The sequence below is a fragment of the Lepisosteus oculatus genome, chromosome 7, assembly GCF_040954835.1.
Source record: "Lepisosteus oculatus isolate fLepOcu1 chromosome 7, fLepOcu1.hap2, whole genome shotgun sequence".
In the NCBI taxonomy this organism is placed as follows: domain Eukaryota; kingdom Metazoa; phylum Chordata; class Actinopteri; order Semionotiformes; family Lepisosteidae; genus Lepisosteus; species Lepisosteus oculatus.
Window position 1 is genome coordinate 2294240 of NC_090702.1, and position 69580 is coordinate 2363819.

The 69580-nt window shown below is 53.6% G+C and overlaps 4 protein-coding genes and 1 long non-coding RNA gene across 12 annotated transcripts in view; 1 reads left to right on the plus strand and 4 right to left on the minus strand.

Annotated features, from left to right (window-relative positions):
• Positions 1–978: 978 nt before the first annotated feature.
• On the minus strand, positions 979–9425 carry ssbp1 (single-stranded DNA binding protein 1). Of its 4 annotated transcripts, none has more exons than XM_069191999.1 (8): positions 9343–9410; positions 8316–8512; positions 6869–7031; positions 5516–5573; positions 3784–3924; positions 2823–2910; positions 2388–2476; positions 979–1650 (listed from the first exon to the last, which is right to left on the minus strand). In XM_069191999.1, exons 3-8 carry the CDS (start codon positions 6890–6892, stop codon positions 1607–1609), a joined length of 444 nt encoding a protein of 147 aa, XP_069048100.1. In that variant the 5' UTR covers positions 6893–7031; positions 8316–8512; positions 9343–9410; the 3' UTR covers positions 979–1606. The 4 variants fall into 4 exon arrangements, with proteins under 4 accessions (XP_069048100.1, XP_069048101.1, XP_069048102.1 ...); XM_069192000.1 differs by having other exon boundaries at positions 8316–8372; positions 9343–9388; XM_069192001.1 differs by lacking the exon at positions 8316–8512 and having other exon boundaries at positions 9343–9425.
• A 1506-nt stretch (positions 9426–10931) lies between these two features.
• c7h12orf56 (chromosome 7 C12orf56 homolog) lies at positions 10932–33304 on the minus strand. 4 transcript variants are annotated; one of them, XM_069192003.1, is made up of 13 exons: positions 32621–33302; positions 29309–29432; positions 28471–28540; positions 25495–25747; positions 24312–24397; positions 23840–23984; positions 23017–23123; positions 22183–22272; positions 19229–19352; positions 17705–17773; positions 15933–16010; positions 12645–12823; positions 10933–12224 (listed from the first exon to the last, which is right to left on the minus strand). In XM_069192003.1, the coding sequence occupies exons 1-13, from the start codon at positions 32870–32872 to the stop codon at positions 12002–12004; spliced, it is 1800 nt and encodes a 599-aa protein (XP_069048104.1). In that variant the 5' UTR covers positions 32873–33302; the 3' UTR covers positions 10933–12001. The 4 variants fall into 4 exon arrangements, with proteins under 4 accessions (XP_069048106.1, XP_069048104.1, XP_069048107.1 ...); XM_069192005.1 differs by lacking the exon at positions 22183–22272 and having other exon boundaries at positions 10932–12224; positions 32621–33304; XM_069192004.1 differs by lacking the exon at positions 15933–16010 and having other exon boundaries at positions 10934–12224; positions 32621–33300.
• Positions 33305–44030: 10726 nt separating this feature from the next.
• LOC138240788 (uncharacterized) lies at positions 44031–53412 on the minus strand. Its single transcript, XM_069192007.1, has 5 exons — positions 52941–53412; positions 50611–50802; positions 49220–49388; positions 47366–47572; positions 44031–46594 (listed from the first exon to the last, which is right to left on the minus strand). Exons 1-5 carry the CDS (start codon positions 53098–53100, stop codon positions 46192–46194), a joined length of 1131 nt encoding a protein of 376 aa, XP_069048108.1. The 5' UTR covers positions 53101–53412; the 3' UTR covers positions 44031–46191.
• A 3729-nt stretch (positions 53413–57141) lies between these two features.
• On the minus strand, positions 57142–63437 carry LOC138240789 (uncharacterized). Of its 2 annotated transcripts, none has more exons than XR_011190031.1 (2): positions 63108–63437; positions 57142–57567 (listed from the first exon to the last, which is right to left on the minus strand). It is a non-coding gene; the product is annotated as an uncharacterized lncRNA (long non-coding RNA). The 2 variants fall into 2 exon arrangements; XR_011190030.1 differs by having other exon boundaries at positions 57142–57570.
• Positions 63438–64460: 1023 nt separating this feature from the next.
• The window catches only part of slc13a4 (solute carrier family 13 member 4), a 38686-nt gene continuing 33566 nt past the window's right edge, over positions 64461–69580 (plus strand). The window contains exon 1 of the mRNA XM_069192009.1: positions 64461–65204. Within this exon, the coding sequence (XP_069048110.1) occupies positions 65067–65204 (138 nt within the window). The 5' untranslated portion in view covers positions 64461–65066. The remainder of the gene's footprint in view (positions 65205–69580) is intronic.

The following is a 69580-nucleotide window of genomic DNA, read 5'->3' on the forward strand; positions in this document are numbered from 1 at the left end:
CCATCACAGGACACACACACACACACACACACCAGTGCCAGTCCATCACAGGACACACACACACACACACACACCAGTGCCAGTCCATCACAGGACACACACACACACACACACACCAGTGCCAGTCCATCACAGGACACACACACACACACACCAGTGCCAGTCCATCACAGGACACACACACACACACCAGTGCCAGTCCATCACAGGACACACACACACACACACACACAGTGCCAGTCCATCACAGGACACACACACACACACACACAGTGCCAGTCCATCACAGGAGATATACACACTCACACACCAGTGCCAGTCCATCACAGGAGATATACACACTCACACACCAGTGCCAGTCCATCACAGGAGATATACACACTCACACACCAGTGCCAGTCCATCACAGGAGATATACACACTCACACACCAGTGCCAGTCCATCACAGGAGATATACACACTCACACACCAGTGCCAGTCCATCACAGGAGATATACACACTCACACACCAGTGCCAGTCCATCACAGGAGATACACACACACACACACCAGTGCCAGTCCATCACAGGAGATACACACACACACACACCAGTGCCAGTCCATCACAGGAGATACACACACACACACACACCAGTGCCAGTCCATCACAGGAGATACACACACACACACACCAGTGCCAGTCCATCACAGGAGACACACACACAGACACACACTCACACCAGGACCAATTCGCCCAGAAGCTCATTAACCTACCACTCTGTCTTTGTGCTGCGGGAGGAAACCCCCACAAACACAGGAAGAACATGCAAACTCCACACAGACAGCACCCCCGGGGGATTGAACCGGCGAAGCACGGAACCTGCCCTCCTCTCGCACGAGTTTCCCTCGCCGTTTTCCCCCCCAGCAGAGAATACCAAAAACCTCTCTTCCCCGAGCGTGGCTTCAAAGTGTAACACACAAACACACGCAGACCTCACTGTGGAACAGCAAAATCAACTACGTCCATTTTATTGCGTCAACATCATCCCACGATACCTGCACAGTAACACCCTTCCAGTCGGGCCAACATCTAACACACTCCCCCCTCCAGCGACTTCCAAAAAACCCCTTCATTTACACTTTCGCCTCCCCTGCGGAGCGCCTATAGGGAATAAGCGTTGGGATCTCTGATCTTCAAAGATCTTCCAAGATCGCCACCATCACATAAAATCCAGTGCCGATCGGTCGATCCGCACACACTTGCTCTGGTCCAGTTCGGCAGCTCGCAGGGAGGGGAGAGGTGTGTGGATGGGTTATTCGTTCGAAAGCAACGGTATGTTTTCCTGCTTTTGTGCGCCGTCTGGAGTCCTTTTCAGAGACCCAGGGCCTTTTCCCCACAACAGGTTACTCTGGCTGGAAAGACTGGAACTCAGGAGGTTCGTCGTCGAGAAGGGTTTAGCGTACTGGGCCGTTCCCACAGGCAAACCAAGTCCAGTCCAGGGTCCGTCCACGTCTTCCGGATGTCAAAGCGAGGAGAGGGCCGATCGTTTGGAAAAGCTATGAACGGAATTCAGGGCGTGCCGTAGCGAGGGGAGAGGGAGGGGAGGCATCGGCGTCGGCGTCCGATCAGACCCGTTCCTTCGCGCTGTCGCTCAGAAAGATGATGTTGTCTGGGGAAGGGAGAAAAAAAAAAAGAGAGAAGCACAAGTCAGGGCTGTCCGTCGCCCGTCCGTGATGAAGCGATCGGCTCCGACGCGGCCGTTCATTTTTAGGATCGACGGCACGCAGGGGGACCACTCGGAATCTGGAAGGGCTCGCCCCGGGCCGGCGTCAGCCGCGAGACAACTTAAGGACCGGGGAGGAAAAGTCGCTACCCACAATTCCTAAGAGCTACGTCAAAGTGGGAGAGTAAAGACGGTAGGAACCACTGCTGGAAGGAGAGAGACGAGATCGTATAAAGATCTACTTTATTATGCGCGAATCAGTCGCCGTAAACCCTGGGACTCCGTCATTAACTCGGACAAACTCGGCCAAAGAGGGAATTTTGTCTGTAAAATCGGCAATGGCGGGCTTTCCCAGTGCCGGACAAAGCACAGTAAAAGGCTAACGAGACCTAAAAAAAAAAAAGGCTGGGTTGACAATTCAGAAATACCGGATCGCCGAGCGTCGCTTGCATTTCGGAGGCTCTGGGGACGGGACAAGGACACCTGCCGTAGAGAGCTTGTGTATTTATAAGGAAAAATAGGCGCCGACGCCAATTGTTTTGAAAGTCAAAAGTGTCGCAAAGCAGACGTGCGTTGTCTAGATTTCTCATGAAACGGGGGCTGAAAAGTGGCACCCCCTGCCCTCTCCCCACCCCCACACTCGGCAGCGATGGGCACCCCCCCCTGCTCCCCGCCAGTCCTACCGGCTATGATGGTGGTGGCCTGGCGCCTGACGTTGTTTTTGTCCACGTACTCGCCGTAGTCCAGCTTCCCCTCCACGAGGACCCGGGCGCTGCGGAGAGAGACACCCGGGGGTGACAGCCGCCCGCGAACGCCCGAACCCCCGAACCCAAAGCGCAGGGAGAACATGTAAGCTCCACACGCGCAGCGCCCCCAGACGGATGTCCCCCCATTTCCAAAAACGCACGGGCAGCCGATATCACGCCTGGAAAACCAAAGCTAAAAACGTCCTTTTTTTGGGGTGGGGTAATTTCCTTCTGTCCCCCCCCCCCGAAAGAAAATCTCCAAGCAGTCGGGGGAGAAGAGACCTGGCCAGGAGACACAGGAAAGCTGTTGAGTTTATCCTCCCCTCCCCCCCTCCGGTCCAGTACGGACAGGCCCCCGCCCGAGTCCCTCACCCTTTCTTGACGTACTGGTAGGCCACATCCCGCAGTCCGGGCCGGAACACCGAGATCCGGTGCCAGGTGGTCTTCTGGCTGATGTCACCTACGGACACCGGAGCAGGGATTACTCTCCCGAGCTTGCGTCCGGGCGGGACGCAGGAGAGAACCGCCCCCCCCCCGGACCCGAAGCAGGAGCGAACTCGGGAACGCGGGCCAGTCGTCACCAGAGGACCGGCAGGTTCGGGATATTTCAACACACCCCTTCCCCTGCCTCGGGAGCTGCAGGATGGGGTATACCCTGGATGGGACACCAGTCCATCACAGGACACACACAGACACACTCACACCAGGGCCAGTCCATCACAGGACACACACAGACACACAGACACACAGACACACAGACACACAGACACACAGACACACAGACACACAGACACACAGACACACAGACACACAGACACACAGACACACAGACACACACCAGGGCCAGTCCATCACAGGACACACAGACACACACCAGGGCCAGTCCATCACAGGACACACAGACACACACCAGGGCCAGTCCATCACAGGACACACAGACACACACCAGGGCCAGTCCATCACAGGACACACAGACACACACCAGGGCCAGTCCATCACAGGACACACACACACACAGACACACAGACACATCAGGGCCAATTTTCCCAGAAGCCAACTAACCCACCAGCCTGTCTCTGGACTGCGGAGGGAAACCCACTGAATCATGGGGAGGGGGGGGAACATGCAAACTCCACACAGACAGCCTGCTGGCCCGGGCATCGGCAGCGAGCGCAGCCCAGAGGGGGACAGCACGCTCTGCTGCGCGGCTGGGGGTGTCCTCGGGCAGGGCACGGGGACGAAGTGGCCAGCTTTGTGGCCAGGAGGAGGTCAGAGTTGAGGCTCCTCGCCGGTCGATCGTCAGAGGCGGTTTGGGGGGGGGGGTGATCCTTGCCTGAAGGGGTGCTTTCCCCATCCCCGGTCCTCCACACCTCGTTGGTCGCCACGGAGAAGATGGTGACAGGGTTCCGGCCGTCCGCCTGCCGCATCACGGGGTCCTGGCCCACGCGCCCCAACAACTGCACCCGGTTCATGGCTGGGGGAGAAGACGGGGGGGGGGTCAGGACACCGGCCATCGCCATCGCCGCCGGGCTCCGCACAGACCAGAGCGAGCCAGCCAGACTCGGGGAGCCCCGCTCCGCACGGACCAGAGCGAGCCAGACTCGGGGAGCCCCGCTCCGCACAGACCAGAGCAAGCCAGCCAGACTCGGGGAGCCCCGCTCCGCACAGACCAGAGCGAGCCAGCCAGACTCGGGGAGCCCCGCTCCGCACAGACCAGAGCGAGCCAGCCAGACTCGGGGAGCCCCGCTCCGCACAGACCAGAGCGAGCCAGACTCAGGGAGCCCCGCTCCGCACAGACCAGAGCGAGCCAGCCAGACTCGGGGAGCCCCGCTCCGCACAGACCAGAGCCAGCCAGACTCGGGGAGCCCGGCTCCGCACAGACCAGAGCGAGCCAGCCAGACTCGGGGAGCCCTGCTCCGCACAGACCAGAGCGAGCCAGCCAGGCTCGGGGAGCCCCGCTCCGCACAGACCAGAGCGAGCCAGCCAGGCTCGGGGAGCCCCTCTCCGCACAGACCAGAGCAAGCCAGCCAGACTCGGGGAGCCCGGCTCCGCACGGACCAGAGCCAGCCAGACTCAGGGAGCCCCGCTCGGCACAGACCAGAGCCAGCCAGACTCGGGGAGCACCGCTCGGCACAGACCAGAGCCAGCCAGACTCGGGGAGCCCCGCTCGGCACAGACCAGAGCCAGCCAGACTCGGGGAGCCCTGCACAGACCAGAGTCAGCCAGACTCGGGGAGCCCCGCTCCGCACAGACCAGAGCCAGCCAGACTCGGGGAGCCCCCTACACACCAGAGCCAGCCAGACTCGGGGAGCCCGGCTCCGCACAGACCAGAGCCAGCCAGTCTCGGGGAGCCCCGCTCCGCACAGACCAGAGCGAGCCAGACTCGGGGAGCCCCGCTCCGCACAGACCAGAGCGAGCCAGACTCGGGGAGCCCCGCTCCGCACAGACCAGAGCGAGCCAGACTCGGGGAGCCCCGCTCCGCACAGACCAGAGCGAGCCAGACTCGGGGAGCCCCGCTCCGCACAGACCAGAGCGAGCCAGCCAGACTCGGGGAGCCCCGCTCCGCACAGACCAGAGCGAGCCAGCCAGACTCGGGGAGCCCCGCTCCGCACAGACCAGAGCGAGCCAGACTCGGGGAGCCCTGCACAGACCAGACCACAGTTGGGGACCCCTGCTCCGCTTGGAACAGAGTGGGGCCCCCCCCGCTCAGCACGGACCAGAGTTAGGAACCCCTGCTTAGAGTCGACCAGAGTCGGGGTCCCCTGTAGAGTGGACCCCTGCTCAGCTTGGACCAGAGTCGGGGAACCCTGCACAGCTCGGACCAGAGCGGACCAGAGTTGGGGTCCCCTGCTGAGGGGACCCACCTTGATCTTCAGGCAGGTGAGGACAACCTCAGCCCTCGGAAGGGCTCGCCCAACTCTCCTGGGCTTCTGCTCGAGCCAAAATCTTAAATCGCTGAAAAATAAGATTTCATTTTCTGGTGGTGCATCAGTGCGATTTTTGTTTTGTTTTGGTTTTTTTTTGGGGGGGGGAGGGGTAGAAAAGGGAGCCTCTCCAGCACTCACATCGCTCCAGGATGAGGGAGACGTCGTTGGACTGGTGCCTGACGGACTGCCCCAACAACTGGAAAAGATAAAGAAGAGAGAAACGCTTTCAGCCCGGCTGCCGAGGCGACATCCGGGCTGTGGCCATTGTCCATCACAGTGCACAGCCTCTGGGAACACTGGTTTCCACTTTCCATCATCATCATCATCAAGGTTAATTCATCGGCGCACGATGAACAGTACAGCACGCGACGGCGTCGTCGGCAGCCAGACGGTTTGTGTCTCGTCGAGAGGGAGAGAGGAGGAGGAGGAGGAGAAGGGCAGGAATTCAGAGGGATTCGATCGACACTAGGATACAGTAAGTTACACAGCTGCAATTTACAGATTGTGCGAAAGTAACACAAGGAAAGGAGGTATTTGGCGCTCTTGGTCCGTGTCCTGAGAGTGCAAGTGACAGGAGGTCACCGGCGCCCCCTGTCGGTTCAAGGAGGTCACTGCAGGCGTCTGCTGTGGTTGGCTGTTCGGCAGTCTTACTGCCTGGGGGAAGAAGCTGGTGGTCTTAATAATAATAATAATAATAATAATAATTGCTTACACTTATATAGCGCTTTTCTGGACACTCCACTCAAAGCACTTTACAGGTAATGGGGATCCCCTCCACCACCACCAGTGTGCAGCCCCACCTGGATGATGCTCCAGTCCTCTCACACACACCAGCTCTCAGTGGGGAGGAGAGCAGAGTAATGAAGCCAATTCATAGAGGGGGATTATTAGGAGGCCATGATTGGTCAGGGCCAACGGGAAATTTGGCCACAACGCCGGGGTTACACCCCTACTCTTTTCGAGAAACGCCCTGGGATTTTTAATGACCACAGAGAGTCAGGACCTCGGTTTTACGTCTCATCCGAAGGATACAGACCAAGACGTGTACTTGGTCTGTATATTTCGGTACCGTTTTCCGGACGGTAGCAGATGGCCTATTCAGATCACCGAACAAGCAGTATGTACAGTTAGCGGTACGGGAAAAAAAAAAAACAAAGTAAAAAAAATAGACAGAATCCAACGGGAGATAGCAGGACAGCGGCCTTCCAAGATGGCGCCGATGAGGGAGAGTCAGGCTGGGATAAGCGGATATACAACCTTCAGCACAAGAACTTCAGTCTTAGAACTGTCCTGAAACATCAGCTGGACCGCACAGGAGCCACGTCCATTTCAGCACACAATTACACCCATTATATAGACCGGTGTGGGTCTAACTGGGTCTATAGCCCTGGAGTTTTCAAAGAAAACTGATCTGTCATCTGCGAGCCTCCAGCCCAGGCAGGCGGGGGTTAACACCGTTAAACGCGTCATCAAGCACGAAGATCGTCACACCTGTGTCACCGCCCGTCTCAGCATGGCTGTGGGCCTGGGGGGGAGAGAGAGAGAGAGAGAGAGAGAGAGAGAGAGAGGGGATCTCCTGGGGAGACGAGCAGGGAATCTCTCCCGTCGAAGTCCGGCTTTGGAGAACGGAGCCCAGCGGGACAGAGCCGGCCAACTGAAACGAAGCAGAATAATGACATCACTCGCGGCGAACGCACACGCAGGTCTGGGCGCCGTGTGGGGCCCTGGGTGTCGGGCCCTGGGTGACAGGTCCCGACCAAGGGTGCTGTCTGTGTGGAGTCTGCATGTTCTCTACATGTTCTTGTGGGTTTCCTCCAGGTGCTCCAGTTTCCTCCCACAATCTCAAGACATGCTGGGAGGTTAAGTGTGTGTGTGTGTGTGTGTGTGTGTGTGTGTGTCCGTCCTGTGATGGACTGGTGTCCCATCCCGGGTGTATCCTGCCCATTGCTTGCTTGCTGGCATAAACTCTCCCCCCTGGCACCCTGCACTTGATAAAGTGATTAGAAAATGGATGGATGGACTTAGGAAAGCAAAAGGGAGAATGACTTGAACTGAAACTACAAGAAAAAGTTTTATAATAATAACAATTTACACTTATATAGCGCCTGTCTGGACCCTCCACTCAGAGCTCTTTCCAGGTCAGGGGGGATCCCACTACCCCCACCAGTGTGCAGCCCCACCTGGATGATGCTCCAGTCCTCTCACACACACCAGCTCTCAGTGGGGAGGAGAGCAGAGGGATGAGAAGCCAGTTCAGAGAGGGGGGTTATTAGGAGGCCATGAGGGGTAAAGGCCAGGGGGGATTTGAGCAGGACACTGGGGTAACACCCCTACTCTTGTCGAGAGACACCCCGGGATTGTTAATGACCACAGAGAGTCAGGACCTCGGTTTGACGTCTCATCCGAAGGACGGCGCCTGTTTACAGTCTAGTGTCCCCGTCACTATACTGGGGCATGAGGACCCACACAGACCGCAGGGTGAGCGCCCCTGCTGGCCCCACTCACACCTCTCCCAGCAGCAGCCTCAGCTTTCCCAGGAGTCTCCCCTCCAGGTACTGGCCAGGCTCCCACCTGCTGGGCTGCTAGTGTCTATTGGTTCACGGATTGAGAACACACGGAAATCTAATTCACGCTTGGAACTTGTGTTCCAAAGATCCAAACTGATGTCTGAGGGTGAGCCCGGAGCTTGATTCTTCGTCATACCCTAGTTCTTAGCACAGCTGGCTTTAATCTAAGAGAGGCAGGGATTACATTAAACCCACATACTGGCTGCCTAATTTGGCTCTGCCCAGTCAACATCACTGCACAGGACGTGAGACAGGTCTGTCTGCAGCAGGGGGTCTTAAACTCCGATTCTGGGCCACCCAGCAGATGAAAATGAACTGCAGAACCGCGACACGTCTAACCAGAGTCAGAGGCCTTTTATAGGCGGCTGTACCTTTAATTAAAGAAGCGCTTCTGCTGACACGAACGGCAGAACCTTTCCCCAAATCCCCTGTAACACGAATTCAGAAAACAGTTCAATCGATTGTGTATTGGCTTGCTGACTTTGGGACAGAAGCCAGAAGAGAGAGAACGTCTTCCAGGCGCCGAGTGCGGTTTTCACGTTGTCCGCTTTTTCTGCGTGGGGTCTCGCTTGGGGAAAAAAAAAAATCGAGAGGTCTGATCACTTCACACGCTAGGCTTCAAATATTCTGAGGTACATAAGAATCGGACTGAGTTGTCTTGTCAGACATAAGACGGAACACGACATATACATATATATAGACAAATTAACGTTAAGCCACCTTCAATGGGCTGGAGACCTTCACATACAGGTCCGTAGCGTTGGACGAAGGAATGCGATGCTTCTATTGCACCAGGCCGTCTAAAAATAGCGGACACGACCAGGCTATAAAACAGTTACGAACTTACATTTTTTTAATTAACATTTACTAGCAATTTAAGGACACGGGGCTGTTTCTCTGCCCGCATCTTCGGTGTGTGTCGTTAATAAATAAACCCGAATGCGCAACAGCATTTCAACTCTCGACCTAACCACAGACCCCCCAGATAAAACGCCGCGTGTACGTGTGAAATGAACGAGTGTGCAGGATCCACGGTCCCGCGGCCACGGCGACACACTTCCACGCGTGTTTCTCGAGCTGCCGTATGGACACCGCGTACGCCGGGGTCCCCGTTCGCCCGACCTTGTTAAATCGTGGTTGTACGCTGGGTTGGCATTTACACCTGAACCTCGTCAACCCACGGACAACTACAGGCTATCTACGCGCCAATTGTTAAATGCGTCGTACTTGAAAAAGAGGGCTGTTCGTGCGCAACTTTCAAGTCGAGTTAAGTTTCTCACGAAGTAAGTCACGCCATTTCTACTTCAAAATCACTAGAGCCGCGAAATATTTTGTTTTTGTTGTTGTTGTTGTTGTCGGCGACTTTTGTAGAAAGGGTTATGTAGAACATGCACTTACTGCAAGTCCTCCAGGCACGCTGCTTCCGGTCCGTCACCGCTACAGGTCCCACCTTCGAAGGAAACCGCGCCTCGGAAGGTTCGTTCCGGGCCGCAGGGTTGGGCTTTATAAATCCAGCCGGAACACTTCACAGCCGAAACGCCGCGTTTTCTCTCTTCTCCTTTTCAGCAGGGAATAAACTCGCTACTTGCTCCTCGGCAGACTACGCGTGCTTGACGCAGCCACCCACCTGAACTACTTAAGAAATCGACGCGTTCATTTTTAGTTCATGGTAGCGGCGGAGCCCGAGCCCCCGTCCGGTGCAGGCGCAACAGGACACCGGTCCTTTCAGACAGACCCAGAAGCCAATTAACCTACCACCAAACCAGAGCTCCTGGAGGAAACCTACGTGAACGCGGAGTGAACATGCAAACTCCACACAGACAGCACCTCAGGTATCGAGTATAATGATGCCTATTCCATGGAAATTGGTGCCCAAATTTGTAATTTGCCGTTTTTAATATTCCAATCTTCATTTCATTTTGAAGCTGGGATCAAATGAATGCCGCAAGTGAACTAATCCATCTGTTAAAAAAAATCTTCTTTGTGTTTGTAAGATACACTGGAATACCTCCAAAGTGATCATTTTTGCCGGGCATCATTTTATAATCCACTTTGCATATATGTTTTTACACAAAGTGAAATTAAGAAAGTGTTCTGTATAGGAGGAAAGTCTGTTTTATTCAAATACAATATCTGCACCACTGTACCAACCATCATCAGATGTGATTGTATCAACAGCCAGCCGGATACAAGACTCAAGTGAATCTCAGGTGAAGTACTCCGATCAGAGCTCCCGGTCTTGATGTAGTGGTAAAATTGAGAGGGTGTGCCATTTCTCTGATAACTGCAACAGAAACCACCCTGGTCCGGCTGTGATGGTGGATTTGGCATAACCAGAGGTCAACCAGCAGTGTCTGCTGAGTCCTTCCCTAAGTAAAGATGGATCACTGAGGCAGGTGAAGGTACAGTCCAGCCCAGAGGCTCAGGGGCCCAGAGGGTCAGAGCTCATCCTTGTTTCCCCAGAGTGCAGACTGCTAAGCGCACTAGAGAGCACATGACTCCCCCCCGGAGACCCCAGTACGTTGCAGGGATGTGATCCCACTGACATAGCAGGGCAGACCGGAGCCCCTGGGATACAGGACCTCCCTCAAGTACAGCAGCACTGTCTGCAGCAGGGACTCGAACCCGCAACCCACCAGAGACCTGCTGTACCACCTGCACTACACTCTTCCCTGTCGATCAGTAGGCTGTGTCCGCAGCAGGGACTCAAACCCGCAACCCACCAGAGACCTGCTGTGCCCCCTGCGCTACACTCTTCCCTGTCGATCAGTAGGCTGTGTCCGCAGCAGGGACTCAAACCCGCAACCCACCAGAGACCTGCTGTACCCCCTGCGCTACACTCTTCCCTATCAATCAGTAGGGTGTGTTAAATATACAGCCGGGCGGACCGGAACCCCTGGGGTACAGGACCTCCCTCGAGTACAACAGCAGTGTCTGCAGCAGGGACTCGAACCTGCAACCTCTTTGGTTACGACCTCAGAAGCTCACTCACGCCCTTGACCCTGTGCTGCCCCTCCCCTCCCTCCACCAGCCTCACAGAGAGACAGTTTTCACTTCTTTAGCAACCTCTCCTGCAGAGCCCCAACTCCAGACGACCAGCGATTCCCCACTCTCCCTGGTAATCACTCCACACAACCAGTAAAGCACAAGCAACTGGACTTCGGACAAAGGACAAGATTTATAGGATGGCTACCTAGTCACTTTATAGGATGGCTACCTAGGACTTAACAGACCAAATCTGTATATTGTTAACAAAAGCAGTGTTTTAAACACAACCAGCGTTTTACAGATGCTTCCATTAACAGCTGGACTACACAGAAAGCACAGGCGTAAGGTGACACATGTCGTGACTGCATGATCATGGTGTGATGCAAGAGATACACAAAAAACAGTCCTTCAGATTTAAACCTCAAGAAGCACCGCACACGTCTCGCAGAACTCCGAGAAAGCTGCAAAAATCGGGACATTTTTATTTCCATTTGCCTGCTGTGTCGTCTCTTGCTTCTGACACTCGGTTTCACAGTTCCTTACGTCCGACAGCGTTGGCGTATACTGTTAATTCGCCTCACGAGGGCTTGAGAAGAGATCGGGGTGCTGAGAATGTGCAGGTTGTTTTCACTATCATCATAATCATAATGAATAAATCATTACAATTTATATGGCGCTCTTCTGGACTCTCCAATCAAGGCTCAGGGGGATCCCCTCCACCCCCACCAGTGTGCAGCCCCACCTGGATGATGCTCCAGTCCTCTCACACACACCAGCTCTCAGTGGGGAGGAGAGCAGAGGGATGGAGCCAGTTCAGAGAGGGGGGTTATTAGGAGGCCATGAGGGGTAAAGGCCAGGGGGGGAATTTGACCAGGACACTGGGGTAACACCCCTACTCTTGTCGAGAGACACCCCGGGATTGTTAATGACCACAGAGAGTCAGGACCTCGGTTTGACGTCTCATCTGAAGGGCGGCACCTATGAAGAATCCCCTGCGTCATGACAGCCGGCGAGGTGTCGGCGTCTCTGCGGCCCAACTCTCCGCCCCCCTCCCCTCGGCTGTAGCCCGTCACGGGTGCCCCCCCCGGTGGGCGTGGCTCAGGGGACCCCGGAGGACGGACCCCCGGCGCTCCTCGCTGCGGGCTTCTCCGAAGTCACCCCCGCTGGCCGGAGCCTGCCGAGAGCCGTGCTCCACCAGGAGCAGGACCTGGCGGATCAGCTGGAGAGTGGGGGGGGTGATGGGATAGCAGGGGGGCAGCTTGTCTTCAGCGGATGAGAGCTGGATGTAATACCTGAGGGCACAGACAGGGATGATCTTATAGGACACAGACAGGGATGATCTTATAGGACACAGACAGGGATGATCTTGTGGGTCACAGACAGGGATGATCTTATAGGACACAGACAGTGATGATCTTATAGGACACAGACGGGGATGATCTTATAGGACACAGACAGGGATGATCTTACAGGACACAGACGGGGAACGATCTTATAGGACACAGAAGGGGAACGATTTTATAGGACACAGACAGGGACACAGACAGACGCGAGCCTGTTCTTTCAGCTCGTTTTCCGTCAGCCACTCGTGTTTCCCTCCTTCGTGGGCCTTACCAATTTCCTAGGCCCCTGGGCCCTGTGCCTGCAGAGCCCCATGGGAAATCCGGCCACCCACCCACCCCGTATGGAGGGTGGCTTGCCGGGTCGCTCACCTGAACTCCTCTCTGTACTCAGCCCGGATGAAATCGGCAAAGGCGCTGCTGTGCTGGAGACAGGAATGCAGGATGTAGCAGCGCTGGTACAGCAGTACAGCCTGTGCAGGGAGGAGTGGGCAATGCGCGGAAGAAAGGGCGTCGACCACCTGCTTCGCCACGTCACCTATGAAGCACACCTGCGCAAACAGAAGAGAAAATGACACTTCCTCCCTTTCCCCTGTCCTGTGTGCTTATAAGGCTGTCATCTTCCACAGGGAATACGACAAGGGGGGGCTGATATGCAGCCAGCCAGCAGATGGCTTCAGAATCAACGGCGCAGCCCAGACCACACTGAAGCCGGACACGGCGTGGAAGCGGATTGAAAAACTGGGCGCACTTCTTTACACAGAGGGCGGCGGGGGAGTGGAACGAGCGGCCCCAGCCGCCGGGGAGCGTTCTTTCCGGACCCTACGCAGACGGCACGATCCGGGGTCGAGTGAGAAGACACTGGGGGGCACGCAGGAGACGGGGATGAGAGCAGGGGGGGGGCGTGTCCACGGAGCGGGGAGGTGTGGCAGGAGTCGGAAGGGGAGATCCAAAACGGGGGGCAGAAGTCCAAACCGGGCCATCCATCCGGAGACAGACGATTCAAACCAGAACCGGGTCGGAAACTGTCAGCGGAACGGGAACAGGAACAGAAACGAAGACCTTGACGGGCCAGGTCCCAGGCTCGCCTGGTAGAGCCCGGATTAGCGTCAGCGTCTGGCTTTTAAGGGGGAACTGAAAGGGGGGGGGGGGATGAAACTGACGAGGAAGGGTGTGGAGCGCCCCTGAAGAGGAGGGGTTTGCGATCGCGACACCAGCCCTGTGGTTGAAGTCGACATCCCAGCTCCTCTGGAGACACAGCTGGATGAGGTGCGCGGGGGTGGGGAACGAGCTGCCCAGCCCTGTGGTTGAAGCCGATACCCCGGCTTCTCTCCAGACACAGCTGGGTGAGCTCCTCCAGTCAGGACAGGAGGCTCTCCTGTACGCAGAGGGGGGTGGGGGTGGGGAACAAGCTGCCCAGCCCTGTGGTTGAAGCCGATACCCTGGCTTCTCTACAGACACAGCTGGGTGAACTCCTCCAGTCAGGACAGGAGGGTCTACTGTACACAGAGGGTGGTGGGGGTGGGGAACAAGCTGCCCAGCCGTGTGGTTGAAGCCGATACCCTGTCTTCTCTCCAGACACAGCTGGGCGAGCTCCTCCAGTCAGGACAGGAGGCTCTCCTGTACGCAGAGGGGGTTGGGGGTGGGGAACAAGCTGCCCAGCCCTGTGGTTGAAGCCGATACCCTGGCTTCTCTACAGACACAGCTGGGTGAGCTCCTCCAGTCAGGACAGGAGGGTCTACTGTACACAGAGGGTGGTGGGGGTGGGGAACAAGCTGCCCAGCCGTGTGGTTGAAGCCGATACCCTGTCTTCTCTCCAGACCCAGCTGGGTGAGCTCCTCCAGTCAGGACAGGAGGCTCTTCTGTACACAGAGGGTGGTGGGGGTGGGGAACAAGCTGCCCAGCCCTGTGGTTGAAGCCGATACCCCGGCTTCTCTCCAGACACAGCTGGGTGAGCTCCTCCAGTCAGGACAGGAGGCTCTTCTGTACACAGAGGGGGTGGGGGTGGGGAACGAGCTGCCCAGCCCTGTGGTTGAAGCCGATACCCCGGCTTCTCTCCAGACACAGCTGGGTGAGCTCCTCCAGTCAGGACAGGAGGCTCTACTGTACACAGAGGGTGGTGGGGGTGGGGAACAAGCTGCCCAGCCCTGTGGTTGAAGCCGATACCCTGGCTTCTCTCCAGACACAGCTGGGTGAGCTCCTCCAGTCAGGACAGGAGGGTCTACTGTACACAGAGGGTGGTGGGGGTGGGGAACAAGCTGCCCAGCCCTGTGGTTGAAGCCAATACCCCGGCTTCTCTCCAGACACAGCTGGGTGAGCTCCTCCAGTCAGGACAGGAGCCTCTCCTGTACACAGAGGGGGGTGGGGGTGGGGAACAAGCTGCCCAGCCCTGTGGTTGAAGCCGATACCCCGGCTTCTCTCCAGACACAGCTGGGTGAGCTCCTCCAGTCAGGACAGGAGGCTCTTCTGTACGCAGAGGGGGGTGGGGGTGGGGAACAAGCTGCCCAGCCCTGTGGTTGAAGCCAATACCCTGGCTTCTCTCCAGACACAGCTGGGTGAGCTCCTCCAGTCAGGACAGGAGGCTCTTCTGTACGCAGAGGGGGGTGGGGGTGGGGAACAAGCTGCCCAGCTGTGTTGTTGAAGCCGATACCCTGGCTTCTCTACAGACACAGCTGGGTGAGATGCTGAGACTATCTAGTGACTACGTACCAGTCAGACGTTTTCCCAGTTGTCTAGATGCAATGCAATCTTACTTTGTATGTTGCCACACTGTTAAACACTTACAGTATTAATACAGACTGTAGTATGGTCAATCCATTATTTATCATGAATAAATCATAGATGAGGTCCGAGGGCGGGGCGGTGGCTCTGTGGCTCAGGATCTGTGGCTGGGAGGTTGCCGGTTCGAATCCCGCGGCCCAGCAGAGGAATCCTACTCCGTGGGGCCCCTGAGCGAGGCCCTTCACCCCAGCTGCTCCAGGGGTGCTGTATAAATGGCCGACCCTGCGCTCTGACCCCCAGCTTCTCTCTCCCTGTCTGTGTGTCTCCTGGAGAGCAGGCTGGGGTCTGAGAAAAGACACATTCCTCATGCGAGACACTGTATCCGGACAACAGAGTGATCTTATACCGAGTTTAGACCAGGGGCGGAGGGCTGGCTCTGTGGCTCACGACCTGCGCCTGTGGCTGGGAGGTTGCCGGTTCGAATCCCGTGGCCCAGCAGTGGAATCCTACTCCCTTGGGGCCCCCTGAGCGAGGCCCTTCACCCCAGCTGCTCCAGGGGCGCCGTATAAATGGCCGACCCTGCGCTCTGACCCCCAGCTTCTCTCTCCCTGTCTGTGTGTCTCCTGGAGAGCAGGCTGGGGTCTGAGAAAAGACACATTCCTCAGGCAAGACATTGTATCTGGCCAATAGAGTGACCTGATCTTATCAGGAAGCAGCCTAGGAATTGCACCCAGGGCCCCAGAATCTCCTCCTTAACGCTTCCTTAACTACGAAGTACAAAATGAACACGATCGTGGTGCCAAGGTGATGCCCCACACCACTGGAGAAAAGGGAGGTGATGGAGGCGGACCCTGTCCCAGCAGGCAGTGGGGGCAGACTGGTCAGACACCCCCCCACCCAGCGGAGATGCGTGAGGGAGGGGCTGCCGAGCGGACTCACCGCAGAGGGCTGTGCCTGGAGGGTCTTCAGGACCCACCCCACTGTCAGCGACGGCTCCGCCGCGGGGGGGCGGCCTCCCTGTGTGGGGGGATGAAACATGCACCGGACGTGAGCGACGGGGGCAGGGGGACGCGTCCGAGCAACACAGGGGACCGCGAGTCGTTTTAAATCCCACAATTCTCCCTCAGGGCGGTTCCGGGTTCATGGTGCCCTGCTTAAAAAAATCGTAAGCCCTAGGCACTGTGCCCGCAGCGCCTCAAGGGCACCCGGCGCTGGTGGGACCTGCTGTCTGCTCAAGGAGGTCAGACGCGACGAGCTCTTTACCCACTAAAGACCCACCGATGTTTCCGGCCGGCGCTGCGAGTCTGTGAAGGACTGCAGTGACGGGATAACCGCCGCAAGAGGGCGCCCAAGCCACGAAAACCACTGGCTGGATTATTGTTTAATAATAATAATAATAATAATAATAATTGCTTACACTTATATAGCGCTTTTCTGGACACTCCACTCAAAGCGCTTTACAGGTAATGGGGACTCCCCTCCACCACCACCAATGTGCAGCCCCACCTGGATGATGCGACGGCAGCCATAGTGCGCCAGAACGCTCCCCACACAGCAGCTCTCAGTGGGGAGGAGAGCAGAGTAATGAAGCCAATTCATAGAGGGGGATTATTAGGAGGCCATGATTGGTGAGGGCCAATTGGAAATTTGGCCAGGACACCGGGGTTACACCCCTACTCTTTTCGAGAAGCGCCCTGGGATTTTTAATGACCACAGAGAGTCAGGACCTCGGTTTTACGTCTCATCCGAAGGACGTTAATTAAACGAAACGTGTTTGTGTGTGTGTGTGTGCATCTTCAGGGTGTGCCAGCGTACAGTAAATGGAGAGAGGGGGTTTAGAGGCTGTCTTCTTGTCTGGGGCGGGAGGGTGAGGTCTGGTGGAAGATAGCTGCTGATTTCACGGGTTAACGGAAATCGTTGATCATTGAGAAGCACTGTACAATTGGAAATCAAAATAACAGGGAGGTTCAGAGTGGTTTACTGTATGAGCCCAATTACAGAAAGCAGGCAGACTCAGTGAGCCTGACCTGTGTTTGCCCTGTGTTCACTACAGGGTGTTTGTTACTGCTGGGTCCCCAGGACTGGATTTTAAACACATTAAAAGTGTTTTTTAAATGTACTGGGACCTCTTGAGCGGTCACTCACCTGAACACTTGCTGGGCTCTGTGATCTTGGGTTCGAGCCTGGGCCAAGCCCCTAACCAGCTGTGACCAGGATTGTTCAAAGGGTAGAGGGCAAATCGGCCGAGAGTGGGGTATAGATTGCTCGCTCGGGAATCTCTTTGCAACAACACTGCCCCCCTGTGGACTCCTGAGTGCTGGCAGGGAGGTGGTGCCGCCGGTGAGTGGCGTGTCTCTCCTCCAATCAGTGGCTCAGAGGTGGGCGGGGCTGGGGGAAACTCCGCCCACGCCCCCTGATTCTCCCCCGTGTGCAGCGGCAGGGTTCTCAGCTGCCAGCCAAGACATTTTATACCAAAACAATTAAAAAATGAGAATTTTCTCTCTCGTTCCCGGCTCATTTTACTCCTAGAGCCCCTACACCCGCCGAGCGGAGGCAGAGACCACGTCCTCCAAACGATATACCATCCGATTTGTTTTTTCCCCGCACCGTGAATCCTGGAAGGGATTTGGGACGTCCCACCGGAGACCTCCGGGTTATCCAGCGCCCGGAGTGGGCGTGAGCCGCCCCAGAGCACCACGCACGCTACCCACCTGATGGGAGAGGACGAGGACCTCGTAGACCAGCGCCGCCGCCGCTTCCCAGAATTCCGTTCGGAGGCCCTGCGACGGCAGCGCAGAACGGTCAGGGGAGCGGGCAGTTCCCACACCGGCCGCGTTAACGGCGAGCCGAAGCGTTTGCTCTCCGGCGCAAGCTACGCCGACCTTGAGCGGGTGTGTGGGGAGGCCGTGGTGAAGGTCAGGCCCTGTAGGGGTCTCTGGTGAGGATCCCTGGTGCACCGACACTCTGAGCTCGTGTGTGAGGTGCCTGTCCTTTTTTTCCATTTGCATGAATGTGACTTTCAGCTATACTCCGTGCACCAGCCTTTAGTGAAAGTGTGTTCCTTGCACAAGACTTTGGTGTGCCCGTGCACCTTGCACAAATCTTTTGGTGTGCGTGTGCACTTTTCACAGCTTTGGTGAGTGTGTGCACCCTTCACAACTTTGTTGTGTACGCGCCTCGCAGAAGGCAAAGGGATGTGTATGTTTCTTGCACAAGACCTTGGTGAGTGTGTGTGCATATCGCACGAGACTTAAGTGCACATGTGCTCCTTGCACAAGACTTTGGTGTGTCCGTGCACCTTGCACAAATCTTTGGTGTGCGTGTGCACTTTTCACAGCTTTGGTGAGTGTGTGCACCTTTCACAACTTTGTTGTGTATGCGCCTCGCAGAAGGCAAAGGGATGTGTATGTTTCTTGCACAAGACTTTGGTGAGTGTGTGTGCATATCGCACGAGACTTTAGTGTACATGTGCTCCTTGCACAAGATTCTGGTGCGTGTGTGTGACGGCTATTGTTAACATGAATAGACAAAAAATAAAATTTCTTGCACTGGAAATTATTGAGCAGGTTTAAAAATTTTAAAAGCAGAACACAAACTCTGAAGCCCATCATAGTGTACTAAACTCTGTTAATGCTTACAAACCTCCACTTTGTACTGTATGAGTCAGATACAGTATTCAAACATTCCTTTCTTTTTAACTTAAGTGTTTGCACTGAACCCACTAATGGGACGTTAATCATTTTACGCACTAGACAAAATAGCAGAGCCGGGGAAAAATATCTATGATCTATAAAATAATCACTGAAAAAATCTAGAACAGTCCAGCATCTTTACAGGAAGGAGGCTGAACTGCTCATTCGTGCAGCAGTGAGGAACTGGTTGAGACTAGCCCAGCGGTTCCCAGTCCTGGTGCTGGTGATCCACACACCTGCTGGTTTCTGCTCCAGTCCAGCCCTGAGCTACACCATCAAACCCTCCGCTGACTTAATACTAAGATTAATCTGAGCTGTTTATTCTGTGGTCTTAAACACGTTGGAGCTCTAACTGTGGTGTTTTGTAAGTGAAATAAAACTTGTGACCCGAAATAAATATTCCAATGGAATCAATTAAGATCAATTAAGGCTTCGATTATCTAGTGCGGGTGGGCTGAACTGAAAAACCAGCAGGTGTGTGCGGGTTTCGCCACAACCGGGACTGGGAACCACTGGGGTAGACTAACGTCCCACGGCTCTTACCTCCACGCCCTGAGGACTGGGAATCGGGGATGTTCCTGTGAGTCTGGAGTCTGGCAGTGATGGGATATTTCCAGTCAGAGGCTCACAGACTAAAGTCATTAACAGCCTCTGTGTCGACGAACCTCTGTAAAAGAAAAGGGTGAGAAAAAACCAGAAGTGAAACTATATAGAAAACAAAAATTTAATAATAATAATTTACACTTCTACAGCGCCTGTCTGGACCCTCCACTCCGAGCTCTTCCCAGGTCAGGGGGAATCCCACTACCCCCACCAGTGTGCAGCCCCACCTGGATGATGCTCCAGTCCTCTCACACACACCAGCTCTCAGTGGGGAGGAGAGCAGAGGGATGGAGCCAGTTCAGAGAGGGGGGTTATTAGGAGGCCATGAGGGGTAAAGGCCAGGGGGGGAAATTTGGCCAGGACACTGGGGTGACACCCCTACTCTTGTCGAGAGACACCCTGGGATTGTTAATGACCACAGAGAGTCAGGACCTCGGTTTGACGTCTCATCCGAAGGACGGCGCCTGTTTACAGTCTAGTGTCCCCGTCACTATACTGGGGCATGAGGACCCACACAGACCGCAGGGTGAGCGCCCCCTGCTGGCCCCACTCACACCTCTCCCAGCAGCAGCCTAGCAACTGAGGTCTGACCACCCTCACTTCTAAAATCCGAAAGGCTTGTTTTTGCAAAAAGCCGAACTGACCCTCGTTGGGTCGTAAACTCTAACTTTGCCGAGACACCAGACGAACAACAAGGCTACGAGGCTACCGAGCTTGTATTGTATGGTGTTATTCGTGCGCTTCTTTACTGGAAAACTACCGCAGGGATGTACTCTGCTCAAACCCGGGACATACTCAGCCTAAAAAAGGAAATTCCTAAAAACCAAAACAACTAAAGCCTAAAAAGCAGGACTCACATTCTGGGTGCTCCAGATCGAGCTTGCTGTCTGTCAGCATGGATAATCACCATGGCCACATCTGATCCTTGTCTTATCTTTGGGTCTATCGGCCACGCACGATTTGAATTACCCCTGGGTGAGTTAACGAGCCCACAAATCCGGGAACCCGATCTGCTGGTTTCTAGTGTCTGGCCCGTGGTGTGGTGTCAGTGATTCCTCTATTCCTCCTCTCCCTGTTCCCTGGGGAGTTAAGGAACTCCACTGCCAAACATGGCAGATGCACAACGAGGCCAGATCCAGTGGGGCCAGCAAGGGGCGCTCACCCTGCGGTCTGTGTGGGTCCTCATGCCCCAGTATAGTGACGGGGACACTAGACTGTAAACAGGCGCCGTCCTTCAGATGAGACGTAAAACCGAGGTCCTGACTCTCTGTGGTCATTAACAATCCCGGGGCGTTTCTCGAAAAGAGTAGGGGTGTCACCCCAGCGTCTTGGTCAAATTTCCCATTGGCCCTGACCAATCATGGCCTCCTAATAATCCCCCTCTATGAACTGGCTTCATTACTCTGCTCTCCTCCCCACTGAGAGCTGGTGTGTGGGGAGCGTTCTGGCGCACTATGGCTGCCGTCGCATCATCCAGGTGGGGCTGCACACTGGTGGGGGTGGAGGGGATCCCCATTACCTGTAAAGCGCTTTGAGTGGAGTTTCCAGAAAAGCGCTATATAAGTGTAAGCAATTATTATTATTATTATTATTATTATTATTATTATTATTACAAGGAAGCCAGAGATTTCAGCGGCAGCCTGAAGCTCTCGCATTGCTCGTTGAGAAACCTGCTTGTCAGATCTGGTGTGCCAGCACCTCACTTGAGCCTGTGTGTCCAGATTCCGCCCACCGGGTCTCAAACGAGGAACCGTAGGCTGTTTCAGAAAAGCCGAGCAAATGTCACAATGCGCTTTTTATTACATCTTTTTCGTGGGAGAGAAATTCGGCCGAGATCGGCCGAGACTTGTCAAGGGCGGGTGGGGGCAAATATGAGATCACAAGGGGCTGTAATACACTTATACAGCCCCTGTCTGGACCCTCCACTCAGAGCTCTTTCCAGGTCAGGGGGAATCCCACTACCCCCACCAGTGTGCAGCCCCACCTGGATGATGCTCCAGTCCTCTCCCACACACCAGCTCTCAGTGGGGAGGAGAGCAGAGGGATGGAGCCAGTTCAGAGAGGGGGGTTATTAGGAGGCCATGAGGGGTAAAGGCCAGGGGGGGGAATTTGGTCAGGACACTGGGGTAACACCCCTACTCTTGTCGAGAGACACCCTGGGATTTTTAATGACCACAGAGAGTCAGGACCTCGGTTTGACGTCTCATCTAAAGGACGGCACCTGTTTACAGTCTAGTGTCCCCGTCACTATACTGGGGCATGAGGACCCACACAGACCGCAGGGTGAGCGCCCCCTGCTGGCCCCACTCACACCTCTCCCAGCAGCAGCCTCAGCTTTTCCCAGGAGTCTCCCCTCCAGGTACTGGCCAGGCTCACACCTGCTGGGCTCCAGTGGGGGGTGTGTCAGCTGGGAGCTGCAGGGGGACACAGCTCCTTTGTTATTTCTCAATACGCTCACTTCTTTAATCCTTGATGGCCCGACTTCTTGCATTTGTATAAAGTGGTATTTCTGTGCAGTAGGCCACTCTTCACCCCTGGCTCTTTGACAGAGGATCTCTGGTCACTGGTCCCAGAAACTCTTCCCTTCCTCCTCTGAAGCCCAGTTGGAAAGTCCCTGGGGTTTTCCACTGGCCGGCTGGTGTGTTCAGACCAGGCGCTCGGTGCCCGCAACACACAACACACGAAAATCAACATTTCCCCTGGAACCTGTGTTCTGTCTCATTCAATTCACGCGCTGTTAAAGCCGCCACTGGGGGAACGTTCAACAGCTCAACACAGAAGACAGACAGCAACAACAAGGAAGACAGAACTTCAGGGCTCCGGGAGAGAAGAGGGCTGTTCTACGTTGTGTGAGAATGAGATCTCAGAGGGGCCATCCCTGATCAGGAGCTCACCTCTCGGCAGTCAGTGTCCTGAGACGGGCTGGTTCAGTCTCCATCCCCCTGGACACCTCGGCCAGCGTCTGGACTATGAGTATACCCAACCTGCAGGGGGCAGTGCAACACTGAGCCATCGGCATCTCTCGCCTGCCTTGTCACGCCAGAAACACTGCAGTACTACAGCAAGGGGAGGAGTCTTCCTGTGATCCCCAGCTCTCCCAGGTTCGCTGGGGGTGGGGAAAGTTGGAATTCAGCCCCAATTAACAACTTGTGGCTTTTATTTTAAATGTCTTTTGTATCTGATCATAATTCCTTACACTCATATAGTGCTTTGAAAACTAACACAGTAGATCACTTTTTAAAACAATCTCTCAGACAAGTAACACATAACCATGATTGGTCATTCATTAAAATTAAAAAGCTCAGACACCTTACTCATAACGTGGTATAGATTTACTTCTTAAAATGGAATCTCAGACATTACTGTTATTGATTACTTATGAAGATGTAATTGCTCAGTCAAGTTACCCATAAGTGTTATCGATTACTTATTGAAACGTTGATCTCAGACTTGACTTTATAACAGTAACCGATGACTTTTGAACAGGTCATCTCTCAGCTACAGCTCAGGAGGTAATGTAGGGCCCCAGGTCATTGGACAGACTTTCTACTGGTCCAATTTAACACTTAACTGGAACATATTGATCCAATTTACACTCAATTAGACTCATCTGCAGTACCTCCCTCTCCCCTATATACAGTAAGTCTGAGGAACCCTGAGGATGCTGGAGCAGATGGTATTACACAGTATAGAATAGAGATTTTCCACAGACCCATTTCATTACTTACAGCATTTCATCATCTCTGGAGGGTCGGCCTTTTCCCCCGTAAGGAGCCTGAGATTCCCGAGAGACGTCATGGAGCTTGGTGACCAGGAAAGGGAATAATTCCTGGGACTGAAAGAGGGGACACACGTCAGCACAGCTGAGCGGAGAGAGCCGGGCAGCCGGGGGCAGATTCAGGAGGCTCTGGACTTGCAAGCATGAAGACGCGCTTGACTTCGGTTAAGAAACGTTCGCGACTTGAGTAACATCAAATCTTGAGTCGTACGCTGTGGCAGTTTCTCACAGTAATGCTGGGAGTGCAGCCAGTTCAGAGAGGGGGGTTATTAGGAGGCCATGAGGGGTAAAGGCCAAGGGGGAAATTTGGCCAGGACACTGGGGTAACACCCCTACTCTTGTCGAGAGACACCCTGAGATTGTTAATGACCACAGAGAGTCAGGACCTGGGTTTGACGTCTCATCCGAAGGACGGCGCCTGTTTACAGTCTAGTGTCCCCGTCACTATACTGGGGCATGAGGACCCACACAGACCGCAGGGTGAGCGCCCCCTGCTGGCCCCACTCACACCTCTCCCAGCAGCAGCCTCAGCTTTCCCAGGAGTCTCCCCTCCAGGTACTGGCCAGGCTCACACCTGCTGAGCTCCAGTGGGGGGGGCTGCCAACTGGGAGCTGAGGGATGATACAGCTCCTTTGTTATTTCTCAATACGCTCACTTCTTTAATCCTTGATACGCTAACGCTTGATACACTACACTAACTGAAACACCGGTGCGCTCCTCTTCGGGCAGGAGTGCGTCGACGGCAAAAGGAAAACAGAGGGAAGCGCCCTCACTCTCCAGAAGAGCCTCTTGAGGGAGCTGTTTCCCTGAGCTGCTGCCTTCAGCTCCTGGACCAGCAGGTAGGTCTGCTCCTGGGTGTTGTCATCATGCAGAAGTTCGCCGGCCAGCTGGTTGAACAGATGCCCTGCCCGTTCCGAGCTGGAAAAAAAGGGACCAGTGGAGGTCAGGAGACCTGTCCCTCTGTTAAGGGGCCAGGAGAGTGTTTAGATTTCCAAAGGGAAATTGATGTGCTACAGCAGTCCAGCTCAAGACAAGCAAACAACAGACATCAGGATAGATGAAAAATTATACAAAATAAATAAATGAAAATAAATACATAGGTGTGTGCAAAATGTGATGATCATGGTCACTGTAAAAACAATCAAATATGTGCAAAATGTGCATAGGTACTGTATATACAGATTGATCGCCGTCCTTGGCCGCTGTATAGGATGAGCTGCTTCTCGAATGTGCACTCATTCCTACCTGTGCAGGCTCTCTCCATGCGCGGAGGGCGTCGATGACAGGCTGGATCTTCTTCTGTATAGTGGGTCCAGCATTAGGGTGGACTTCTGCACACACAGAGATCAGACATTACAGATGGAGAGCGGACTCCTGCACACACAGAGATCAGACATTACAGGTGGAGAGCGGACTCCTGCACACACAGAGATCAGACATTACAGGTGGAGAGCGGACTCCTGCACACACAGAGATCAGACATTACAGATGGAGAGCGGACTCCTGCACACACAGAGATCACACATTACAGATGGAGAGCGGACTCCTGCACACACAGAGATCACGCATTACAGATGGAGAGCGGACTCCTGCACACACAGAGATCACACATTACAGATGGAGAGCACATTTCTGCAAACACAGATCAGACATCACAGATAGGGAGTGGACTTCTGCAAACACACAGAGGACAGAGATTGCAGAGGAGAGCGGACTTCTGCACACACAGAGATCAGACATCAGAGTTCAAGAGCAATATAACTTTCTGGACAAATACTCTTAGGGGACCCAGGGTATGCATACTTTGGCAGAACTAACAGACGGATGACTCCTTGTATCAGGGGAGCTGACACAAGTTTTCAAAACCCTCAAAGGACCAACAAGGTCAACCCATCAGATTACTTGTGAAAGTATATATAAAACCAAGAACGGGGATTGATGAAGGGTGGCTGGTGTTTCTCTCCAGACACAGCTGGATGAGATTCGTCAATCTGGACAGGAGGCTCCTCTTTACACAAAGGGTGGTGGGAGAGTGGAACAAGCAACCCAGCCGTGTTGTGAGAGCCGATACCCTGGCTTCTCTCCAGACACAGCTGGGTGAGCTCCTCCAGTCAGGACAGGAGGCTCTTCTGTACACAGAGGGGGGTGGGGGTGGGGAACAAGCTGCCCAGCCCTGTGGTTGAAGCCGATACCCTGGCTTCTCTCCAGACACAGCTGGATGAGATCCTCCGGTCAGGGCAGGAAGCTGTTCTTTACACAAAGGGTGGTGGGAGAGTGGAACAAGCAACCCAGCCATGTTGTAAGAGTCGATACCCTGGCTTTGCTCAAGACACAGCTGGACAAGATCCAGGGATCAATTAGCTACCGACTTGGAAAGGGGCCAGCAGGGCCGCGGGGCTGTTATGTCCGATGTCTGATGTCCACTTACTATGACGTAGCTGTCCCAGGTGCTCCTCAGGTGCTGGTAGAAGAGAGAGGAGGCAGACAATGTATACAGGTGCAGCTCCTTCAGCCTCTGCTCCTTCCCTCCTGTCCCGGGCGCGCAGACCGGGGCCGGATCCGGGGGCCCGGGGGCCCCCTCCGCTGAGGCACGGCGGGACCCCAGGCCAGTCAGGTCGGAGGAGGGGTAGGAGGCCGACCTCGTCTGCTTCGTCCTCCCCCCGCCTGCTGCTGCACCCCACCTGGAACATCACGAGGTTACTGTGTTCCAGCACCCCTGATCCCCTAAACCATTAAAGCCCTGAACCCCCAAACCCCTGATCCCCTAAATCAGTAAATCCCTGATCCCCTAAATCAGTAAACCCCTGAACCCCCAAACCCCTGATCCCCTAGATCAGTAAACCCCTGAACCCCTAAACCAGTACACCCCTGAACCCCTAAACCCCTGATCCCCTAAACCAGTAAACCCCTGAACCCCCAAACCCCTGATCCCCTAAATCAGTAAATCCCTGAACCCCCAAACCCCTGATCCCCTAAATCAGTAAATCCCTGATCCCCTAAATCAGTAAACCCCTGAACCCCCAAACCCCTGATCCCCTAGATCAGTAAACCCCTGAACCCCTAAACCAGTAAACCCCGGAACCCCTAAACCAGTACACCCCTGAACCCCTAAACCTCTAAACCATTAAACCCGTGAACCCCTGGACTGCACCACTCAGTGCAGGTCGTGCCCTTCAAGGAGCACACATGGGCTCAATGGGCCTGAGCTCCAGGCTTCTGGCCGTGAAGAGGTCAGAGAGCCCATGACTCGATCCGGGACAGGACACAGCTCACAGGACACAGGACAGGATTAACCCTGGTCCACATGGACACCACTGGGCGCACTGGAGCCCCTGGGGTACAGGAGCTCCCTCAAGTACAGCAGCACTGTCTGCAGTAGGGACTCGAACCCGCAACCCACCAGAGACCTGCTATACCTCCTGCGTTACACCGTTCCCTGTCGATCAGTAGGCTGTGTCCGCAGCAGGGACTCGAACTCGCAACCCACCAGAGACCTGCTGTACCCCCTGCGCTACACCGTTCCCTGTCGATCAGTAGGCTGTGTCCGCAGCAGGGACTCGAACCCGCAACCCACCAGAGACCTGCTGTACCCCCTGCGCTACACTCTTCCCTGTCGATCAGTAGGGTGTGTCTGCAGCAGGGACTCGAACCCGCAACCCACCAGAGACCTGCTGTACCTCCTGTGCTACACTCTTCCCTGTCGATCAGTAGGCTGTGTCCGCAGCAGGGACTCGAACTCGCAACCCACCAGAGACCTGCTGTACCCCCTGTGTTTTCTTCAAGCATTTCTTTTTCTTAAAAGGGATGTCCAGTGTAGGGAAGCACTGGGGGTCTGGTTTCAGTTTCTGGGGTGCTGTATGTGTGGAGTTTGTACGTCTATCGTGTTCATTTGGGTTTCTACCCACAGGCCAAAGCCGTGCTGGCAGGTTAATTGGCGTCTGAGAAAACTTGACCGTGGTGTGATCGTGTCTGTGTCTGTCCTGTGATGGACTGGCGTCCCATCCAGGGTGTACCCTGCCTTGAGCCCGTTGCATGCTGGGATAGGCTCCAGCTCCCCCGCGACCCTGAATTGAATGAAGGATGTAGAAAAAAGGTTCTGCTTCCAATATTTGATGGGGTTAGCTATGGACACATTTCAGCTATAGAAGCAGTAGGGGGAGTGTAATTTGTGCAACTAAAGGTTTATTTTGAACCTGAGCCTAGATCGGCCTAGGCTCTGTAGACCTTCTTTAAACCAGCGGTTGCCAAGACTGAGCAGAGCTTCACCGGCTTCCAGCAGGTAGGAACCATGAGCACCAGGGTGAGGTTAATCTCTAGGGGTGTCATTAAATATTAATTGTACCCAAGGGGCATCATTCACCACACAGCCGACAGCAGTAGAAATTCTAACCTGACGCCGTGCTGCTGTTTCCTAAATTAAAGGCTAATTAAGAGGAGCTAGTCCCTGAAGCTAGATTATGTTTGCAGTGATAACGATGGCAGCCCATCCTCTCCATACTAGATCTGTTCACTGCTGAGAGAGTATGTCTGGTGGAAAACTCAAAGGAGGATATTCCCCGAATCCAGGGCTCTGGAAATAACATCCGTCCTTTTTTTTTTTATCCAGGACAAGGTCCCAGCAAGCGACAGGAAGCAAGGCAGGACACCACCTGGACGGGACGCCAGTCTCCGTCGCAGCGGGAAGCGATTTGTTTGGTCCTCCTGCATCCTCTGATGCTGTGCTGCGTTTGTGCACGTCCTGCATTGTCGAACCCAGGCTCGCCGTGAGCAGCGGCGGCGGCGGACGCGCAGCCGAGGCGGCCTTTTCGCGGGAGGGACAGTTACTCTCCGACAGCCCCCGGGAGCGGAGCAGGGGTCCCGCCCGGCTGTCGATCACACCCGGAACGCGGACGCGCTCCGCCGCACCGGATTTAACAGCACGGAGAGAGGAGGGGAGGGAAACGAGCACCTTTTCTCTTGTGCGCAGGGCCGCTGTATATCTCTCTCGCCAGAGCGATATTGATCACAGAAATCAAGCCTGTTGTCACGAACCGTATTCCCGCCTGCGCCCTAGTTAAAGCTATCAGCTCTGCTCACGCCCTTTCTACCCTCTCGCCCCTCGCTCACTGTCGAGATCGACTCTAGCCTTTCTGACCTGACTTCCGGATTCCGACCTGTTTTCTCTTCGGCTCTCTCTAGCGGCTATAGGATTTGGATACCTTTCTGACCTGACTTCTGGATCCCCGACCCGGCTCTGTCTCCGGCTCCGGCTCCGGCTCCGCCTAGCGTCTTTGGGATTTGTATACTCTCGACCTGACTCTCCGGAAACCCGACCAAGCCTGCCTGCCTGCCTACCCACTTTGATTTCCCCCTAAGTGGGGACAAATAAGCAGCTACCGATGAGCAGAGAGGTTAATGTCGGTACCTCAGGTGCGGGGCTGTGGCTCTCCGGCCCAGTTTCTCCGTTGGTACTGCCCCAGAAGAGGTGCTGCCCCCTAGGGTTAGGAAACAGAAAGACGGGCGCGTGTCATAATAAAGATGTCAAAGATTTGTCATCATGTCACAATGGGGAGGGCTGGCTTGTGTCTTTTATAGTGGAAGACCATCACAGGACACACACACACACACACACACACACACCAGGGCCAGTTCATCACAGGACACACACATTAACACCAGGGCCAGTCCATCACAGGACACACACAGACACACACACCAGGGCCAGTCCATCACAGGACACACACACACTCACACCAGGGCCAGTCCATCACAGGACACACACAGACACACACTCACACCAGGGCCAGTCCATCACAGGACACACACAGACACACACACACTCACACCAGGGCCAGTCCATCACAGGACACACACACACTCTCACCAGGGCCAGTCCATCACAGGACACACACACACTCTCACCAGGGCCAGTCCATCACAGGACACACACACACACTCACTCCAGGGCCAGTCCATCACAGGACACACACACACTCACTCACTCCAGGGCCAGTCCATCACAGGACACACACACACACACACACACACACACACACACACACACACACACACCAGGGCCAGTTCTCTCAGACACCAATTAACCTGTCCTTGGACTGCGGGAGGAACACACAGAGGAAACCCACACAAGCTCAGGGAGACCATGCAGACTCCACACAGACAGCACCCCAGGAATTGAACCCAGGGCCCCAGTACCGCTGGTCGTCCGTCTGTGGCGGGCTGGGGGCCGTGACGGGAGTCCTTACCGCCCAGCAGAGGAGAGCAGCTCCGGCGCGTCTCGGTCCCGGAGTTGAGAGCCGCGTAGACCACGCGCACGTGCTGGGCGCGCTCCCGGTCGCGGCCGCGCAAGAAAGCCGGGGAATCGCTCACCTGGAAGCCGGCGGAGAGAAACACCTGGATAACTGGATCCGCAACGGAGGAGGTGTCCTGTTTCCTGTTTCCTGTGATGGACTGGCCCTGGTGTGTGTGTGTGTGTGTGTGTGTGTGTGTGTGTGTGTGTGTGTCCTGTGATGGAGTGGCCCTGTGTGTGTGTGTGTGTGTGTGTGTGTGTGTGTGTGTGTCCTGTGTCCTGTGATGGACTGGCCCTGTTGTGAGTGTGTGTGTGTGTGTGTGTGTGTCCTGTGTCCTGTTTCCTGTTTCCTGTGATGGACTGGCCCTGGTGTGTGTGTGTGTGTGTGTGTGTGTGTGTGTGTGTGTGTGTGTGTGTGTGTGTGTGTGTGTGTGTGTGTGTGTGTGTGTGTGTCCTGTGGCCTGTTTCCTGTGTCCTGTGTCCTGTGATGGACTGGCCCTGGTGTGAGTGAGTGAGTGTGCGTGTGTGTATGTCTGTGTGTGTCTGCCCTGTGTCCTGTGTCCTGTGTCCTGTGATGGACTGGCCCTGGTGTGAGGTGAGTGTGTGTGTGTGTGTGTGTGTGTGTGTGTGTGTGTGTGTGTGTGTCTCGTGATTTCATTGTTCGCTGACAAGGGTCGCAGGAGCAGTGTATTCTGGGCTGATCGAGTGTCCTGGCGTTTTTCTGGGCCGGTGATGTGAGAGACGTAAGTAGGAGACAGTGACATCACAGGGAAGGGGTCTCCAGAAGAATCACCCTGCCTGGTAGCTGATAGCTCCTGTCCTCAGGCGTACTGCAGAGCTCAGGCAGCCCAAACTGTCAAGGGAGCCCGCCCAGCACCCTGTGCAGACGGTCTAATCCGGAAGTGTCAAGGAGAGTTCTTCCCATTATCCAGCGGGATGTTGCTGGTCTCCTCCCCCCCCCCCCTTTCTAGACTTCCGGAAACATTCTGCGTTTTGTTTCCTCAGGCACTCTGTCCCCAGCAGGGATCAGGGGGTCGACAGGACACTCAGTGACTGCGCCCGGCCTTAATCGGCTCAATTAGACTTACTGTCGCAGGATAAGCATTGCCACGGGGTAGCTTAAGACATTCCCTGCGGAGTTTCCACCCGCAGGGGCCTGACTCTGAGCTGGGGTCAGCGGCTTGTGTAACTGGATATGGACGTAGCCCACAGTGAGTGTAAGCCAGATTGAGTCTTCTTTCCAGATATAAGACAGTTTCACAAATGAGATGAGGCCAGTCGCTGGTCTTTACTAGCTGCTGTGAAAACCTTTACTAAGGCCTCCTGAGCAGAGGTGTGGTACTATTATAGACCATAATATAATGATAATAATAATAATAATTGACACTTATGTAGCTCTTTTCTGGACTCTCCACTCTGAGCTCCTTCCAGGTCATGGGGAATCCCACTGCCACCACCAGTGTGCAGAGTGATGAAACCAGTTAATAGAGGATTATTAGGAGGCCATGACTGGTACTCCAGTACGACACTGTACTGTATAATACCGTTACTGTATAATAATAATTCCCTATGCTTATACAGATCCTGTCTGGACCATCCACTCCAGAGCTCTGTCCAGGTCAGGGGGAATCCCACTACCCCCACCAGTGTGCAGCCCCACCTGGATGATGCTCCAGTCCTCTCACACACACCAGCTCTCAGTGGGGAGGAGAGCAGAGGGATGAAGCCACAGACACAAACACACACACTCACACCTGAAACAGAAACAGTCCCTGGACTGTGTAAAGGAAACTGGAGCGCCTGGAGGAAACCCCCTCACAAAAATGGGGGAGAGAACATGCAAACTCCACACAGACAGCACCCCAGGAACTGGACCCAGGATCCCAGTGCTGTGAGGCAGCCAGGTTACCCACTGCACCACCAACCAGGAACAGAAAGAAACCAAATTCAGACCAGCAGCTCGATCGTCTAGGGGTGAACGAAGATCTGAGGGTGAGGAAATGGAGATACAGGGTGTTGCAAATCTTTGACGTCCGAAGCAGTCTTTATAGATGTACAAAGAGGGTTTTCCCAGCAAGGGCTAGAGCTCATGAAGGGATTTTTGTGGGAGGGGGGGTTGAGTCGAACGAACAGCCTGCTGGACAAGGGAGACTACCCTTAAGGAGCTTGCCGGCCCTTATTAAGAGCTGTTGCATAAAGACCTTAAAGCAAAACTCAGAGGTGGAATCGAACCCCCCTTTTCTCACAGACAGGAAGATAGGCTCTGAGGCCATCGGGGCCCGATTCCTAAGTCCCAGCTGGAAGGGAGCTATGGCAGACTTTTAGGGTGAAAAGCTGTCTGGCCCAAAATCTGGGATCCAACCTCCCCCAGCCAAAATCCTGGAACAAGGTACAAGGACTAAAAAAGACAATTGAACAAGATTTCTCCCTATGTCCTTGTCTTTGTGCACGTCCGTCTTGCTTTCCTGTCACAGCAATTCAGCACTACATGATGTGTGCGTGCTAAGTACAGTAGCTGATCTCCCTGGGTCTAAGTTTCCCGAACGAGAGGAGACCACGTACTGCTTTTTACTAGCTACTTGCTGTTGAGACGTTATCGCACTGGGCCTTGAAAGGAACCTGGGTGATCATCTCTCAGACACACAGCGGGGCTGCTTGTTCCCCCCTCCTACCACCCGTTGTGCAAAGTCGTCGCGAAGCCGCGGGAGGCCGCGTGCAATGCGCGTACTATCGGGAAGGAGACGGAAGATGGAGACGGCGTTTGAAAAGCGGGATGATTCTTTAAGATCTCATTCGAGATAACACTTGCACGTTGCCGTTTTTGGTACTCTCATGCGCGACTGCTGGGTTTTGCGTTTCCATCGTGATAACGAAGCACCAAGTGCGCCTTTTTTTTTTTAACCGAAGCCGAAACCCAGTTGACGACGATCGTTTCTTTCAACTGTCATTAGGGGTAGCTGCGACAGCGTGCCCCCGGTCCCCAGAGCGACCTCTTTGAAGTCCCCAGGCTGCCGGGACGTCTCGGAGTTCAGCTGCTAAGCGCCGATAAAGCTCACCCGGATTGACACCGTTCTCTGCTTGCGCTCCTAAATCGGCCAACGGTCATAGAAACGCGGCTCAAAACAACACAAAACAAAACAACTCGAGCTACCGAGTCTGTGAGGCGAAGTAACGCGCCCGGGGTACGAGACACCCAGCCGAGTTCTGCCTAGTCAGTCAGAGAGAGCGTTTTCTGCGCGCTTGACACGCCGGGGTGTCGGGGTCTTACCAGCTCGATGCCACGAACGTCCCTGAAACGCACCGCCTCCTGCACGCTCCTCGGGGGGTGGTCGGTGAGGAAGACGCCGTCGCCGCCCAGCACCGCGTACATGAACGCCTTGTTGGCCGTGTCGGAGACGACGACGCACGGCTCGTAAGCCCGGATCTCCTCGTACACCCTCCGCTCGGTGTGCCTCTTGAGGAACGAGTCCAGCCGGCTGTTCCTCGGGCACGGAAAGCGGTCCGCGTAGCTCCCGGCCATGGACGAAGAGAGAAAACGGGGAGGAGGGGAGGGGGAGACCTCCGAAATCTTTCACACCTGTTTCTCAACCGGGTGTCAGGCAGAAGGAGCAGCTTCAGCGCCGGCTAAGCGGAGCTCCGAGTCTCCAGTGTCTTACACCCGGTGACGCGCACGCTCTTCTGATTGGATCGAGACTTTTCGCGCAAAACACGCCCGCAAAATCGGGCACTGCCCCCCGCGCGACCATTCTGTACCCCACGAACACAGGAGTGCACAGGAGGGGCACCCCTCTAAATAGGAGGCGCAGTGTCTCCTCAGGGTCCTGCGTAAAACTGAACCAAGGCGTCTTTTTTTTCCCCGCACAAGAAGCACCTCTGACGGTTACCACTACCTCCAGTGCTTTCCAACGAGCCGAAACACAGGCAACCTTTAACATGAACTAAGCTCCTATTCGCGACTGGCTTCTGGAAATTATCCCTGGTGTGAGTGTGTGTCTGTGTGTGTGTCCTGCGACGGACTGGCCCTGGTGTGAGTGTGTGTGTGTGTCTGTGTGTGTGTCCTGTGATGGACTGGCCCTGGTGTGAGTGTGTGTGTGTGTCTGTGTGTGTGTCCTGTGATGGACTGGCCCTGGTGTGAGTGTGTGTGTGTGTCTGTGTGTGTGTCCTGCGACGGACTGGCCCTGGTGTGAGTGTGTGTGTGTGTCTGTGTGTGTGTCCTGTGATGGACTGGCCCTGGTGTGAGTGTGTGTGTGTGTCTGTGTGTGTGTCCTGTGATGGACTGGCCCTGGTGTGAGTGTGTGTGTGTGTGTGTCCTGTGATGGACTGGCACCTGGTGTGAGTGTGTGTGTGTGTCCTGTGATGGACTGGCCCTGGTGTGAGTGTGTGTGTGTGTCCTGTGATGGACTGGCCCTGGTGTGTGAGTGTGTGTGTCCTGTGATGGACTGGCCCTGGTGTGTGTGTGTGTGTGTGTTTGTGTGTGTGTATGTGTGTGTGTGTGTGTGTGTGTGTGTCCTGTGATGGACTGGCCCTGGTGTGTGAGTGTGTGTGTGTGTCCTGCGATGGACTGGCCCTGGTGTGTGAGTGTGTGTGTGTGTCCTGTGATAGACTGGCCCTGGTCTGTGTGTGTGTGTGTGTGTGTGTGTGTGTGTGTGTGTGTGTCCTGTGATGGACTGACCCTGGTGTGAGTGTGTGTCCTGGGACGGACTGGTGTCCTGTCCAGGGTATACCCCACCTAGCGCCTGTTGCTTGCCGGGACAGACTCCGGCTCCCCCCACAGCCATGAAATACAATAAGAAAATATTATATAATTTATTATTTATATTATTATATTACAATATTAAATATTATATTATAGGAGGCAAAAGTTGAGTGCCATTCGCAATAAGGTCCACAGTCTCACAGGTATAGATGTTGGAAGAACAGTATAAAATCATTACTTCTTTAGTTTAACATAGTATTTCTATCATCACTGTTTTTTTTTAATCAATTGTACTGTAACTTTTTACCTTTGTAGTTTGTGTTGGCGTGTAGTTTTCTGAAAGGTCTTATGCGTATATATATACAAAAGAGGTTCGTTTTTAAGGATCAGTTCAAAACAAACCACGTTTCGGGAAAACTTATTTGAGTTACGAGTCAGTAAAACAGGAAGTCTGGAACAAACACACTTAAAAGTAACTTTATTGTAAGGGTTGTAAAAAAAAACATTCAGTGCATGTCTTAAAATATTTATAGCGAATTCACTTCCCTTTTTAACAAGACATGAAGTTTCTAACTTAATAGAATTCCTTTTACAGAAAAACACCAAAAATGAGTTTTAAAATAATCGGATTTCACACACCCTTGAAAAAAAACGTAGATTGCTTCCAATTCATGTTAAGTATGCTATATAAGGCTATCGTTGAAGAACAAGGACGTGAAAGAATTTATACGTAACAGGTGCCGTTCCATTGAAGTTAATTTTCCGTCTACAAACGCTGTATCCTGTGGCTGTGCTGCCCCCTAGCGGATACATGGAACAAATACAACCCGCCCGCTACCCTCCCGGTGTACGACGCTGGGCGATAGAGAACACCCGCAGGAAAACAGACTCTGGTAGCTGTTCAAACTACGTGGTCGCTAGCAACCGGATGAGTGGCCATGTGTGTGATCAGCCGCTGTCTGGGCACGGTGGGTGATGACGGGGGTCTCCGGTGAGTCGCGTGTGTGGGACACAGCAAGCCTCAAGCCCTCAAGCGAATCCGAAGAGCTTGGGCAGAGCAAACGCGATGCACCGCGGTTTCAGCTCTCTGAAACGTCTGTCGAGCAGCCGAGCCGATGACCTACACGCGGGGGTGCAGTCAGGAGAGGATGAATTTCTTCACGCGAAAGTCATGCACAGCCGGATCACAACCGGTGCGTAATGTAGGTCCATCTGCTCTGAATTGCAATGAAGTGAAAGGGAAACACGGTGCTTTTCTCTACTGGCTGTGAATAGACGGCGTTTCTGTTTTTCAGATTGCTGTTTCAGCTGATAACCTCTTGCCCTTTGCATTTGTGTGTGTGTGTGTCCTGGCCCAGGTGTTTGTGTGTGTGTGTCCTATGATGAAGTGACTCTGGTGTGTGTGTCTGTCCTGTGATGAACTGACTCTGGTGTGAGTGTGTGTGTGTCTGTGAGTGTCCTGTGATGGACTGGCCCTGGTGTGAGTGTGTGTGTGTCTCTGTGTGTCCTCTGAGGGACTGGCCCTGGTGTGAGTGTGTGTGTGTCCTGTTATGGACTTGCCCTGGTGTGAGTGTGTGTGTGTGTCCTGTGATGGACTGGCCCTGGTGTGAGTGTGTGTGTGTGTGTGTGTGTGTCCTGTGATGGACTGGCCCTGGTGTGTGTGTGTGTGTGTGTGTGTGTGTGTGTGTGTGTGTGTGTGTGTGTGTCCTCTGAGGGACTGGCCCTGGTGTTAGTGTGTGTGTGTCTGTGTGTGTGTGTGTCCTGTTATGGACTGGCCCTGGTGTGAGTGTGTGTGTGTGTGTCCTGTGATGGACTGGCCCTGGTGTGTGTGTGTGTGTGTGTGTGTGTGTGTGTGTGTGTGTGTCCTGTGATGGACTGGCCCTGGTGTGTGTGTGTGTGTGTGTGTGTGTGTGTCCTGTGATGGACTGGTGTCCTGTCCAGGGTGTACCCTGCCTTGTGCCCATTGCTCGCTGGGATAGACTCCAGCTGCCCTGCGAGCCTGTACTGGATGAAGTGGTCAGAAAGTGGAGGGGCAGCTTCCTTCACAGAGATCCGATCAGTCAGCGTCGTGCGCATCCGATTCCTGCTCCTGCGCCTGAGTTCCTACTTTGGGACCTCCGGCTCGCTCAGCCAGATAGAAGACGGGCCCGATGCCCACGCCCAGGTTGGGGAAGGACAGCAGAACCGGCACCACGCTGCAGCACACCGAGCCGACGGCTCTCGGACCGCACGCGTCCAGGAAGGGGGCGAGGCAGAGCACGGGCGCGTAGGCGGCCAGCGCGGCGGCCAGCACGCCGCAGACGCTCCGCGCCGCCCCTCGCAGCTCGCCCGCCGGCTCCGGCGGAGCCCTGCGCGCCGCCAGCGCCAGGGACGCGCCGCACAGCAGCATCAGGGCGAACGCGGCGGGCAGGAAGCAGACCAGGCTCAGGACGGTGGTCTGCAACGGCTTGTGGTAGGAAAACGCGCTCATCGACGCGGCCAGCGCCCAGAGGGAGGCGGCGCAGAGCAGGCGGTGCCAGCCGTGCCCGAGCGCCCGGGGCCGGCCGGGCGGCGCCAGCGCCACGCAGCGCTCCAGGCAGATGACGATCAGGAACAGCGGGCAGCCGAAGAGGTTGAGGCCGTAGAAGGCGCGCACGGCGCCGGCGGCGCTGTCCGACCCCGGGTGCAAGGCCAGGTAGGCGTCCAGCGGGAAGCACAGACAGTACAGGGCGCCCAGCCCGGCCAGGTTCGCGAGCAGGACCTGGGAGAAGGACCACTTGCTCTTGCTGAGCAGCAGGAGCCAGAAGAGGGCGCCGTTCGCCGGGAGGCCGGCCACCAGGGCCACGATCTCCACGGACAGCCAGGCCCTGTAGCCCCCGGGCATGGCGCCGCAGGCCGACACCACGGCGCTCATCGCGAACGGCGGCCACGACGCGTTGCCCGTGAGGTTGGCGCCGGTGCGGGGCGCCGGGCTGGGCTCGACGCGATCCATCGGGCCGCCGCGGTCCCGGAGACGGAGAGGACCCTGGAGGGGGGAAAAAAAAGGAAAAATCAATCAATAACGAAAATAATATCCCGCGCCTTTGCCAAACACAGTCTATCCGAGCCGCCGCCCGAGACGTTGATGAAAGGAGAGGCGCTGGTTCGGGGCGATCACTGCCGGCTTCGGAGCTCTGATTTGAATGGCGTGTGAATATGCAAAGACAAAGACACCGGCCTCGAACCGGGGTCTGTTCTGCGCCACTCGTTATAAATAATTATAATAATTGCTTACACTTATATAGTGCTTTTCTGGACACTCCACTCAAAGCGCTTTTACAGGTAATGGGGATCCCCTCCACCCCCACCAGTGTGCAGCATCCACCTAAATAAATGTACTTCAAACTCTCCGGCTCGTCTGCGCCTTTTTTTGTTTTGTTGCAAAAATGCCCCCCTCGCCCCTCAAAACAGAAGAAGACTGTGCTTTTTTTTCTGCAGACTACCATTCGGGAAACGTTCAGCGGAGGAACTCGGTACGACGGAAGCAGCGGGGATGTGGGACGACATTCCCAGACGTCTTAGTCTACCGCATTGGAATTCCAGTTCAAAACGCCAAATCCGGATCTCATAAGTACCCGGGAGATCACTTTTATTTTACTTTTATTTTACAGTCTGCCCTGCCATTCGTGGAAGACAACTTGTCTCTTTTAACTCTTTTCCTCGGGGAATAAACCTTTACTTGTCCCATTCAGCTGCTCTGTTGACACTGGCAATCGGAGTTTCCGATACCTAGACTGATAGCAGGAGGCCCGTCCTCACGCCCTGCGTTGTAGCGCACTAAGGGAGGTTGGACGAAGTTTCTCCTATTCATTGATTCATCCCCTTTCTAAAAACAAAACAACTTCCAGCAGAGACACCACACAAACTGGAGGAAAAAAAATAAATAATTCGTCTAATGATGAGATCGGCCAAACCATTAAAAACCCCAACGTGTGTTATTCTTAGCATTTGGCTGCATTTAGGGGTGGAAAGGTTCAAAGGTTTCTGTTTTCAGGGCTGAAGCGTGGAGCCACGGGGAAATCATGCTTCGCTTAAACAAATGTAGTCAAACCTTGACGAGTTCAGGCACATTCGGTGCAGATGTTTGTGTATCGGCGGAAGCACGCACACGCCTCCAACGGACTGTGAACCCCACCTCTCTTTGAACTAAGAAAGGTTAAAAAACAAAACTCCTGTTTGTGAACGACACACGTACCCGGATCTGCACAGAAGTCCAGCAATCTTCAGTAATCTGATCCCGCCGCGCACAACTGCAGAGACGGCAGCCCGACAGTCCGTGGCGGTTAATCCGAGGATCCACGGGGTGTTTCCCTCTGTCGGGGGTCGTGTTGTCGAAGTCGCGCTGGTGGGCTTGGTAAGGAAAGAAAACAGACGATTCCAGAAGTGAGGTTTGCGGTCATTTAGCGGGAAGACGCCGTTTGTGACTCTCAATCTATCAGGATTGAAAATCATCGCGAATTCCAGCGTCTTTAAAAAAACAAAAACTCATTCACCCAACGCCTTGAAGTCAAGGCAGTTCGTGGAATGGAAATGAATGATCGTGGGGAGAGACCGTCTCTCTGGACCCTCCACTCCGAGCTCTTTCCAGGTCAGGGGGAATCCCACTACCCCCACCAGTATGCAGCCCCACTTGGATGATGCTCCAGTCCTCTCACACACACCAGCTCTCAGTGGGGAGGAGAGCAGAGGGATGGAGCCAGTTCAGATAGGGGGGTTATTAGGAGGCCATGAGGGGTAAAGGCCAGGGGGGAAATTTGGCCAGGACACTGGGGTAACACCCCTACTCTTGTCGAGAGGCACCCTGGGATTGTTAATGACCACAGAGAGTCAGGACCTCGGTTTGATGTCTCATCTGAAGGACAGTGCCTTTTTATTGTGTAGTGTCCCCGTCACTATACTGGGGCATGAGAACCCACACAGACCGCAGGGTGAGCGCCCCCTGCTGGCCCCACTCACACCTCTCCCAGCAGCAGCCTCAGCTTTCCCAGGAGTCTCCCCTCCAGGTACTGGCCAGGCTCACACACCTGCTGAGCTCCAGTTGGGCTGGCAGCTGGGAGCTGCAGGGTGACACACCAGTCTTATCACAGAACACACACACACACACACACACACACACACACACACACACACACACACACACACACACACTCACACCAGGTCCAATTTACCTACCAGTGTGTCCTGAGACTGTGGGAGGAGGCTGGTTCACCTGGAAGTAACCCACGCCAAGATGGGGAGACCATACAAACTCCACGCAGACAGCACCCTGGGGCCCCAGAGTTGCAAGGCAGCAATGCTGACTGCTGTGTCACCCTGCCACCCCAACTCCTATCTAACACACTGAAATAGAACAGTGTTGTGCATGGTGGTGGTGCACTGTAACTCTCAACATATGTTCAGCCCTGGGAAGCTGTTCATGACTTCTGGGCTAAAACCATGTACAGCACAGTACCTTAACACTGACAGTGAGCCATTAAGCTGACAGTTTATCTTTAATCCCCTGAGGCTGTGCAGTATAGTGGGTAAGTCTCTGGTTTCCTAGCAGGTAGGTTGCGGGTTTGAGTCTCTGTTCAAGGATTTCTAAGGGAGATGCACTCAATATCCCCACCATTCAGAGTCAGAAAAAGAGTTTAATTTAAACCTCTTAACTTTTCAGCTTGTGAGCACCAACCCCTTTGAGACACATCAAAACGAACTGAGCTCTTACCCAGCCGATATGGAATACGAGCTAGAAAGTGGGAGGGCTCAAGTTTAATCATCACCTCTCCTTTGTACTAATGTATCAAAAGGCTGCAGAAACACACTCCCTATTTCATGATGCAAACTGATATTAAATTCATATCAAAAGGCGGAGGCGGTTTTTACACTCAAAATAATTGACAATAAAACAATGTGGAAATAACTCAAAGCCATCTCCTTCGACAGAAGAGCTCCCCTCTTTCCTGACTGGACTGCAGCACAATTCAGAGCTTCTGTCATCAGTCTGCTTGCTGATGACATGAGCTTGGTTCTTGGTTCACTGATGGACAAAGCACACAAGAAAGCTGTGAGACATAGAGGTAGGCATGATCCCAATTCTGGGATAGTTCTTCCCTGGTAATGCGCTGCCTTTCCGAGACAAACGTCCAACGAGAGATTCGCAAAATCCATCTCCGAGGGTCAGTAGGGGCACGACGTCGCGCTACGTGTAGCTTTCAGCGAAATTAAAACCAGCAACTGTGACACTGCGACCGGCGAAACGCGGTGTTCAACTGACCTGAGATCGAGACACGAGGAGAAGCTTCTCCAGCTGAGCGCTGTCCTTCACATCCTCCTGCCTGGTGGCGATATCCACAGAGATGCCGATGGCTTCTCCTCTAAGCAGGGAAATTTGCAAAACGGCGTCATCCACCGCCTGGGCGCTCCTGCGCTCCGAGAGAGGCAAATCGCAGACTCGTTGTGAAAACAAGGCGGATCGCTGGAAACTCAACAAAAATCTCCTTGCTTTTTTCTGCTAGACCCTCTCATCTGGCATGGAAGAGAGCCGTCACAAGGAGCACTTTTGTTTACAGGCTAGTTTAACTTCAGACTCTCAGACCACAGCTCGTCAGGCACCGCTGGGAGATCGCTGTCATTTTGGACTAGCCATGATGTCCCGGACCCACTCGATCAACATGTTCTAAGGCCATGCAACCTAACCCACACTAAGGCCAGCGTGGGTTTGAAAAACATCAGTCAACTGTTGAGGACTTACACATCTCAGAACAGGGGGAATCTGTAAGGGTTTTTATAAGAACTAACAATAATGTCCATCCACTTACTTTCTGGACCCTCCACTCCGAGCTCTTCCCAGGTCAGGGGGAATCCCACTACCCCCACCAGTGTGCAGCCCCACCTGGATGATGCTCCAGTCCTCTCACACACACCAGCTCTCAGTGGGGAGGAGAGCAGAGGGATGGAGCCAGTTCAGAGAGGGGGGTTATTAGGAGGCCATGAGGGGTAAAGGCCAGGGGGGGAAATTTGACCAAGACACTGGGGTAACACCCCTACTCTCCTCGAGAAACACCCTGGGATTTTTAATGACCACAGAGAGTTAGGACCTCGGTTTTACGTCTCATCCGAAGGACGGCGCCTGTTTACAGTCTAGTGTCCCCGTCACTATACTGGGGCATGAGGACCCACACAGACCGCAGGGTGAGCGCCCCCTGCTGGCCCCACTCACACCTCTCCCAGCAGCAGCCTTAGTTTTCCCAGGAGTCTCCCCTCCAGGTACTGGCCAGGCTCACACCGGCTAGGCTCCAGTTGGGCTGCCAGCTGGGAGCTGCAGGGTGACACACCAGTCTTATCACAGAACACACACACACACTCACACCAGAGAGGGGGGTTATTAGGAGGCCATGAGGGGTAAAGACCAGGGGGGAAATGAAACCCAGTGTAGCAAGGTGAACATATGACATAACTTTTACATAAGACATAACTTTTCCAGTCGTTGCATAGACTTATACAAACCTAGTTCTTGCAGCCTGGTTTGCTGAACATGTAAATACATATAGTGACCAATTTCCCTAAGAATCACAAACCTGAACTTTCTGAAAGTGGAAGAGCTGCAGTACGCATCTATTTAAATCATTTCTTAGTGGACCATGAGCTGCTGCTTTCAAAGCACATTCCAGCTGGGCTGCTGCCACAGTGCGATTTTCCTTCTGAAGAGATGAGTTTTTTTATTTTTAATATAGAATTTCTTCAACCCTCTGGACACAGTGTGTGATGTGTTGATGTGGACTGAATTAATCCACCTACTCATTTTCTTACCTTTTTACAGGGTTGCAGGTGAGCTGGAGTCTATCCCAGCAAGCAATGGGTGCAAGGCAGGATATACCCTGGACAGGACACCAGTCCATCACAGGACACACACACACACACACACCAGGGCCAGTCCATCACAGGACACACACACTCACACCAGGGCCAGTCCATCACAGAACACACACAGACACACACACACTCACACCAGGGCCAGTGCATCACAGGACACACACACACACACAGACAGACACACACACACCAGGGCCAGTCCATCACAGGACACACACAGACACACAAAGACACACACACCAGGGCCAGTCCATCACAGGACACACACACACACTCACACCAGGGCCAGTCCATCACAGGACACACACAGACACACACACTCACACCAGGGCCAGTCCATCACAGGACACACACAGACACACACACACTCACACCAGGGCCAGTGCATCACAGGACACACACACACACACACACACACACACACACACACACACCAGGGCCAGTCCATCACAGGACACACACAGACACACACACTCACACCAGGGCCAGTCCATCACAGGACACACACAGACACACACACACACTCACACCAGGGCCAGTGCATCACAGGACACACACACACACACACACACACCAGGGCCAGTCCATCACAGGACACACACAGACACACACACTCATACCAGGGCCAGTCCATCACAGGACACACACAGACACACACACACTCACACCAGGGCCAGTGCATCACAGGACACACACACACACACACACACACACACACACACACACACACACACACACACACACAGACACACACACACCAGGGCCAGTCCATCACAGGACACACAGACACACAGAGGTCAATATTCCTAGAAGCCAATTAACCTACTGACTATATGTCAGAGCTGTGGAAGGAAACCAGAGGACCTGGAGGAAACCCATGTGAACTGGGGGGGAGAACATGCAAACTCCACACAGACAGCACCCCGAGATTTGAACCCGGGGCCCCAGCGTTGCAAAGCAGCAACGCCGACCCCTGTGGCACCACACCACCCTCCTCTTAACTTACTGTTAACATATGCAAAAGCATTAAAATGAAGCCTATTTGGGCACAGTGACTGTGACATGCCGGCCAACTGAATTACTGCGTATAAACTGAATACTGAATACTGTCATCCATATCCACTGCCCACAGGTAGGTCCTTCTCCGGACTGTCTGGTTTAGTGCTGGTGTCCATTCATGCATCCGAGAGGGGCTCAGATCAGCCTGGCATGGTGTCTTATCATGTTTGAGAACTTCAACCTGCAGCAAAGGACAGCCTGAGGGGCTGTTGAGGTGAGAAGAAATATGAGCTTTCTCTGCTTTCTCTGGAGTGTGGGCGGACGACACAGAGCAGCCCTATGCCTGTGTGTACCAGTACAGTCAGGCCCAGTTTACCCATCAAGACCAGTGAGGGGGGCAGTGTTGCTCCTGTGTGTACCAGTACACTCGGTCCCAGTTTACCCATCAAGACCAGTGAGGGGGCAGGCAGTGTAAAGGCAGTGTGTGCACACAGCCAGGCCAGCTGCAGTGTTGTGCTGTGCTGTGCTGTGCGTTGTGTTGTGCTGTGTTGTGCTGTCCTGTCCTGTGTTGTGTGTTGTGTCTTGTGTTGTGCTGTGTCTTGTGTTGCATGTTGTGCTGTGCTGTGTTGTGCTGTGTTATGCTGTGCTGTGTTGTGTGTTGTGCCGTGTCTTGTGTTGTGTTGTGTTGTGCTGTGCTGTGTTATGTTGTGCTATGCTGTGTTATGCTGTGCTGTGTTGTGCTGTGCTGTGTTATGCTGTGTTATGCTGTGCTGTGTTGTGCCGTGTCTTGTGTTGTGTTGTGCTCTGTCTTGTGTTGCATGTTGTGTTGTGTTGTGCTGTGCTGTGTTGTGCCATTGACCCCTCACTGTTTTTACTGTCCTCTGTCCTCTTTGCATACATGCACCCGAGAACCAGCTCCTTTCACTAACAAAACCTCCCGATTCGGAAACACAAACCTTGAGGAACCGGACTGCTGGAAGGAGAAAAACCAAACCCGTCAGGCGATGGATTCAAAAAACAAACAAACGCCTCTTTATTTGGTGTCGTTTCCACATCTCTGTGGAGCAGTGGGTCCCAGTCCGGGTCCTGGGTGAGATCATCCAAGCCTTCATTGATCTAAGAAGTTGCTTTATTGGAATATTTGCATTTTGTTTCAAGTCATAAATTCGGGGGTTTTATTTCACTCCCAAACTACGCTGGTTAGAGCTCTGATGTGTTGAAGAGCTGGGAACTAGCAGCTCAAATAATAATTATAATAATAATTGCTTACACTTATATAGAGCTTTTCTGGACACTCCACTCAAAGCGCTTTACAGGTAATGGGGATCCCCTCCACCACCACCAGTGTGCAGCCCCACCTGGATGATGCGACGGCAGCCATAGTGCGCCAGAACGCTCCCCACACATCAGCTATCAGTGGGGAGGAGAGCAGAGTAACTCACAATCACCCTGCAACTCACAACTGGCAACCCACTGAAGCTAAGCAGGTGTGAGCCTGGTCAGTACTGGATGGGAGACCTGGGAAAAACTAAGGTTGCTGCTGGGAGAGGTGTGAGTGGGGCCAGCAGGGGGCGCTCACCCTGAGGTCTGTGTGGGTCCTCATGCCCCAGTATAGTGACGGGGACACTAGACTGTAAACAGGCGCCGTCCTTCAGATGTCCTTCAAACCGAGGTCCTGACTCTCTGTGGTCATTAAAAATCCCAGGGTGTCTCTCGACAAGAGTAGGGGTGTTACCCCAGTGTCCTGGCCAAATTTCCCATCGGCCTTTATCAATCATGGCCTCCTAATAACCCCCCTCTATAAATTGGCTTCATTACTCTGCTCTCCTCCCCACTGAGAGCTGGTGTGTGGGGAGCGTTCTGGCGCACTATGGCTGCCGTCGCATCATCCAGGTGGGGCTGCACACTGGTGGTGGTGGAGGGGATCCCCATTACCTGTAAAGCGCTTTGAGTGGAGTGTCCAGAAAAGCGCTATATAAGTGTAAGCAATTATTATTATTATCCACACCCTGCAGGAGAATCATTGCAGACTGCTGTGTGACCTGCGCTCTTATCATGGTTAAGTCAGTGAAGGGTTTGATGGTGCAGCTGAGGGCTGGACTGGACCAGAAACCAGCAGGTGTGTGTGTGGGGATCACCAGGACTGGGAACCCCCTGCCGCAGAGGCAGAGTGTGGCAGCAGCGCAGTTTTCTCCAAGGTGGGTTCGGACAAATTCAGCTGTGATGTGGCCGCGCGTCCTGCCAGCAGGCTCGGCGGGAAGGCACGGTGTCGGCTCTGATCCGCTGGCGTGTGTGACGGGGCCTCGTTCGGCGTTCGGTCGAGCTGTGCTGCGGAGGACTCCTGCTGTGCGGGGTGCTTGCAGAGAGACTGTGAGGCCTTTCAGCGCCACAGAAAGGGGATAATGAGCTGTCAGGAACACTTTAGCACTCTATCTGGCCCTCCTGGTGTGGGTTTAAACACTCCTGAGCCGGTTTCTCTCCGTCCCTTCTGTTTGAGGTGACACAACAGGTTGACCAGAATTCGAAAGCCCAGTGAGAACGATTGTACCCAGAGGGCAACGGCAGAAGACGCCGTACACTTTTGCGTGTCCCTGTTTGTTCTTTGAAATGGGTCTTTTCGTAAGAGATTCAAACTCACCCCCAGCCTCGACTGGCTTCGCTGTGGTCTCTGGCTGCCCTGCCAGACTGGGACTGTACCACCGACAGAGACCGCCGATGAACTGCTCTGGGAATCGAGAGAATAGGAAAGGGCTGGACTCTGAGGTACAACTGTGAGGCTGGTGAGGGCTGTCCTGACGCTGGAGTCTCTCTGGGGCACAGAGGGAGGTCGTCCTGATGCTGGAGTCTCTCTGGGGCGCAGAGGGAGGGTGTCCTGACGCTGGAGTCTCTCTGGGGAGCAGAGGGAGGGTGTCCTGATGCTGGAGTCTCTCTGGGGCGCGGAGGTAGGGCGTCCTGATGCTGGAGTCTCTCTGGGGAGCGGAGGGAGGGCGTCCTGATGCTGGAGTCTCTCTGGGGAGCGGAGGGAGGGTGTCCTGATGCTGGAGTCTCTCTGGGGAGCGGAGGGAGGGTGTCCTGATGCTGGAGTCTCTCTGGGGAGCGGAGGGAGGGTGTCCTGACGCTGGAGTCTCTCTGGGGAGGGGAGGGAGGGTGTCCTGACGCCGGAGTCTCTCTGGGGAGTGGAGGGAGGGTGTCCTGATGCTGGAGTCTCTCTGGGGAGCAGAGGGAGGGTGTCCTGATGCTGGAGTCTCTCTGGGGAGCAGAGGGAGGGTGTCCTAGTGCCAGAGCCTATGGGGTGTGCTTTGAGGCACTCTGTGGGCTACTCTTTGGGGTACATTGTGGGGTAGATTGTGGGGTACATTGTGGGCTACGCTGTGGGCTACACTTTGGGGTACATTGTGGGGTACATTGTGGGGTATGCTGTGGTGTACACTGTGGTGTACACTGTGGGGTATATTGTGGGGTACATTGTGGGGTACGCTGTGGGGTACACCGTGAGGGCTGGCGAAGGCCGGCAGGAGCTGCACAGGGCCGGGGGGTGGCCGGGGGGGCAGGTGGAAGTAGACGGGGGCTGTGGGGGTGGGGACCCGCTGGAGCACCACATGGGGGTACACAGCGCGGCCCCCCCCGTCGTAGCCCAGGCCCGGGAGGGGCACCCTCAGCAGGTTCTCCTGGCTCCTGTCGAGAGCAGACACGGACATCAGCACGTTTCACCATCTGTAGTCCACTACAGCTACCAGCTAATCACCCGGGGGAGGGATGGGTGTTTGCCCGTCCTGCCTTCTGGCAACATCCGGCAACATCGGGCAAGATCCGGCAACATCCGGCAAGATCCGGCAACATCCGGCAACATCTGGCAACATCCGGCAACATCAGGCAACATCCAGCAACATCCAGCAACATCTGGCAACATCCAGCAACATCCGATGGATGCTGCACATTGGTGGTGGTGGAGGGGATCCCCATTACCTGTAAAGCGCTTTGAGTGGAGTGTCCAGAAAAGCGCTACATAAGTGTAAGCAATTATTATCATTATTATTATTATCCGGCAACATCTGGCAACACCCTGTTGCTGTTTGCATAACATTAGTTTTTTTTTACAGGACAGGGCTGTTAGCCTTGTGCCCGACCTCCAACACGGAGGACCCGCCCGCTGCCCGACGTGGGACACGAACCCGCTGCCCCGAGATTGCGAGTCTCGCGCTCCACCAACAGAGCCAGTTACGCCCCCGGAGTGACGAAAAGTGATCCACTACGGCCACTGCTATAAAACGAACCCATTCCCCTTCCCCGTCTCCGACTGGTCCTTTCCAAATCGTCCCGTTTCGGCAGGCCGTCCCGTCGAGCTCGGCAGCGAAACATGAGGCGGGGGGCAGCCGGGAGCAGGACGCTGCTTTACACAGAGAGAGGCCGGAGTCTGGAACGGGGGTCCGGCCGTGAAGCGCCTACCTCTGGTAGCCGCGGTTTTCGTAGCCGCCCAGGGCCCCCAGGAAGAGCGGAGCGCCGGGGGCCGGCAGGCGGGGGTCCAGCCGCTGGGAGAGGCGTTTTGCCGGAGTGCTTCCCCACTCCTCCTCCTCGTCTTCCTCCTCCTCCTCCTCCTCCTCGCGGTCGAACCAGCAGGCCGGTCCCGGCGCGTGCCCCTTACTCCCCTTCAGCCTGCACAACAGCCACCAACACACAGACGAGATAATCCCGCGATTATCCGAAACAAGCATGTGAAAAGGGGGATTAAGAGCCGTTGCACAATAAGAGCCAAATCACGCGCTGCAGGCCGAGTGTGCTCTCGTGCGCTCGTGCTCTCGTGCTCTCGTGCTCTCGTGCAGGCTCGCACGGACATTCTGGAAGTGCCCTCTGGAAGAGAGTTTTCCTCTGCACCGGTGCACTTTGCCAGTGCTCCTGCCCTGCGCGCGTGACGCCTTTCTGCTCAAGCACGCCGTCCGCAAATTTGTCTCGTGAGTCTCCTATCCCACCCCCGGGTGCCTTATTCAATTTCTCTGTGCGTCACACATACTAAGCCGGCAGCTGTGTCCCCCTGCAGCTCCCAGCTGACAAACCCCACTGGAGCCCAGTAGGTGTGAGCCTGGCCAGTACCTGGAGGGGAGACTCCTGGGAAAGCTGAGGCTGCTGCTGGAGGTTAGATTCACAACGGGTCCCAATCCTACTGGGAGAGGGAGGAGGGAACTCAGTGGAACTGGCTGCCCAGTATGTGATCTCCTGTCCCAGCCTGAGGAACAGACAGTGAGCCTGTCTCTCAATAATAATAATACAGTGTGTGATCTCCTGTCCCAGCCCGAGGAACAGACAGTGAGCCTGTCTCTCAATAATAATAATACAGTGTGTGATCTCCTGTCCCAGCCTGAGGAACAGACAGTGAGCCTGTCTCTCAATAATAATAATACAGTGTGTGATCTCCTGTCCCAGCCTGAGGAACAGTGAGCCTGTCTCTCAATAATAATAATACAGTGTGTGATCTCCTGTCCCAGCCTGAGGAACAGACAGTGAGCCTGTCTCTCAATAATAATAATACAGTGTGTGACCTCCTGTCCCAGCCTGAGGAACAGACAGTGAGCCTGTCTCTCAATAATAATAATACAGTGTGTGATCTCCTGTCCCAGCCTGAGGAACAGACAGTGAGCCTGTCTCTCAATAATAATAATACAGTGTGTGATCTCCTGTCCCAGCCTGAGGAACAGACAGTGAGCCTGTCTCTCAGTAATAATAATACAGTGTGTGATCTCCTGTCCCAACCTGAGGAACAGACAGTGAGCCTGTCTCTCAATAATAATAATACAGTGTGTGATCTCCTGTCCCAACCTGAGGAACAGACAGTGAGCCTGTCTCTCAATAATAATAATACAGTGTGTGATCTCCTGTCCCAGCCCGAGGAACAGTGAGTCTGTCTCCCAATAATGCTCCTTCTGTCTACAGTATATGTCAATATTTTATAATATGTCTTTGTTGTAAATGTCTGTAGATTTTATTTTACTTTTATTTGTTGTTTCGGTCAATGTGAATTTCATTATTTTATTTGCTTTGGCAACACTGATTGCACCCAGCGGTCGTGCTAATAAGGCACCTTGAATTGAATTGAATTGACACTTCTTTACACTCAGAGTGGTGGGAGTCTGGAACAAGCCAGAACCAACAGGCGGATCAACGGCCCCTCCAGCTCGTCGCCGTTCTCGCCCCTCAGCGATGCGCTGCTGGGAAGGATGACACCCACAGGCCAGCTGGGTTTCTCGTCACGTCACCTCCGGCGCAACGGGGCTGGGGGCAGTCGAACCCGCGCAGGGAGTCTCCTACCTGTCCCGGGCCTCCCGCCGCCCGCCGTGCGCCCGGACCCGGGCCCGGGCCCGCCTCTCCCGCACGCAGCAGGCGATGAAGGCGGCGGACGTGGCGAGGATGACGAGGCCGCTGGCGACGGAGATGAGGATGGCCAGGTGAAGCCCGTGGTCCTTCGGCTTGGGGATGGCTGGAGGGGGAGGGGACACAGGGGCTCACCGAACGAGGTCTGCCGCACGGATCGGAGGATCGGAGACCCGAGACTGAGACGTGTTGGCCCAGTGATGACCCTTGGCTGGTGCGCAAGGGACATCTCAGCTGCGTAATCCATCCATCCGTTTTCTAACTGCGTTCTCCTGTACAGGGTCGCGGCGGGGGGGAGCTGGAGTCTATCCCAGCAGGCAATGGGCACACGGCAGGGTACATCCTGGGCAGGACACCAGTCCATCACAGGACACACACACACTCACACCAGGGCCAGTCCATCACAGGACACACAGACAGACACACACTCACACACACTCACACCAGGGCCAGTCCATCACAGGACACACACACACACTCACACCAGGGCCAGTCCATCACAGGACACACACAGACACACTCACACCAGGGCCAGTCCATCACAGGACACACACACACACACACACACACACTCACACCAGGGCCAGTCCATCACAGGACACACACAGACACACTCACACCAGGGCCAGTCCATCACAGGACAGACACACACACACACTCACACCAGGGCCAGTCCATCACAGGACAGACACACACACACACTCACACCAGGGCCAGTCCATCACAGGACAGACACACACACACACTCACACCAGGGCCAGTCCATCACAGGACAGACACACACACACACTCACACCAGGGCCAGTCCATCACAGGACAGACACACACACACACTCACACCAGGGCCAGTCCATCACAGGACAGACACACACACACACTCACACCAGGGCCAGTCCATCACAGGACAGACACACACACACACTCACACCAGGGCCAGTCCATCACAGGACACACACACACACACACACACACACCAGGGCCAGTCCATCACAGGACACACAGACACACACACCAGGGCCAGTCCATCACAGGACACACAGACAGACACACACAGACACACTCACACACTCACACACACACTCACACCAGGGCCAGTTTTCCCAGAAGCCCATTAACCCACCAGCCTGTCTCTGGATCGTGGGAGGAAACCCACACGAACTCAGGGAGAACATGCAGACTCCACACAGACAGCACCCCAGGAACCGAACCCAGGGCCCCAGCACTGCGAGGCAGCAATGCCACCTCCAGCTCCACTCCACTCCAGGGAGCAGACACCCCCCCAGCTGGCGCATGTCGGGGTGCAGACACCCCCCCAACACCTTCCCTACCTTCGCACTCCGGCGGCCGCCTGCTCCACTGGGGGCCCCCAGCCTGGAGGACGCAGGTGACCCTCTCGCTCCCCACCAGCTGGTACCCCTCCTGGCACCAGAAGGACAGGACCGAGCCCACCGAGGTGCCGGACCCCTCCTCCACCCGGTGCGCCCCGCGCTGGGGGGGCGGCTGGGCTCCACAGCCCGGGCCTGCAGACAGGGGGAGACAGAGCTCAGCCGGCCGAAGGACGGGACACTGACATCTGAGCCAACCTGCCCCCCCCACTCCCACTCCCACCCCCACCCCCGACAGCAGAGACGGAGCGACCGAGCTGAGTCTGTGTCCACACCAGCAGAGGCCTGCTCCAAAAACAACCCCACGCCATCCAAAATCTGCCTAAACCCTCCCACGCCGCAGACAAACGGGCCCTTTTCAGAACCCGTCCACACGCGATAGAGCCTCTAGCGACCTCTAGTGGCAGGACAGGTGTAACTACCATAGTCCTGGCTGCCACACCTAGTTTTTGGGCCAAACCATTAATACCATTGGGGCGGGGCAGTGGCTCTGTGGCTCAGGACCTGCGCCTGTGGCTGGGAGGTTGCTGGTTCAAATCCAGCAGCCGGCAGAGGAATCCTACTCCGTGGGGCCCCTGGGCAAGGCCCTTAACCCAGCTGCTCCAGGGGTGCTGTATAAATGGCCGACTCTGCGCTCTGACCCCCAGCTTCTCTCCCTGTCTGTGTGTCTCACGTAGAGCAGGCTGGGGTCTGCGAACAAGACAAATTCCTCATGCAAGACACTCAGGACACTCCACTCTTAACAGGTTATTAACAGGGGGGTTATTAGGAGGCCATGATGGGGAAAGGCCAGGGGGGAAATTTGGCCAGGACACTGGGGTTACACCCCTACTCTTGTCGAGAGACACCCTGGGATTTTTAATGACCACAGAGAGTCAGGACCTCGGTTTGACGTCTCACCCGAAGGACGGCGCCTGTTTACAGTCTAGCGTCCCCGTCACTATACTGGGGCATGAGGACCCACACAGACCGCAGGGTGAGCGCCCCCTGCTGGCCCCACTCACACCTCTCCCAGCAGCAGCCTCAGCTTTCCCAGGAGTCTCCCCTCCAGGTACTGGCCAGGGTCACAATTTGTGATTATTATTCTTAACTGATATTCATGATGGCTCGTTAGTGAAATACACTGTGATCATTCTTGTTGTTATCTGGTACCCAGAGATTAAGAACGTACGATGGGTTACAAAAGAGAGGAGGTCATTTGGCACATATAGCCCATTTGGCAGTGAGAAGCCAATATGATCCCAGGATCAAATTCAGACTTTTGCTGAGAGACGCCGGGGTATAACATTTCTGGGCAGCTTGTTCCACACTCCCACTACCCTCTGTGTAAAGAGGTGCCTCCTGTCCCTGACTGGAGGAGCTCACCCAGCTGTGTCTGGAGAGAAGCCAGGGTATCGGCTTCAACCACAGGGTTGGCCAGCTTGTTCCACACCCCCACCCCCCTCTGTGTACAGAAGAGCCTCCTGTCCTGACTGGAGGAGCTCACCCAGCTGTGTCTGGAGAGAAGCCAGGGTATCGGCTTCAACAACCTGACTGGGCAGCTTGTTCCACACCCCCACCACCCTCTGTGTAAAGAAGTGCCTCCTATTCTTGGTTTTAAATAGCTTTCCACTAGTGTCCTCTGGTTTGTATTTCACTGTCGGTTCAGAAGAAATCTGTAGGGTTTACTTTATCAATACCTCTGAGGATTCTGGATAACACTGATCAGATTCCCTCACACTCTTCTCTGTGTAGACTTTTTTTTTACCTACGCGAGGTGCACACAACCCCACGTCTCTGAGCGAAGTGAAAAGACGCAGGCGGTGGGTCCCGAGGTCGAACGGGTGAACGACCAGAGGAGAACGGAGTCGGGTCACGTTACGGCGACCGAGGTGCCCTGTTCACAATTTTTCCTCACTGCGCTTCACGAAGCAGAACGTCTTTCGAGCAGTTGTCGTGCGAAACATACGAGGCGATGAAAACACACACACACACACCAAAAACAAATAGACACTTTCTCCTTATTCGGCAAATCTTTGATACAGTAGCTACGTCAGCACGCAGAGGCTGCAAAGGAACGAGTTAAAGGTTTATTGCAACAACGTTGTGTTCTGTTTCTTCTGATTTCAGCACGGAATAGACCTGTTACTTAAATCTTACAGTCGAGACGCCGCGCTGAAGCACCAACCGGAGACTTATAGGAAAGTGACGTAATGCCTGAGGCGCCGCGCGGGTTTGAGGGGTCTCTCGGGTGTCAGGGTCCCTGCTGGAGACGGGGGGCGGCGGCGCCTTACCTGACACGCCGGTGCTCACCGCCGCGGTGGTGTTGACGGGGCCGCCGCCGCCGCCGCCGGCCTTCTGCAGGAAGGGGTCCGCGGACGACGCGCGCGCCGGTGGGGGTCCCGGGGGGCACCCCCAGGCGAGCCACGCCAGCAGGAGGCGCCACAGACCCATATCCAGCGCAGGGCCGGCGCCCGGAGGGGCTAGGGCCTCTCCCGGAGCTCAGAAAGAGCGCTCTGTCCCGCTCCCCCCCAAAAAAAACCCCAACAACCGAGAAGCTTCTTGTCCCTTCGTCTGGTCTCTTTGCGCTCCCTCCCACCTGCGCTCCGTCTCCGCCCCCGCCTCGCTCTTCGGAAACTCGCACCCAGCCCGGCCCAGACCCGCGTGTCTTCAGGCAGCAGAGCCGGACCAACGGCGTCTTGGTTTTCCGGTGCTTTCGCTCCGGTCTGCCGGACGAGCCCGGGACGAGCGCCCCGGGGTGGGGGGGAGGGGGGAGGACTGATCTGCTTCCAGCGGTCCGCGGCGAGACGCCCTTCTCCCTCCTCCATCCCCCCTCCCTGCGAGCTCAGGCAGCCGGCAGCCTCTTGCGTAACCGCCACCCGTGCGCTCCCGCGGTAAACCCTGACCCCCCGCCTCGCGTGTGCGCCCATGTGTGGCCCCGTGTGGCCGCGCGTGTGAGCCACGGACTGCCAGGGCTCTGCTCAGGCTCCGGCAGGCCGAGTCAACCGAGCGACGGCACGAGTCAGACCTGCATTCGCTGCTGTCCTTTTTTTTTTTCTTTCGTGTTTTTCTTCTTTTGTTTTGGCCGCTTTGATCCCGTGAGGGAAATTGGGGGGAATCATGAACCGATGATGAATTGGATCTGGAACAAGGACCCCGAGGTCCTACAGTGTCCTGGCCTGAATGCTCAGCTGCTTCAATCACGTGTAAAATAGCCAATATAGTCCTGTTTCCTTGGCGTCTGTTACTCGTGGTTCTCACTGTTTCAAGACAAGTACCAATATGTTGACGCCATCAGTCAGGCATGACCTCAGGACTGAGAAACGCGGATCTGAAATCAAAATACTCGGGTTCTGCACACTGTCGTCCATGCTGCGTTTCGTAATGAACGGTAACCATCGCAATCATCCCCCCCAAAACCAGTTGCAGCAGATCTCAACGTGACGCCCGGAGATCGCAACGGATCTAAAGCGCAATGCAGTAGTGACCGAGCAAGCCCAACTTAGCTGTCTCCCGGGAATTGTTTCAGAAAAGGGAGATCGAGCGTTAAAAACGCATTTTTCCACCTGTTCCCGCGATACCCCTCCCTCCAACGACGCCAAACACCGGTTTCACCGGTCTTATTGTTTCTCATTTTATAAGCACATAAAAAAACGACGTCGCAGAGCCATTAATGCTACTTAATTAATGGCCTCTGGGAGGGGGGGGTGTGTTCTACAAGCTGTGTTTAAGCAAGGGACTGAGATACTTTAACGAACAGGGAGCTCGGGGTCTCCTAGGGTACCGTGCTCTTAGAAAATTTCTCTGTGGTCCTTACTTTCAGGTGCTTTCTGACACGTCCGTCTGCTTTCATCGTTGTATTTCCGCGGAAAGCGTGGATGATAGTGGTTGGTTGTTTTTCTTCATTTTAGCAACGCAATTGTGTGTGTGTGTGTGGGGGAAACGCACACTTCTTCCGTGACCAGCTTGAGCCTGAATCTTTTATAGCCCGAGAGCTCCTTAAGGAGGGAAGCCGTCACTCCCAATTACACTCGGACGCTCCTGATCTGCTGCAGTCTTCGTCTCGGACATCTGCTCCGCGTTCCGGCGCGCACACGGGGTGTGTGCTCGGGGCTGCCGGCGCACGGTCACCCCACTCCCGACTATCTGGACGCCCCGAGAAAGTACGCGCAGGCACGTGGACTTCCAGCTGGCTGTTCGACTTTTAAAGACGCAGTCACCTGTCACCGCGGGCCCGTGCAAGCTCTTTGTGTTGAAGTGTGTACAGTATGTGTTATTGGGTTGTTTCTGCCTGCGTTTTGCATCAGCTTGGCGAACAAACTGATTCTTATTGACTTACTTTAAAACGTCAAATGTAGCGTTTTCCAAAACACGTGTGCTGTCTCCGGTTGAGGATTTTCTTCGTTTTCGACGAAAGAAATGTAAGGTTTGCATTGTAGATATTCTGTGAAGACATATATTTGAAATGAAATGTCCTGTATGTATTATTGCTCTTCGCATGTTCAAGCGAGTAACTTGTTTGTCTAAGGCAGTGTGATTTTAAGCCATTTGTTTTCATTTAATTTTTCTTTAGATCTGACTTGGCTTATTTAGCATGGGTGCACAAGTCTCTGGGGGGTTTTGGAAGGAGCACAAAGGGTTAATCTGAATGATGATCTGATGACCTTTTCCCACAGCTTCTTCCAATTCAGGGTCATGGGGGAGCTGGAGTCTATCCCAGCAAGCAAAGGGCACAAGGCAGGGTACGCCCTGGACAGGACACCAGTCCATCACAGGACACACACACACTCACCCCAGGGCCAGTCCATCGCAGGACACACACTCTCACACCAGGGCCAGTCCATCACAGGACACACACACACACTCACCCCAGGGCCAGTCCATCACAGGACACACACTCTCACACCAGGGCCAGTCCATCACAGGACACACACACACACTCACACCAGGGCCAGTCCATCACAGGACACACACACACTCACCCCAGGGCCAGTCCATCACAGGACACACACACACTCACCCCAGGGCCAGTCCATCGCAGGACACACACACACACTCACCCCAGGGCCAGTCCATCACAGGACACACACTCTCACACCAGGGCCAGTCCATCACAGGACACACACACACACTCACACCAGGGCCAGTCCATCACAGGACACACACTCTCACACCAGGGCCAGTCCATCACAGGACACACACACACACTCACACCAGGGCCAGTTCATCACAGGACACACACAGACATAGACACACAGACACACAAACATGTATTCATTGATGTATTCATTATTACATCCTAATACTGAATTTTCCAGCAGCAGAATGAACCCTAACTGGCCATAAGCCTCACAACAGCGAGTATTAAATCGAAAGGGCCAATCCTATTAAGTATTAAGGGTTTCATAAGAACTAAGACAATAAGGCTTACAGTTATGCAATCTCTGCTGGGCGGCTGTTCGAAGAGAACAGTCACTGGGAGCACAGTTTCTGAGTGGTGCTTCTCTGCTGTGGAGACTGGTGGTCTGTAGCACTGGGGAAGTCTTTTCTTCCTGAGGTCGAACAGTTGTTAGTGAGCGAACCTCCATGTCAAGCCCAGAGAGCTGGCTGCCACCTGGTGGACAGGGGACGATGCTGCAGCTGTCTGCGTTTTGCACCGAGCCTTCCTTTTACTGCCCACATTTTACGGGAGCTTTTCTCTCCTTTAAAAGGGAGTGTGATTAAAGAAGGCACCGACGTACTGCACTCCTTCAAATGAGAAGCTCTGGAAATATAAAAACCATGACATGTATATTTCAGGGTCAGGAAGAATCAGCGTTGACGAGCGCAATTCAGACCGCGATGAAAGTAGAATTTCCGCAGCAACATGTAAAACCTCCAGTTCACAGCACGAAACAGAGGACATTTCCAGGTCTGCGCAGCGCCATGTTCTGTGATTCAGAACCAGGCCAACGAGAGCTCCTTCTCCTAATAACCCCCCTCTCTGAACTGGCTCCATCCCTCTCCTCTCCTCCCCACTGAGAGCTGGTGTGTGTGAGAGGACTGGAGCATCATCCAGGTGGGGCTGCACACTGGTGGGGGTAGTGGGATTCCCCCTGACCTGGGAAGCTCTGAGTGGGGTGTCCAGACAGGCGCTGTATAAGTGTAAGGGTGATTATTATTATACAGTAATGGACTCTCATACTGTGGTATTATAAAGTAGAGTACGGTGTTGTACTGGAGTACCAGTCATGGCCTCCTAATAACCCCCCTCTCTGAACTGGCTCCATCCCTCTGCTCTCCTCCCCACTGAGAGCTGGTGTGTGTGAGAGGACTGGAGCATCATCCAGGTGGGGCTGCACACTGGTGGGGGTAGTGGGATTCCCCCTGACCTGGGAAGAGCTGGGAGTGGAGTGTACAGAAAAGCACTATATAAGTGTAAGCAATTATTATTATTATTATTATTATTATTATTATTATTATTATTATTATTATAAGCAGCCCTGTGACAAGCAGGCTTGTGAATCCAGCTCTTTTACTCCAGCAGAAATATCGCTCTCAACTTCCAGACGGTTTCACTGACAAATACTGCTCACTGGTTGACTCTGCCTGCAGATCAGGTTGGAACATTCCCGCGATGAAATGTCTGCTGGACAACCTGTCCTTATTCACTCGTCCATCACAGTCCCTCTGTCAGTACAGGGACTAGTGAGCAATCGCTTTGAAACAGTCTGTGCGTGATGAAGTATATGTAACTTCAGTGACTGGGTGTACATTGGACAATGTCTGCTGGGCTTTCCCTGCATGGCTAATTCTGCAAAAACAGTTGAAGCTGCAGCCTCAGCTTTCCCAGGAGTCTCCCCTCCAGGTACTGGCCAGGCTCACACCTGCTGGGCTCAGGGGGGGGTTTGTCAGCTGGGAGCTGCTGCAGGGGGATTATATCTGCTGGTGAAGAAGAAGAGGAAGAGGATGAGAAGGGATCACGAACAGGATTGTTAATGCGTACAGGGGAGGAAATGACACTGCAAATGAATGACACCTGAGTCTGACTGAACTTGGCTGTTGTCATCTCTCCTGAACTTTGGCTACAAACTCCATTTAGTGGGTTACAAGACCAAACCAGTTTGAGCAAAACCTACAGGTTGAGACAATTTTGTGGGACTATATTGGCCCCCCTAAATAAATAATGTGAGCTCTGAATCGAGCGATTGTTGTAAAAAATAATTGGCTAGTGTTTTATGTAAGGCTCTGCATGGCTTGGCACCTCAGTACCTGTCTGAACTATTACTGCCCTACTCCCCACCTCACAACCTTCACCTTTCTAATTCTGCTCTCCTTACTGTCCCCCAAGCCCGTCTACACTCTATGGACGACAGGGCCTTCTCCTGTTATGCCCCCAAGCTCTGGAACTCTCTGCCCAAGGATATCAGAGAGTCACCTTCTCTAAACTCCTTCAATTCCAGACTCAAAACCTTCTTCTTCAGAAAAGCCTTTACTGAACTGGTTCCATTCCTCACCCCTCTGCTCCTACTGTACTCAGTACCAACATCCACGGTCTCCTCTGTGTGCTGTCATTGTGTTTTATCTTGTGTATTCTTTTTATTTATTGTTATTGTCATCCTGTAAAGCGCTTTGAGAAGCCTCCTTTAAAGATGCTATATAAAATAAAGACGCTATATAATTTATTATTATTATTATTATTATTATTATTATTATTATTATTATTATTATTATTATTATTATATAATTTCATAGTGATGGAAAACTTATATCACTGTACCAGTTAGTGTGTTTAGACACCTGTAAGCTATCGTATGTTATACAGGAGCCTCCAAATATATTCAGTCCTTGATGAACCAGATCTACCTTAGTTGTAAATCTTCAAGGGTGTGAATAAATGTAGAGACCACGGCGTACTGCGCCTCTTGAAAAGAGACGTCGTGGACGTTATGTCAAATAGAGGACTGCGATTGTGGGTTTTAAAGCACTCGGTCGCAGCCTGCTCTGCGTTTTTGTGTTTCCCAAACTCAGCCAGTTTCTGCCAGGCGACTGAATTACTGTGTACGTTCGAGTGTGATCAACGCACTACAGTACAGGAGACGCGTTACGTCGTGGTTTGTTACTGAAACTGAAGTAACGGCTTCTCGCCGCTAGATGGCGACAAGCGACCAGGCACATCTGCTCACAGCTGTCTCAACATCCTGCTGATTTCCGTCCACGTAGAAAACAGGTCAAGACTGTGCGTCTGTTTTGCCCTTTTCTTACACGTTTTGTGTTCATATTTTGGTTGTTCCTGCCAGCTGAGAACGAATTTCCGTTTACAGGGACAACTAAGAGAGGCATTTATACAGCCGCGTTTCTACTGCAGCGATGTCTAACGCCGCAAGTACGACAGCGCCATCCCCGTCTGGGGCTCATAACGGCTCTCCAATCCCCCGCTGGGAATCGGGAGTCTTGTTCGCTTTTCCGTGCTGCTGGCTCAGTATGAAATGTCCTGCGTTTACCCTGCACAATTGCAGTGGTCAGCATTGCTGTCTGTGTGGAGTTTGCATGTTCTCGCTGTGTTCACGTGGCTTTCCTCCTGGACTGCAGAGACATACTGGGTTGATTGGCTTCTGGTTGACCCTGGTGTGTGTGTGTGTGTGTGTGTGTGTGTGTGTGTGTGTGTCCTGTGATGGAGTGGCCCTGGTGTGTGTGTGTGTGTCTCCTGTAATGGAGTGGCCCTGGTGTGTGTGTGTGTCCTGTGATGGACTGGCCCTGGTGTGTGTGTGTGCGTGTGTGTGTCCTGTGATGGACTGACCCTGGTGTGAGTGTTTGTGTCCTGTGATGGACTGGTGTCCACCCCCCGCGACCCCAGAACTGGATAAAGCGGGTAGAGATTGACCGCATGGTCTGTCCTAACGATAAACCAAAAAAGCTGGAGAAACACGTGAAGACAGATCGGATTGTTGTTCTCACTATCCATAACAAGGCTGTGTTTAATCAAGCAGCCCTGAGTCCAAGCCAGAAACCCGAGAGCGAAGATCTGGAAAGAGAGCCTTGTTGATCGTGCTTTCCACATCCCGCCTTTATCAGAACACCAGCGCGTTGCTGTTAAGGGCTGAGGCGACACGGACTGGACTGTATCCCGGCTATTTCTTCGAGATCCAGAACCTGTATAGTGTCTTATATAGCTTTCGAATAGCTTTCGTTTCCTAGATATAGCGCCTTGTTTTTTCGAGGACGTGACGTCACCCAGCCCCCCCTGGGTCTCGTTCGTTTGTGCCGGTTTGTACCGTTGAAAGTAACTTCCCAGCTTCTTTCTTGCCCGAGATATAGCGCCTTCTTTTTTTGGGGGGGTGACGTCCCCCCCGACCCGGTTTGTGTCGCTGTAAGTATAGTTTACGCTGCTTTCGTTTCCGAGATATAGCGCCTTGTTTTTTCGGGTAATCACGTGACCATCTACAAGGAAGTTTACAGGTACCAACAAACTCGGTACTTGAGCTCCTGATTGTGATGAAGACGATGGGGGCAATTTGTTTTCCGAGTCTGTCTGGTCGGGGGGTGCTGGATGTTTCAATATATTTCAATATAGCGCCGTCTTTTCCTGGCTGTGACGTCACTCTGTCACTCTGTGACGTCCAAAACAGCAAAACAGATCTTCCAGTTGTGATCTTTTGATCGGTTGACCCAGACTTTGCAGCCTTTACACGAATAAACAAGTCTTATATTTAGGGAGGAGTTACTATATTAGTTCATTGGGTTACGTGTTTTCTTTTAATTTTTAACCATGTTCTCGAAAATGTATTGCTGGTGTACTCCTTTCACTGGTGAAGAGACACCAGTTTCCAAATTACCGCTGGTACAACACGAGAGCCCATATTCACATTTTTAGGCATTCGTTTCAAGATCGATATAATTTAACAGTAAACAGCAAAACTGAAAGCACGTGCATAATAATATAATGATCACAGACTTTACATTTCTATTCATTTCTGAAGTACAAAGCAGAAGGTGTTTCCCCTACTTTAAATATACGATAACAATTGTTCAAATACCACGTATTCATTACAGACAGCGGCGGAGACAGTTATATTGCAAATAAAAAACGTTTTTATTTCGAAGAGTACGGGGCATTGTGAATCAATAGAGACGTTAAAAAAATAAGCCGATGTAGTTATTTTGCAAATAAGTAAAGCATTAGATTCTCATAGACAGTAAACACGCCGATCCACCTGGCGCTGCCGGCTTGAACAGCTCTCAGCCCCGTGATTGGCTAAACCCCCGAACAGCTCGGGCCGCGATTGGGTGAAGAGTGAGAATCGACACTCTGATTGGCTACAGCGCCACAGCGGAAGTTCTGTGTGTACCGTGTGTGCTGTATGAGCAGGCTGGATATACAGTAACACATCCATTGGTTTCCAATCACTAATCAATCTAAGAGAAGTCGCACTAAGGTCAAATCTGAATAGCAGACAAAGAATGTCAGGGCATCCACAGCGCGTTCACGTCTCCGATAGCATGTCACGATAGGAGTGCGCGCATCACGATCACATCGTGACACCCATCGCGACTGGCGCATCGCTGTCCATATATCGCAATATGAGATACTCTGACAAAACGCCCCCGCCCCCATGTCGCAACATGGAGCCCGCATATCGCGATATGGTCCACCCCATGTCGCTACACGGAGTCCACATATTGCGATATGACAGACGCCCCCACGCCCATGTCGTGACATGAAGCCTTTATATCGCGATATGAAATACCCCAACAAAATGCCCCGCCCCCATGTCGCGACACGGAGCCCATATATCGCGATATGAAATACCCCGACAAAGATCCCCCGCCCCCATGTCACGACATGAAGCCCGCATATCGCGATATGAAATGCCCAGGCAAAACGCCCACTCCCCCATGTCGCGACATGGAGTCCATATGTTGCGACACGTCCTATCTGGGTATGTCATGTCCTGATATGAGAACTTTGTTGCGACAGCGGTGCCAGGGTGGCATTGAAGCAAGGCGCCGGTCGTGATATACACTGCCGCGATATACGTGCCTCTATCATGGGGTATACATATACACGGGGTCTCTATCATGACGTGCTGCGGAGGTCTTGTCGCGATGGTATCCCACAGTTACGCGTTTGGCAACAGCGTGACACGGTAGGGAAAAAAAAGGAAAACGTGCTTTAGAAAATAAATTCAGAGATCTTACAATCACGGTGATTTTACATACATTACAAATACAGGTTCATGTCATAGATAGTTAACTTGTCGGGAAGCGTCATGTCTTAGTATTATTCACATCTAAGGAGGCTCATATGTTTATGGATATTGATTGACAATGTTAAGGGTGCGAGCTAAACAGTAACAGAGAGCTTGAACTGGGCAGACGGGGTCACTGGAGGCCAAAGGCACCGTGCGTGGTCACGCGATCACCGGAAAAACAAGGCGCTATATCTCGGGAACGAAACGCAGCACTAACGAACGAGGCGGGTTTCCTCGTTTGTGCTGTCTGCAGGGGGGGCCAAACTTCACGGAGCTCTGGGAGCTGGGGGAATCAGGTGGCCGGTGTACTGACACATCCCAGGCCCGAGGAAGAGGCCCCGTACCCGCCTTCGGCGACGCTCCGGCCGCGCCGGGACAGCTCGCTGATTCTGAGCTGGCGGGCGGCGAACAGCGGCAACAGAACAACAGACCCGAGACGGGTATCCTGTCGTCGAGATTGATTGATTGATTGATTTTCTGACACAAAACGACCGTAAAAGGTGGAGCGACGGGCGCGGCATGTTGTTTTGCACAAAATTGCCACAAAAAAAAAGGCAACACAGATCTTTCAGTTTCACGTGTGCCATCATATGATAAGCCTTTAAAACAGGATCTAAAAACAGCTTCCACAGGCAAGCGGCGCTGTTTAAACCGTCCTTCCCGCTGCTCGGTACTGAGTCTACTCCCTGAGAGCTCTGCCTGGCCGTTATCAAACCTGGTGTCACTCTGGATTTTGGACTTTTGCCTTTTGACTTCGTACCTCGCCTCTCGATTCGGACTGTGTTGCCGTGTCTACCAGCGACTCCTGCGGCTGCACAGGATCCCTATCCCGTCATCAGGCTGTCCTTACAGGTGGTAATTAACTTCAGCCTGGGTCAACGTGAAGCCCCCGACCGGGAGAGGCGAATCGCCCTCCCCCCGCCACCGTCACGGAGACACGGCCTATTCCACGCAAAACCGCGAGCTGACATAGGACCCCTCCCCCCACGCCCACAGCTTCGCTCCGCGACGTGATCTTTTCGTGCGCGACTAACCTCGAGGACTAATATAGGGTCTGAGCGCCGAGCTCGCCAAACTGAAAAAAACGCCGGAAACTTTATTTTCTTGTCGCAAATAAATACAGAGAATCACAAAATGGAAATCTTCACATTCACACACACACACCAAAAACAGTAGATTTGAAACCATCTCGTTAAGTTTTAAAAAGGGCAACAGTCACGTAATACTTACCTTTTGAATCCCGTCCACGAGAAAAAAGACAAATGCCTTTTTTTCCCTCTGTGCGTAATAATCAATACGGTAGGTTTATAAATTTCGGTCCCATGCGCGAATCGACGCGCTACCCGAAAAGAGGCACTAATGACACCCCTTGAGCGGTTTCTCGGCCAATTGCTTCAAGACGGCGATGAGTTTGTGGTGTCGGAAGATGTTATTTTCCTGATATAGTCCCGTGACCGATGACATCATAATAATAATAATTGCTTACACTTATAGAGCGCTTTTCTGGACTCTCCACTCAAAGCGCTTTACAGGTAATGGGGATCCCCTCCACCACCACCAGTGTGCAGCCTCACCTGAACATGTTTAACTGAAAGGTTCTGTGTGCACTTTTTTCCATTTTCGATTTCGCCAATCGCTGTCCAGCCGGGTATAAATATGTGTTTTCCCTCAAGGCGCCCTAATGCCAAATTAGATCAACTCTAAATTATCTGGTCCCAGCGGCCTTAAAACGATCGGTTCCTGAAAGGGTTAAATACCCCCCCCCCCGAGCGTTTTAAACCGTCCTATCGCTTTAACTCGCGTGTGATGTAAACTACCTGCCACGGAAAGCGAGTTTAGAAAAACTTTTCCAACAAAAAAAACCCACAGAGCAACAATTCGCTGCCCCGTTTTGTGAAGCGAATCGTCATATTGACGTTGATCAATAACTCCCCACCGGCCCACGCGAGAGTGTGCTGTAGGTGTTCGCCATAGCTCCTATCAACGGGAAAGGATAATAAACGTCACGTTATATAGCGCCTTTGAAAGGAGCGTCTCGAAGCGCTTGACGATGGGTGTAAAAACAGCTGCAGACGGGTCACCAGCGGAAGGAGACGCAGCAGAAGATACATGGTCATTCCAAATGGAGCAGACACAGGCACGAATTAAATTAAAAACATCTCTGAGAAGAAAGGTCTGGGGTCTAGATTTAAATACACTCGGGGTATGGGACTCTCCGGTTTTCCTTGGGGATAGAATTCCAGAGTTTTGGCGTGACCGATGTCACTTACCAATGACTGGAAATATCGGCGTAAGATGTGTACCTTCCAATATATGTGACCGCTTACTGTATATAGTGTCGTTTTTGTGTTTGATACGCAAAATAACGTCAATTCTGCTCTTGGGGTTAATCTTTTAAACGGAGCTCAGTCTCCCCCCGGAGTCTTTTCATTCATAAATTGGTGGGAGTCTCGCCCCGCCCCTAGACGGGCCCGAAAAGCACGCTTCGGAGCTCTGATTGGCAGGCGAGCGACCAATCAGGCGGCGATACCAAAAAAAAAAATCTCGCTCTTCTTAGCCCAAAGCCTATAAATGAGAAAAGGCTGAGGTGTTTTTACGACATAAACACACACAAAACAGCGGAGACGACATTCCGGATCCAATACAGGTCTCGTTCCTGGAGGGTTTTAGGAATCAATAGCGTCAGACGGAGGGTAACGTGGGCCGCTGTGGGTGACAGATAAGAAACTGTTGACAGAAGCGATTAGCTCCCTCAGAAAGGGAGCCTCAGCTAGCGCTATAAAAGGAGGCTGGGAGTCGGACCCGGGCGGAGTGGAGCGGGAACCGCAGCGTGGCGCAGAGCCGGTGTTTCACCCGGGACTACCGGCGGACGAGAGGAGAGAGGAGAGAGGAGAGAGGAGGGGAGGAAAAATCACGAGAATTAAGTGTCGACAGGAGCAAAAAAAATAATCGCTACCCTCCCCTCGCTTCGACCCCGGTGGCAGAAGACATACAAAAACGGGACGGCCCGGTCAACGCCGGAGGTCAGACCAGAGAGGTCCGTCGCCCGAGCCGGGGAAAGGGAAGCCGAAGGAGACGCAGGGAACACGGGGCTTTTTTTTTTCTTTTTTCCTGAGAGGAAAACAGCCAAAACAAAACGGGGAACAGCCGCCTTCGCTGCCGCCGCCGCGGTCTCCAGATCGGGCCGAGATGCACGAAAGCGCCCAGGTGCGACCGGGATCCGGGCGCATGGACCTGCCGGGGAAACTGTGGGCGGCGAGGAAGATGCTGCTGGTCGTCTTCATCCCGCTGTCTCTCCTCCCCCTGCCTCTCATCCACCCCAGCAGCGTAAGTCAGCTCAAACCCGAGTCCGCCGACCCTCCCTAACTCTCTCCCTCCGGCGGCGCGCACCGCGGCAACTCCGCCGCTGTGGAGGGGTAGAGAGGGACAGCGAGAGATCACGCGTGAGCGTGTTTCCTGCTCCCCTGTCCCCGCTCCTGAGGCAGATCGAGCGCAGAGCTCTCGATCTGACTTTTATTAATGCCCGACGAGGAAAACTCGAGGTCTCCCCCCCCCCAGTAAAAGTCGTGTCTGCGCTCCGGCCACTGAGACCGGCCCAGGTGAAATCCTGGCGCAGTTGGAGGAGATCAAAACTGATTTCTAAAAGCAGCGATGGTGCTGGGTTTTGTAGAGTGGGCACGGCGCGTTCACTCCTTTTCAGGGGGTTAATCATCATCATCAGGGCCGAAACGCAGTTGTGGTGAATCGCATCTAGCTGTGATCTGAGGATCTGATCCTTTTTTTACTCCCGTTTGACAAATTAACGAGCGACGCCGAAGCGCACCAGAGTTTCGCAAGGCGTGTGTCGGCTTCTGCGAGACATGATATCTCTTGATTTCATGGTGGTGGTGGGGGCGGGGGTTTCAGGGCACACATTCGACCGATGACCGCTTATCGTGCGTTTCAACAAAGCAGGGGGAACCAGCACCCCGGTCCTGGAGTCTGGGTTTGACGCCAAGCACCTGCAGGAGAAGTCCTGAGTGTCAGAACTCCTCTCAATCCGGCGTGTTAACTGAGATGTAAACAGCAGGGAATCAAAATACTCACCCTGGGCGTGTCCTACACGGTGTCACTCCCACAAAGGGCGTGTCTGCTGGAACACCACGCCCACTGTGGGTGTGTTTTGTTCGATGCCCCTCCCGTTGTGGGCGTGCCTGGGATGGAACGGGCTCCCAGAGGACAAATAGAAGAAACAAGTTAAAGTCTAATAAATTAAGTCGCCAGCCGGCACCAGTGTTCCAGTGTCCCAGTGTTCCTGCAGGACCAGGGCTGGGAACTACTGCCAGTGAGCAGGGATCGTCGTCGTTGCCCTATTATTAATTAACAATCAATTAAACTGAATTAATAGGATCGAATTGCTTTACTGGAAAGTGCCAAAAAAGTGATGATACATAAGTTAATATTACAGTATAATAATAATAGAGATGTCATTAATAAGTACTTATTAATTATTAATACTTACTTGTTAATTTTAATTAAATAATATTATATTAATAGTAATAATATACAATATAATGAAAATATAAATAGTATATTAATAATATATTTAGTAATGCTTATGTATTAATCAGTTGTTAATATAGATGATGATAATAATAGTATCATCAACATCTTCCTCTGTCAGGGAGGATTCCTGTCTGGTTTCAAACGCCACATTGTTTTCCTTCCTCTGGGCTTTCTGTTTTCATTCCCAGCACGGTTCCCGAGATATCCCTCTGGGAAGGGCCAGGGCTCTGAGCAGCAGATTGTATTCGCAGGGGATTGACTGTAGTGTCTCTCCTCCGACGGCCCATTCCAGGGAAAGACACCTGGGAGGAGTCCTGCTCGATCCCGTGTTTCCCTAATGGGGCAGGACTGGGCCAAACGTCAGCCGCTAAAGAGTCGCCTCTACCTTCTTGGGGGGCTTTCCTGTCCTGTATGATTATACTTTTATAATTTCCCCCCTGGCCTTTACCCCTCATGCCCTCCTAATAACCCCCCTCTCTGAACTGGCTCCATCCCTCTGCTCTCCTCCCCACTGAGAGCTGGTGTGTGGGAGAGGACTGGAGCATCATCCAGGTGGGGCTGCACACTGGTGGGGGTAGTGGGATTCCCCCTGACCTGGGAAGAGCTCGGAGTGGAGGGTCCAGACAGGTGCTGTATAAGTCTAAGGGTGATTATTATTATACAGTAATGGACTCTCTTACTGTGGTATAATAAAGTACACTGTTGTACTGGAGTACCAGCCATGGCCTCCTAATAACCCCCCTCTCTGAACTGGCTCCATCCCTCTGCTCTCCTCCCCACTGAGAGCTGGTGTGTGTGAGAGGACTGGAGCATCATCCAGGTGGGGCTGCACACTGGTGGCGGCAGTGGGATTCCCCCTGACCTGGGAAAACCATATTTTATGTAGACCCAGACAGCATCTTTTACTGTTGTCTTTGCGTTTACCGTTCCTGGTAAGTGGGGAGCGCACGCCGACAGGACATCTGTAACGAACAGTTCTTTCCGGACCCTATGCGGACGACACAGTCCGACGGAGTGGGGAAACACTGGGGAAACGTCATGCAGGAAAACGGGGCTGAAGACAGGGGGGCGTGTCCAAGGTGCGCTGGTGCACGGGGGAGGTGTGGCCGAGGAGAGTAATCCTTAGGGAAAATCCAAAACACACGAGTAAGTCCAAAACCAGGAGATCCATCAGAACAAGAATTAAAAACCACGAAGGCCGGGTCGGAACCGGCGGACGGGGAACAGGAACGGGAACGGGAACGGGAACCGAGGTTAAAACCTTAACGGGACCAGGCGCTTCCAGGTCCCAGACTCGCACGATATGGAAATCAGAGCAGAGCCCGGAAGAGCGTCAGCGCCTGGCTTTTAAGGTGGGCTGGGAATGGGGCGCAGGTGCATGGAATGAAGTCTTTAGTGAAAGGGCTGGAGCACCCTTAAGGAGGGGGGACTATAGTCGTGACAACATCCCTCTGGACCTCTGGACGTATCAGTGGAAAAAGTTCTGGAAGTTTCTGGGGGGGCGGGGGAGGAAAAAAAAGTCACGCTTAAGCAGGGCAAGAGCTAGTTCTCGGTGTGCTCTGGTGCGCTGAGCTGTTTTTTTCCGGGGGGTGGGTGAAAGTCATCGGAATGCGCTGGAAGCACGATTTGCAACAAGCAGTCCAAAAGGACTTTCTGAACAGTAAACAGTAAAGCAATTGTTTCAGCCTGGGCTTGTTTTTAGGTGACGGAGGGAGAGATTAACGCGTGTTCTCTCCCCCTCTCTCTCAATTCAATTCAATTCAATTCAAGGTGCTTTATTAGCATGACCGCTGGGTACAATCAGTGTTGCCAAAGCAAATAAAAATAATACAATTAACAGGGAACAAGACAAAAAATAGAAGTAAAATAAAATCTACAGACATGTTACAGACATTTACAACAAAGACATATTATAAAATATTGACATATACTGTAGGCGGCTGGAGCATTACTGGGAGACGGACTCACTGTTCCTCAGGCTGGGACAGGAGGTCACACACTGTATTATTATTATTGAGAGACAGGCTCACTGTCTGTTCCTCAGGCTGGGACAGGAGATCACACACTGTATTATTATTATTGAGAGACAGGCTCACTGTCTGTTCCTCAGGCTGGGACAGGAGATCGCACACTGTATTATTATTATTGAGAGACAGGCTCACTGTTCCTCAGGCTGGGACAGGAGATCACACACTGTATTATTATTACTGAGAGACAGGCTCACTGTCTGTTCCTCAGGCTGGGACAGGAGATCACACACTGTATTATTATTATTGAGAGACAGGCTCACTGTCTGTTCCTCAGGCTGGGACAGGAGATCACACACTGTATTATTATTATTGAGAGACAGGCTCACTGTCTGTTCCTCAGGCTGGGACAGGAGATCCCACACTGTATTATTATTATTGAGAGACAGGCTCACTGTCTGTTCCTCAGGCTGGGACAGGAGATCGCACACTGTATTATTATTATTGAGAGACAGGCTCACTGTCTGTTCCTCAGGCTGGGACAGGAGATCACACACTGTATTATTATTATTGAGAGACAGGCTCACTGTCTGTTCCTCAGGCTGGGACAGGAGATCACACACTGTATTATTATTATTGGGAGACAGACTCACTGTTCCTCAGGCTGGGACAGGAGATCACATACTGGGCTGCCAGATCAACTGAGTTCCCTCCTCCCTCTCCCAGTAGGATTGGGACCTGTTGTGGTTTTGGCAGGTGTGGGAACTCTCTCTCTCTCTCTTTCGTCTCAGCGACGGAGATCAAAAACCTCCCTCGCCGGCATGACAAGCCAGAAACGCGGACCGACGTTGCGCACGGAGTTGAGCCCGTCGCAAAGACGTGCGACAAGTTTCGCTTAAGGTCGTGAGCAATATTAGTGGGGGGAGGGGGAAACGGGCAACTTGCAATTGGAATTACAGACAATGCTCCGCTAAGCCCAGTATTTTAACCCCGTTCAGAGTGAGGGAACACAGGGGCAGCTCCAATACAGAGACAGGGAGGAGAAGGGAAACCGACATGGGGCGTTTTTGCTCGATATGTAGAGCTAATCTCCGTGAAGGTGGTGGTGCGGAAGAGCTGCTTGAGATCGACATGTGACGATCCCTGCCGGGCTTCTTTTCTTCGAACGAACTAACCCCTCCCTTCTCAAAC

Coding starts and splice junctions, on each gene's coding strand:
- ssbp1 (XM_069192001.1), bottom strand. CDS start 6,892: ATGCTGAGACGGGCGGTGACACAG. Junction 2,911..3,783: donor TGGGGAAAGCACCCCTTCAG/GCAAGGATCACC, acceptor CGGTGTCCGTAG/GTGACATCAGCCAGAAGACC. Junction 1,651..2,387: donor GGCCACCACCATCATAGCCG/GTAGGACTGGCG, acceptor TCCCTTCCCCAG/ACAACATCATCTTTCTGAGC.
- c7h12orf56 (XM_069192003.1), bottom strand. CDS start 32,872: ATGGCCGGGAGCTACGCGGACCGCTTTCCGTGCCCGAGGAACAGCCGG. Junction 25,748..28,470: donor GCCACAGCCCCGCACCTGAG/GTACCGACATTA, acceptor GTGATGTTCCAG/GTGGGGTGCAGCAGCAGGCG. Junction 12,225..12,644: donor GAGTACAGAGAGGAGTTCAG/GTGAGCGACCCG, acceptor CTGTGCCCTCAG/GTATTACATCCAGCTCTCAT.
- LOC138240788 (XM_069192007.1), bottom strand. CDS start 53,100: ATGGGTCTGTGGCGCCTCCTGCTGGCGTGGCTCGCCTGGGGGTGCCCC. Junction 50,803..52,940: donor GGTGAGCACCGGCGTGTCAG/GTAAGGCGCCGC, acceptor CCCTGTCTGCAG/GCCCGGGCTGTGGAGCCCAG. Junction 49,389..50,610: donor GCGGCCGCCGGAGTGCGAAG/GTAGGGAAGGTG, acceptor CTCCCCCTCCAG/CCATCCCCAAGCCGAAGGAC.